Source organism: Perca fluviatilis, chromosome 3 (genome assembly GCF_010015445.1).
Source record: "Perca fluviatilis chromosome 3, GENO_Pfluv_1.0, whole genome shotgun sequence".
NCBI classification, from domain to species: domain Eukaryota; kingdom Metazoa; phylum Chordata; class Actinopteri; order Perciformes; family Percidae; genus Perca; species Perca fluviatilis.
Genome location: NC_053114.1, coordinates 285,317 through 357,405, shown reverse-complemented (window position 1 = coordinate 357,405; position 72,089 = coordinate 285,317). Strand labels below are relative to the sequence as shown.

Below are 72,089 nucleotides of genomic sequence, written 5' to 3'. Positions count from 1 at the left end.
TTAGTACTATCACCTCAATGCAAAATGGTTCAGGGTTCAATTCTCAGCTCTGTGAAGCTGAGTCATCCAACTTTGGTCAATCAGAAACTCTAAATTGCCCACAAATATGCACGTGTTTGTGTGTTTACCCCGTGATATAATGGTGACCTCTATAGGGTCTTTCTAACATGTTACACTTCAACCAGGTGACACAGCTCAACCCACTCTCGGTTTCTTTAAACATTTTCAAAAATGGCCAAAGAAATGTGAAACTAAAACCACTGCAATGGTTCTGGGAACTGGATTGCCAGTGATGTCCACGAGTTACTCACTTCCCCTACTGATTCCCTGTTTACGTAACAGGCATCTCAGCACACAACAATGTTCTATTTCTCAAACAGGAAATGAATAACAGGATGGGCTTCTGAAATTAATACTTGTGATCTAAATATGTGCTGAAGTAGTCCATCTCTAAAACGTACTGCTGGTTGTTCAAGAACATCAACCACAAAACCACAACAATATTAAATAGAAGATCCTGTCTCATCACTTAAGCACGACTGACACATGCTCCATATTTTTTAAAGGGGAACTTCACCGATTACACATGAAGGTTTACTAGTCATAAGGGACTAAAAGTCAGGATATGTCAGCCTCTGCTTCTTCGATTTTGACCTTTTCATCGGTTTCTTGCAAGTCCCAAACTTTATGGACGAGAAATACTTATTTAATGAAGTACCCAATTAAAAGTTACAATCATGAATTTCATCACAATGTATCATCAGATTGTGATTTTACATTTTCACAAAATTTGACAACATTTAAATGTTTACATTCAGTTCAGATATCTTATACCAAGCATGTCCATTACGTGCCACCAATCACAGCTTTGGAATGCACAACATACACCATGTGACCAAAAATTCAGTTAAAGAAATCAGAGAACAGACATCCTTAAAAAACTGTGACCAAAGTGGAACAGACTCAATATTTTACCGCCAGTGTCTCAATGAGAAAGCTTTGATTATAGGGAAGTGGATTATCTTTTTGTCTATATGGAAGAACTTTTGTATAATAAACTGAATGAAAATCTAATTTTGTTATTGAAATTATTTGAAATTGAAATGAGTGGAGCCTCCATAGCCCGCCCTTTCAGAAATATATCGGGTATTTTATAATAACCTAACCAGTAGTTTTATTTAGAGAAGTAGGCATGAATTCATAGCTTTAACAAACTGGCTTTCGAGGAGATGTATGTGCAGAAAGAAAATGTCATTTCCAATAAGCAAAGGCCAATTATAACTTTATTTAACAGCAGACTCTCAGGTCACACATGTTGTTAAGCGTTATCAGGAGGCAGACGTTGCTCAGCACGGCAGTTGCATCACAGTCAAACTTTGCCCTGGGGAATATCATCGAAACAAAACCAAGGAAGAAAACCTTTAGAATCCACTTCCTACATATGATAGTCTGGCTTTGTTGACATCACCACCTACAACCTAAGAGCTGCTTGTTGATTATTTCATTTTTTTCTGTCACCTGAAGCTACAGAGAAACTTTTAAAGCGGCACATGAAAGCATCGATGGAAACCTTACCCTCAGTCTATTTGATGACGACGGCTGCGAGCAGACTCCTTCAGGTGCACATTAAATTCATTTTAGGTCCATCAGAAAGAGCAGGTGTGTTTATACTAGGTAGGCAGGTATCCTGAGTAGCGGACATGCGGGCTCTCACCACACTGATTACACAGAGCTAAATATGGCTTTGTGCTAACACAGACATTAGGCAGATCAAAGCCCTGATGTCAGAGGAGAGAGGCGGAGCCTGCAGGCCATAGGTCGGGTGTCTGCTAACTGCGATGGTGGAACTACAGCTACCCTGCCTCTGCTTAATAAAAGGGATGGTGTTTGATGCATGTGCAGATACACACTACTCCTCTCCCTTTATCAATCAATTAGGCTAAATAAGCAGCAGTAGTGAGAGTGGTGTGCTTGGATAATTTACAAAGGGTTAATGGCTGACGACAATGTTTTGGTGTTGATGGAAAAATCCATGAAACAGCTGCTCAACCTCAACCATTTAATTACAGGGAAACTCTGAGATATGTTACGTATTGGTAATGATTTTCCTATATTCATATTTTTCTAAAATAGTAGACAAGCAAATAATATCTATTGATTCCAAATAGCCAGTGGTGGGAAAGTATTCGCATCATTTACTAATGTAAGAGTATAAGAACACTCAATCAAGTTAAACTTTACTTATGTAATACGTCCATAATTATGGGTGGTAAAGCTGCAACGATTGGTTGATTACTGGATTAGTCCACTGACAACTAATCTGCAACATATTTCAATAAGTCTTTTTTCAACAACAAAAAAGTAAAACATTTGATAGTTCCAGGTTCCAAAACGTAACAATTGCTTTACAATGTTGCTTTTTTTGGTCTTACAGAATAATAAATTCAATATTTTGGGAATCTTGACTGTTGATCAGACAAAACGACACAATTGATGAAGTCATTTTGGATACTAGGATGTCATGAGCACTTGTTAATGTTTTACAGACTATTATTTGTTCAAGTTTTACAGACTATTATCTAGACAATTATATCTATTCATTGAAGAAAAGAGGCAGATTAATAGATAACAATAATCATGATTGCAGCATTACATACTTAAAATATCAGAAGTCAAAGTACTCATTATGAAGAATGGTCCCTGTCAGTGCATTAGTATGTAAGCTGTATTTTTATGTGGCAGCTGGTCCAGGTGGAGCTCATTTTAACAGCTTTTTTTTATACTGGGTATTTTACTCACAATGCATCATATTTTATAAACTGATCATATATTTTGTTTGTACAACCTTAATATGCAGAGTAACTTAGTAACCACAGCAGAAATGTATAAATATAGCGGAATGAAAACTTCAGAATTCTAGTAGAGTAGTAATATAAAGTAGGATAAAATGGAAATACTTAAGTACAAGTGCCTCATGAGTAGGCCTGTCGCGATAGTCAATAAATCGAGTTATCGCATGATAAGAAAAAATGAGCTCGATAATTTCCGGATAATTTATTTTCCCACCCAGTTTTTGTCCCAAGCTCCCTCAAACCGCCAAGGCACTTTTTGTACACTCTGGCAGCTAGTCTTTTTTTTTTTATATATATTATTATGTAATTTTGTGTTATATGTTGTGTAAAGTCTCTAGTTGAGAACTTACGTGTAACGGCATTCCACAACTTACCTACATCAGCGTAAAGCGACATACCAAAGACAAAGACATTTGTATATTTAATGTCTCGTTTTTAATTTATAAATGTAGTAGTTGTTAGTTGTGTTTTGGGTCTATATTGAATGAATGGTTACATATAATGGGACATTACGCAAATTTGGCTACTCATGAGTCTGTATGCAAGTGGAGTACCTGTTACTTGTAAATATACCTAGTTACTTTTACACCACTACAAATTACGGGGTTTTTTTCAGTTGAAGGAAGGAACATTTTGAAATGAAAAATGTATTGTATGGGGATTAGATGCCGACTATAAACCACAAAGTCCAATCTCTCCACTTCACTACCCAATAAAGGCATAAAATGCCCCTAAAAAAAATCATTTTAATAATGTGCTGTGCACCGGACAGAATACATTTCTCATCAGCAGCATTGGGGAGTCTAAAAATGTCTTCTACCAAGGAACAAACCTTCAGCCTTCAGTCTCAATGCAGACTTCGTGCCTTGCATCTATAATGCGCGTGGCTGGATTCCATTCACATGTATAAAACATCTCCGGTGTACATACTGAAATCAGATTTCAGTATATACACATGAAGACTTCCTCCAAATAGCTTTGAACCCAACAATAAATAGCCCAGCTGGTTTGTACTCCATCCATCCTGACAATCCAGTTTTTGGAAGTATCTGTTTGCATCGTTGTATTTGAGACCCCCTGTCTTCTGTTTGTTTGGTGTTTGCTTCCTGGTGGGCTGGCACACAACGGTTTATTTCTATCCATGTGGAGACATCTAGCATTTACACTTTGTTGTTATTGCAATTAAATGCAAGTCTGACCACTTCTGGGGATATTTTTAATTATCAGACCTCTGTGTGATTACACTTTATGCATTTTTACAAGATCCAATTTAATCAAGCAGAATGGAGATGTAAACAAGAATGTCTCATGGTGAATGTACAGCACACTTACTGCATGTACACATGCAGTTAAGTGTATCAAGCAACAATCTTCAATAGTTTTTTGGTATCAACCAAAATGTGTTGAGTATCAAAAACAGTCCGATACTCAAAGTTGGCATCAAATGTCTGGTCAGATATGTCTTATTTCTTTGCTAGTTCTCTTTCGTACCACAAGCCATAAAAGCCTTAAATCACTCAAAATAAGCTAGTTGTCCAGCTGGCCTGATCACACCCAAGGGTGTACAGTGTATTGTACTGTGAGATGGGACAATAAAGTTATCTACTACTAATTCTACTAATTCTACTACTACTACTAATTCATTGATCAGAAATTTGATTTAAATCAACATTTAAACAACTTTACCTAGTAAAGTTCTTTATGGTATTGTTTTGGTATTGGTCCAACAGCTCTGGTATTTTATCGGCACTATTATCCAAACATTTCACATCAAACGCTGCCCTAAAGTTGGTAAAAGGATGGGCTTTCAAACCACTCTCCTATTGACCTGCTGCACATTTTCATAGGAGAGATTTGTAAGCACACTTTTTTTCAAGACAAACAAGTCTGCCTGATAAGTCCCAGGAGGAAAGGGACACCGTTCCGGGGCACAAAGTGTGTACAAGCTGCAGAGATGGCGGCTGTTTTTGGAACAGAGTGCGGCTGCTGTCTGGCGTGTCGAGAGGATTCCAGCGATTACAGTCTTAACAAAAACTGAGTCAAGGCCTTTCTTGTGAATATCAGCAGCAGGTAATTCAGCAGTCGCCCTCCCAGGTATACAAAACCCACCCCGCATCATGAACTAGTGCCTCTAAGACTCACTCTAATGCTTCCATTCTATAGTAAATACAGTGTAATTACAAGGCTGACACAGTGCATATCCTCCATCATCATTAAATTAGGGGGTTTGTGAAGATGATAAATTGGCTGGGTTCAGCTTGGAGCCAGCAGAATCCTCATGGTAATTTACAGCGCTCCCAATGGGAGGCCAACTCCTCTTTATTTGTCTCATGTACTGGAGCTAAATACTTATTTCTGACTGGGATGGACTCACAACTGAGCCTAAAGTTTGCTAGGAGAGAGAGGACTAATAAGCTTTTGTTTAGTAGAGCCATTGTGTAGTCCTCTCCTGACAGCCTTGTGAATAGAAATGGAATTGTGTGTGGATGTTCGGCAAACTCAGACCTCAACTGCTGCCTTGTCTGCTGCTGCTTCCTGATGCTTGTAATCAGTAGAATGTAATTATCTCATTTTGGAATACAATACTCACTTTCATACTTCCCAGATTTACATATCCACGGATTAAAACATGACACCTACTGTGACAACATGATGACCCTGATATCCAAGTCATTTCATGCTATATGGGTTACTTTAAAAGCCAGCAGCCTTTACCCTTATTGTATATTTAGCATTTCACAACTAAACATGTCCATTTCAATAGTTGCACTGTGAAAACCTCATAACCTAAAATTGTAAGACTTTTATTCATTTAAACACTGAGAAATCTACACTTTAAAAATGCACTTGATAATTGCCATCATCATTCTTTTTAGGTCTTGCAAAGTAGATATGTTCAAGATTTCTAGCTGATAGTGTCAAATTACTCAAGCACACAAGCATATTAGAATGGGTGTAACAAGCAGAGTCAAAATGTGGCAAAGGAAAGTTAATGATCTGTGTGGTTGGTGGTTCAAAATCAAGGATTAACTGAACACTCAGTTAACAAGGACATTCAGTTCAGAGTTCAGACCTTTATTGTCTCTTGAGGGGAACTGCATTAGAGGGTAAAACCACAAACACAACATACCAGAGGACATGAGACAATTATCACAGAAGATAACGTAAAACAACCAAATAAGAAAAGGTGAATCTGTTCTTCCCTCTACAACTGGCCAATGCCCTAATAAGCAATACAGGAAAAGCTCCACACAACTCTCTCTGGATTTCTCAGTAGGACTATATCAGAAGATTGTGTCGTCCGGTGACTTTCACGTGCAGAAAATCGAGTGAAGATAATGACCTCTTCTGAGGAGTCCATCATGTTTTATTAATCCTCTGTGTCCTCCTTGACTACTAGCAACTGCGTGGAGGAGAGGTGGGGGGGCATGTGCGCGATCACGTAAGGCTTGTATCATGTGGACACTCAGACAGTTTCAGTAAGGAGTATAAACAGGTGTATTTCCTTCCTTCTTCACTTACACTGACACCTCCTCTGCAGAATATCATATGAGGATAGTGAATATTTGGCCTACATTCAAAAGGCAGAGACTCAGACTTATAGGCCAATCCCACAGTGAAAAGCATCCACATGGAGACACAGAAAAGTCAGATGAGTGGGCTTCCTGCTAGACTACAGAGTCCGATATACTGAGTCAACACTAACTCTCTGCAATGACAGCAAGAGGAACAGATGCTCAAAATGTTTGAGGAGTCAAAACCATTGAGTATGAAGGTCATACCTCCAGTATGCTGTCCAGTTATTATAATTCATACTCTCAGAAATAAATTTAAAAAACATTTCTGAGGTAAGAGGTAATAAAACAGCTTCTAGATCCTCAAATCCTTTCACCTTCACATGCTGCTAGTTTACTCAGGTTACAACTGAGGATTGCATAAAATAAAACATGTGTCTGGTCATTATATTATGGTTGTTTATGCGGGTATTATGACAGAATAAAGCATACAATCACTGTTCAGATAAGTGTCAATTTAGAGGCACAAGATCATTTTGAAAGACACTGAAAATATGTAACATGTTGGATTTTTACTCACGTTTCCAACTTTAAGGAAGCTTTTAGTTTGAACTGGCCATTCTGAGCATCTTCACTGGAGCAATTTGTACACTGAGTGGGATAAGGTCCAAGTAATCCTGGAAGTGAAGAAGATGTGTTCCATGATGGGACTTTTGAGCAAACCTATGGGTGTGTTAAAAGATGGGAAACCCGAGGGCGGCCATGTTTATGTGCCTGGTCCTTTGAAGTCGTTTAAGTGGGTAAGGTCAAGCGAGTGTAAATGAATTAGTAGGCTACCGTTTTCCTTTACATGTGTGCAGATCCTCCCACTAGCATCCAAAATAAAGCTTGTGCAATTGAACTTCCTTGATGAAAAAATAGCCCCATAGAGATTTGAAGTGTGTCTCTGCTGCCACACAGTCACTTTATACTGCATCTTATTTTGACAAAGTATTACAATAAGGACAGTTAAAGCAGCACTCACTAAGTCGAATTTCTTCCAGACTTAGCCTACTTCTAATACTTGAGAATGACAGCTTAAAATGATTTAAGTTTCCAGTTTGACTTAATCACCATACAGAGGGACTCAACATATGGTATAGGGGAATATATCAATATTAAGGTATTATGCTAGGAGTATCAGTTCTTTTACAATATATGTTTTCATGTTGCATTTAATCATGCTGGAAGTGTTTTTTAAATAATAATCTAAATAATATTATTTAGTGGCCCTAACGTCTTTAATACTTTAAACTTCTGTAATTTGAGTACTGTATTTATTGTAGGCTACTTTTGCTGCTTTTGTAGCGGATCATTTTACATGTCAATGGGCCAAGTGAGCTGGTCCTCGCTGTGGCGGAGTTTCCAGGAACATTAGCCCTCGAGCCTCTAAAGGAGGATGTCATGGCTACCAAGCAACAAGTTAAAGCCCAGGTCCGTCCAGCAGCCACTCAACAACTTCTCTCAATGTTCAACACCGCCGAGAGACACCAAGTAACGCCAGAGTCCATTCCTATCAGTGGACGGTTAACGACGGGCTCCATTCTCAATGACTCCTCTTACCTCAAGCAGATGAAGCTCGGTGTGAAGAAGAAAAAGAAGAAGCAGCAGCTTTTGGACGCATAATCTTCTTCCTGATCGATGGCCTCGCAGTGTTTGGAGCTGGGCCCAAATGTCCTTTTAAAAAGTCTGTACTGTAGAGTGAAATGGATGAGTGGCGCTGTGGGTCTTCCACCCAAACGTCCCCGTGCAGAAACACTTTGTTACAGTTGTTAGTGTTTCCCAGGACAACTCAGTGGGAGGAGTTTGCACGAGGGCTATTAGAAGCCTTATTTGCATTGGGTTTCTTGTAGAAGTTCACTTTCAGACTAGATCAATTACTTTTTCAGTCGCAATGTATGCCAAACTGACCTAAGAGATTAAAAAATGTAAAGACAACTTTAGGTAAACTATGATTATTGTGACTGTTCTAAACAAGTCTCGTGGTCGCGCTTCTGTGGCAGAATGAAGCTAGCACAATTGTATTATCATCCTGTGTGTGTTTTTCACAATAAATGAAGTAGCTTTAAACAAGTTGCCTGATGAAGCTGATTGATGCCGGATGTTGGGTTAATTAATACATTATTATAAGAAATGTGTTCAAACCTTTGTTCTGACTTCTAGACTTTTGACTTAGTTGACTTTTGTTTGTGTGTGTGTGTGTGTGTGTGTTGTGTGTGTGTGTGTGTGTGTGTGTGTGTGTGTGTGTGTGTGTGTGTGTGTACACAGACAGGCCCAGAGACAGTAGCCTAGCTAGCGAACTAGACCTCCACCAGCTGTAGCTGTCATTAAAACCATGCTTTTATTTTGAAGGTAAGATTCAAAACCACAAAAGAGCTAGCTACCAACTGCTGCACAGTGACAGAGATCTTACATGTTTTCAGTAATAATAATTATAAGGAAGAAAGAAGTATGACTAAAGTGTTATTGCACAATATGTTCAGTTTTAGTTGTTGTTTTATTTATATATAATCAGCTTTGTTTGCTATTCAGACCCACTTTTATGTAGCCATAGAACAGTTTCCATCAGCGCTGTACTTTCTCCACCATTGTAACTGCCATCTACTATTCTGAAAGTGCAACTATATATCACATCCTGTAGAGGCTATAGTAATACTGTATAAGGATTGAAATGCTTTAACTTGTAAGTACAGATACTGTGTTATGTCTGACGGTCATATGAAATGCTAGTGATTGATAGTGCCATACAGTATAATGGCACTTCTTTCTTTCTTTCTTTCTTTCTTTCTTTCTTTCTTTCTTTCTTTCTTTCTTTCTTTTTCAGGTTAGTAAAGTACCAAGTAGTGGGCCATGTTTTGGCCAAGTGGTCAAACTATAACCAACTGTCATTAAAGGGTGAATCACAGATCCTTAGGTGTTTGTAATGCTCTATAATAATATATTGTATATATAATATGGAGGTTTCATTGCTGTCTCATCATGACTGCATACATTATATAACCTTTTAGGACAGGAGAAAAATAATGATTGTGGTTTGAACTGCCCTCTGCTGGTTCAGAAGGCCTTCTGCAATGATCTCTGAAAGCAAGGACACACATAGGCCCCATTTTCACCTGGTACTAAAATCCAATCACAAGTTGGCAGTGCTAAGTACATGTGTTTACACCTGGCAGTAGAAAACTGTCTTGAGTAACCACTTGTGATTGGATCTAACTTTCCAGCTCTATATGCAAATAAACACATACATAATTTATAATGCAAATAGGCTAGTTTTGTGTGTGTATACATGTCAGTTGTTACTCTAATGTCATGTATCATGTTTGCTTATAGGAGTCTTGTTGAGTTACTGCAGAACATGACCCAACATTTCCTGATTTTGCTGCTTCATAATAAAAGCTTTAAAATAATGGTGGACTTTTATTATGAAGAATTTATAGGAAAGGAAACTGTTCCACCGTTTTACAGCCGCTGGCTTATTAGACCATCACCGGCTTACAGGGAAATCATTTTGATAAATAGAAAATGAAAATGCTTTTGTTTTAAAGGTCCCATGAAATGGTGCTTTTTGGATGCTTTTATATAGACCTTAGTGGTCCACTAATACTGTATCTGAAGTCTCTTTTATATAGACCTTAGTGGTCCCCTAATACTGTATCTGAAGTCTCTTTTATATAGACCTTAGTGGTCCCCTAATACTGTATCTGAAGTCTCTTTTATATAGACCTTAGTGGTCCCCTAATACTGTATCTGAAGTCTCTTTTATATAGACCTTAGTGGTCCCCTAATACTGTATCTGAAGTCTCTTTTATATAGACCTTAGTGGTCCCCTAATACTGTATCTGAAGTCTCTTTTATATAGACCTTAGTGGTCCCTTAATACTGTATCTGAAGTCTCTTTTATATAGACCTTTGGGGGCCCCTAATTTTTTTTTTATCTCTTTTTTTTCCCCCTATATAGATCTTAGTGGTCCCCTAATACTGTATCTGAAGTCTCTTTTATATAGACCTTAGTGGTCCCCTAATACTGTATCTGAAGTCTCTTTCCCGAAATTCAGCCTTGGTGCAGAATTACAGCCACTAGAGCCAGTCCCACAATGAGCTTTCCTTAGGATGTGCCATTTCTGTGTCTGTAGCTATTGAGGAGGAGAGAGGGGGTTGGGGCAAGGTGTTCTCTCTCTCATGGGTGAGCCAAATTCTCTGGGTGGGCAAAGCAGAGAAAGGGGAGGTAACCTTGCTCCTTATGACCTCATAAGGAGAAGATTCCAGATTGGCCCATCTGAGCTTTCATTTTCTCAAAGGCAGAGCAGGATACCCAGGGCTCGGTTTACACCTATCACCATTTCTAGCCACTGGGGGGACCATAGGCAGGCTGGGGGAACGCATATTAATGTTAAAAAAAACTCATAAAGTGACATTTTCATGCCATGGGACCTTTAAAATGATATACTGGATGTTTGCCTTGCATAAAAAAGGTTCAAGTTTACACTCCTTTGTATTTATCATACAGAGTCATAAAACATTGGAAAAGCAGACTCAAGCACAGAACAACAAAACATGCAGTACAGTGCCTTGCGAAAGTATTCGGCCCCCTTGAACTTTTCGACCTTTTGCCACATTTCAGGCCTCAAACATAAAGATATAAAACTGTAATTTTTTGTGAAGAATCAACAACAAGTGGGACACAATCATGAAGTGGAACGAATTATTGAATATTTCAAACCTTTTAAACAAAAAAAACGAAATATTGGGTGCAAAATTACAGCCCCCTTAAGTTAATACTTTGTAGCCACCTTTTCTGCGATTACAGCTGTTAATCGCTGGGGTATTCTACAGTTTTGCACATCGAGACTGACATTTTTTGCCCATTCCTCCTTGCAAAACAGCTCGAGCTCAGTGAGGTTGATGAGACTGACAGCAGTCAGTTCTTTCCACAGATTCTCATTGATTCAGGTCTGACTTTGACTTGCCATTCTAACACCTGGATATGATTATTTGTGAACCATTCCATTGTAGATTTTGCTTTATGTTTTGGATCATTGTCTTGTTGGAAGACAAATCTCCGTCCCAGTCTCGGTCTTTTGCAGACTCCATCAGGTTTTCTTCCAGAATGGTCCTGCATTTGGCTCCATCCATCTCCCATCAATTTTAACCATCTTCCCTGTCCTGCTGAAGAAAAGCAGGCCCAAACCATGATGCTGCCACCACCATGTTTGACAGTGGGGATGGTGCGTTCAGGGTGATGAGCTGTGTTGCTTTTACGCCAAACATAACGTTTTGCATTGTTGCCAAAAGTTCGATTTTGGTTTCATCTGACCACAGCACCTTCTTCCACATGTTTGTGTGTCTCCAGGTGGCTTTTGGCAAACTTTAAACGACACCTTTATGGATATCTTTAAGAAATGGCTTTCTTCTTGCCACTCTTCCATAAAGGCCAGATTTGTGCAGTATACGACTGATTGTTGTCCTATGGACAGAGTCTCCCACCTCAGCTGTAGATCTCTGCAGTTCATCCAGAGTGATCATGGGCCTCTTGGCTGCATCTCTGATCAGTCTTCTCATTGTATGAGCTGAAAGTTTAGAGGGACGGCCGGGTCTTCGTAGATTTGTAGTGGTCTGATACCCTTTCATTTCAATATTATCGCTTGCACAGTGCTCCTTGGGATGTTTAAAGCTTGGGAAATCTTTTTGTATCCAACCGCTTTAAACTTCTCCACAACAGTATCCTGCCTGGTGTGTTCCTTGTTCTTCATGATGCTCTCTGCGCTTACACGGACCTCCTGAGACTATCACAGAGCAGGTGCATTGAGACTTGATTACACACAGCTGGATTCTATTTATTATCATTAGTCATTTAGGTCAACATTGGATCATTCAGAGATCCTCACTGAACCTTCTGGAGAGAGTTTGCTCACTGAAAGTAAAGGGGCTGAATAATTTTGCACGCCACTTTTTCAGTTTTTTATTTGTTAAAAAAGTTTGAAATAGCCAATGAATTTCGTTCCACCTCATAATTGGGACCCACTTGTTGTTGATTCTTCACAAAAAATTACAGTTTTATATCTTTATGTTTGAGGCCTGAAATGTGGCAAAAGGTCGAAACGTTCAAGGGGGCCGAATACTTTCGCAAGGCACTGTATGTGCACTTGACTAAAATAGTTTTCATTATGTTCAGAAATGATTCCCTACCACTGATGAGCACTGTTTAGCCTTCAAATTCCTCTATTTCCCAGCAGCCCATTAGTGTGAAATGTGTTCAACTCAACTTGTGTCAACCTTCCACGGAAATACATTGCACAAAGACTAGACCTTGTGTGTTTGTTTTACACACACCTGCACATAAGGGATGCAGTGTTTAGAATAACCTTACTCATCATCCGGTTTCTATGAATTAGTAATCAGTAGAAGAGATTCTGAATCTCAATAGGAATATTCCTGGTAAAATACACTTAAATAGTATTAAAAAAATAACTGCGTACATGAATGCAAAGCAGTGCAGGGCTGACATTCAAGCTTGTAAATCACATCACATATTTAAAATGGATAGCACAGTAAGACAAAGATGTGTTTAAAATCCTTTTTTTCCAGAGCACAGACTCATCTCACCGGCATCTTCTGAGTGACATGAATTGAAATGAGATTTTATGTGGCTATAAAAAAAAGGAAAAAACATTCAGCTGAGCCTTGCTAGCATGTGGGCCCACACCTCCTTATAAAATCACTGGTAATGATGTCAGAATAGCCCCTGCTGCAAGAAAAGAGGATTTTCCTTAATGATAAGTCTTGATAACTGCACATCCTAACATATTTAAAATACTGTATTTTAATCATTTTATGAGCAAACTACATTGATGGCCGTAAGAGCAGACTGACCAATCGGACTGAGTCTCCACTCTCAGCATTGTTTATCTGCTCTTATGGGTCATAACTAATAATAATAATAAATCAAATTTGTATAGCGCTTTTCATGGACTCAAAGTCGCTTTACAGGGCAGGGTACAAAACAAAACAGTGAGGGACTCAGAGGTGCGGATCTCTTGGGGGAGGGAGTTCCAGAGCCTGGGAGCTGCGCTGGAGAAGGCTCTGTCCCCAAAACCGCAGAGGTGGACTTGTGGATGGAGAGGAGACCGGCTGAGGTGGATCTGAGGGACCGTGAGGGTTGGTAGGGGGAGAGGAGGTCAGTGAGGTATGAGGGGGCCAGATGGTGGAGGGCTAACTGTGACAAAAGCATTACTGATGAATCATGCTATTGTCTGCTGGCTTTTCCAAATAAACGTCTGTTGCCAGAAAGAGAAATAAACACCCTATATTCTGCCACGGTGTGCTCAGCTGTGGCAGACAGAACATACTGTAGAGACTTATACAACATAAATATTAGCCCTTTTTTTGAGGAACAGTGTTTAGTAATGCAGATGATTTTAAAAGAATACAAGCTGTTATGCCATTGGTTGACGAAATCATTGGAAATTAGAAATTGTACAAATATTAAATGCTAAACTGGAGTTGATTTTCAAAAGGGATATTGTGATTTTGACTAGATATCACATTGTGTAACAGCTTAAACTACAAAGACGTATTGTGCAGCAAACTGCATTACTGTCTAAAGTTCAACTTTCTGCACGTTCTCTGTCTGGCACCTCATTAAACACATGCACACAGTGTTAGAAACACACCAGGTATAGGGTTTCCTTCACTGTATGTGACACTGAACCACAGAAACGTTGTTTCGGAGGCCCAGCATGCAGCCAGGCCTTCCACCCATCACAAGCATCTGAGCTCAGAGCTTTGTGTCTCTCCTCCACCTGTAACCAGCCGAGGGTTAGATAAATGGCAGGTGGTATTGAAAAGAGTCCCCATTCACCGCTATGCTGAGCTGCACTTAGACACATTATTGCAGTCTGGAGGAGGAATGGAGGGACGTGGGGGGAATGTTGAAGCAGGGCAGTCTGGAACTGCCAGAACATAAGCGAGCTGGAGAAACAAGCATGACACAAAGAAGTACATAGCTGCCTTTGTGCAGCAGCAAAAAGAGGGTTTTGTAAGATGGAGGACTTGGATGGAAGAGGATAGAAGAGATACGCTGAAAAACCCTGGCCAGAGTAAACACTCGGATAGAGAGACAAAAACACAAGTTGCAAGAGGAGGGAGACGGAGCAGGAGTGAGAGGCATATCATTTGGCTGAAGTGCCTTCAGAGAGCTGCACACCCTGTCTCACAAGTGGAAACCTTCTCACTCGGCAGCACTGTTCACTGTTCCTCTCACTCAGTCTGGGCCATGAGGATTTTTGTAATTTGTCTTCAGTAAAAGCTGCACTGGGAAACTTTTGAGGCCCAAAATGGCAGCATGCTGGAAAGGCTTGGAACAGTTTGAACTTCAATACTCAAACTATGTAACATTTGTCAATAAACTGCAAGCTAAATTGCAACAACATTCTGGCCAGTCTGCAAGCACTGCTGTCTGAATGAGTTTTGGTTTCACACTTAAGCTTTGACTGTCAGTTCACATGATTTTTAAACCAATGTCCATACCAAACGTGAATAATACTTGGCAAAATAAACTTACCTCAAGGTCCATTTAGGAGCTGTTCTGGAGCTTTCAATCTTATCACATGATCTTCATCAGAAGATGGAGTTTGACCAATTGTCATGAAAATAATTTATTTTTAAGGACTTTTCACCCATGTTGGCTTTAAACTTTGTCTTTACACAATTTCGTTCCTTTATGCACTGTATACAGATGATGGATCTAATAGTTTAGCCTTGTATTAGCTGCAGCCCTAAGCCTTTGGCTACGGTAAACAGAACTTTTACTTACGTGATTTGTGCACAAGCATCTGCATTGGCAAAACAGCCAATAGGAACACTCTTTCTCTGTGATTGGCCAAAGTCTCCCGTCACAGGCTTTCTAAACCCTGAAAGAGAGCCAAGAGGAGGTGCTGAAGTCTTGTTTTCTCTCAAATCACTTTAATCACAATATACTGAAAGATTATTGTGGATTTTTTGCCCAACAACACCAAAAATAAAGTCCCTACGCCAGCTTTAAATGAACTGAAACCATTTATTTGAGAATAGATGGTATTCAATTCAATTCAATTTTATTTATAGTATCAAATCATAACATAAGTTATCTCGAGACACTTTACAGATAGAGTAGGTCTAGACCACACTCTATATTTTACAAAGCCCCAACAATTCCAACAATTCCAGTAATTCCCTCAAGAGCAAGCAGTGCGACAGTGGCGAGGAAAAACCCCTCTTGGGAAGAACCCGACACCCAGGCTCTTGGTGTCTGACAGCGGTTGGGGGTGTGATGAACAGTGCATAGTAGTCACATTAATAATGGAACAGTGACTGATGTAGCGGGAAGCTGCGGGTTCAGCAGGACGAGCATGACATTGCAGGGCATCGCTGAGCTCTGTGAAAACGTTCCAAGAAATACGCTGGGGAAAAAAGATAAGGACCGGGAGTAAACTCCCAGAAGCTAGGATTAGTAACAAGCATTTCTGGGACGGGCTGCACACAAATAGTAATAGTAATAGTAACAGTAATAGAAACAGTAATAGAAAGGAGAAGAGAGAGAGCTCAGTGTGTCAAAGGAAGGAAGTCCCGCAGTCTAGGACTATAACACTAACTATAACAGGTAACTAAGAGAACAGGTCATAGGGAGGTAGCTTTGGGCTTAGAACTCTCCCCTGCGATCTGGCTTGGCGGCTTTAAAACATTAAAATACTATTCCCCCGCAGGAGATGCCTTGGCCTACACACCACCCACCCATTTAAATAATCTAATACCACCCCATAAATAACTAAGGATAAAAATAAAACAAAGCCTGCTGACATCAAAAGACGGGAAGGGTATGACTGGCTTACCTGGAACCCAATCAACGAACCTGGTGAACCCTACTAGGTATAATGATTATCAGCATTCCCTTTAACAAGGTTTAAACTCTACCATCTTTGCATTACATATCAATACATAATGTTGAATATTTTTTATTTACTATACACTTGTAGTTATAATTAATATAAGTATAAATAAAGATAAATATGATATAAATCTAAAATATATAAACCCAATCAATACCTATCACACAAGGTGTGTTAAAACAGTACCTCTGACACATAATGTTAAAAATACATCTTAACATATACACCTACAAAACTATAATGATACCTAGATAAAAAAATATGGATTAAACAACTAACTGTATTTCCATTTTATGTTGAAATTAAGAACAAACTCAATGGTTAATGTTTTTGGAGTATTAGCGGCTTCATCAAAATGTGCAACCTCAGGTATTAATATCTATTTCTACTCTATCACACAGTAAACAAAATAAATCATTTTATTATCAACTTTTACCAACTAACTTTAATCCACATCTATTTTGTCATTGTTTTCATGTTGTTAGTATAGATTTTTTTATTGATTTAACGATGGGACAGACACCGATTAACTATCTGTCCACACAGGACTGCACATTACTAATATCAATTTATTTGATACTTTTTTTTCATTAATGCTCTCTCAATCACACAAACCCCTTACACATAGCCCACATCATTAGCGCACCACCCCCACCACGTGGAAGAGAGAGTTACATCATTGTAGTTTAGGGTCCAAACACGAGTCCGTTTCACCTCCTTTATAATACCACCACCTCAGTACCTTATTTCGTTTTTAACTTAATTATATTGCTCACCCGGCACATAGACCGTAGGTAGCCTACTGCCGGGCCGCTGGCTTCACATATCGTATAACCCCAATCCACTCTTCTCACGTGTACAGTAGGAGAACTGTTAGAGGGCAAGAGTAGAGACCTCATCATTGCACTCCAGTCTATCTACCACCCTCCACACCCTCCGGAACTAAAAACAACTACAATAGCTGACTACAGATTCTGTGCTCAATTCACAGCTCCACACAATATACTTTATTACATGTATTTATCACTAAAGAATACTAAATTTGAACACAGCACGAAAGATTTAATTAAGCATACATTAATTTAAAACTTTACTAATATATGTTGGTAAACAATTGTAACAAACACATAATTTACATACAGGTAGTAAGTTTGACAACACTTGTAACGGAACAGAAGTAACGCTCACCTTACACGTCGGCACGTCAGTCAAGGCTAAAGTTATAAATCTCTCTGTGTGTAAATATTTGACTAATGATATAAAAACTAATGATCTCAACACACAGATGCCCTGACTGTTTTGCTTCAAAGTTCATCATTGTTATTTTGGCAAAGGTGACACATGTTCAGGAGTCTTATAAAAAGTTCTGACAGCATAAAGACCAATAACATCTCCTGAGGCTTCCTCTGAGTTGAAACTGTCTATTCTTGGAAACACAGTTCACTCAACTGCCACCCGCCCTTTGTTTTACCAGGCTTTTTACATGCTAACCCTACAGGTAAAACAATTCTCAGGGTATTTGACACACATTCTCTGTAACTGTCAGCTTTAAATTGACTCTTGATGTGTGATTTTCTAGCAGCTCCTCATTTTTCCATCTCAGCTTGTAAGAATGTCTCAGAGCATCTCAATGTACCTCAGAATTCTGTTGATACTGTGTGTTGTAAGTGCTCAGAAGACAGTATACCAGGCATGCTGCTGTCATTCAGATATGATCAAACATTGCCATCCCACAGCCAATCGGGTGTGTCCTCCTTTTAAAGGAGTCTGATGATATTCTAGTTTTTTTCTAAATTGTTAAATTCCATGAAAACCCCAAAACCACCTATGAATTGATCCTACTAACAAGCAATCCACTGTAAGCAAAGCCTGATATACAGTATATTGTTCCTCTCTCATAGGCCTCAAATGTTGCACAAAAACCATTACAAACACCACCATTTGCCACTGTTGCAGTGGATGAACGGTTCCTTTGTTTGCAATAAACATGAAAACTTTATTTTGAGGCAACCTAACATACTGCTGCTTCCAGAAATATTCACTAGAGCAACAAATGTATTAATCCGCTGCTGAAAATAGTCCCCAGCAAATACACAATTTATTCCTGTTTTAGTAACATTTGTTAAAAACTATAGTGCCTGGCCGGCTGTTTAAGGAAATTACTTAGTCTTTTAAAAAACATGAAACTACACATTTGTGGTTGACATGCTCAGTGTGAACCAATGGGCTTCTGTGCCACTGACAAGGTAGGGAAGCTTCTGTGGGATTTGTTGACAATAAGAAATCTGTAGAAAAACATTATCCTTTTCCTTAAGACTATCTCTAACCCACTTGCTGTATGACCTCTTATAAAATGCAGGTAACCATGATTATAAATCATAAACTGGCTGAGTATTGAAAATAATTAATGTGTGCATCAAGGTGAGGCATAGTGCAGCTTTAAGCTTGTATTATACTTTATTTATAATACTATATTATTATAATTGACTGTTATAACATAAAGTAAAAGAAGTTCCAAGAAGAGACAAAGCAAGAGAGCTTTCCCTGTCAATGCTCACTAATCTAACTCACTGAGCTTTTTCAGTCTACCACTAATTATTATCATTATGTTATGATAAGATAATTATAATAATTAGTAGTAGACTGAAAAAGCTCAGTCCCTGTCATGTCCACAAGATGTCAGTGTCTTTGGTGCCGCAGGTCAGTGAGTCAAGCTGATCCTATCCGCTGGGATTTACTGTCTTTGTGGAGTCTAAACACACCACAACACAAATCACAGTCACACAAACTCTGTGTGTGTGTTACACCAATCATCCTGAATGCTAAAATAACATGAAGTGTATTAACATCTTATTGTATCTGCACATTTATAATCAAGAAACAGTGTCAGCGGATTCCTCACCACACAACATTACAGCATCGCTACCAATTACACTACACACATATTCAGACCTATGGAGTGTTCATGATTTTCAATATAGTAAAACTATGATTTAATTTTGTCCGTACAGTTTGCCATTTGCCTCATAATGCTTGTGTCTAGGTCAAAGTTTACCATCCTGTGCCTTTGTCTAAGTCTAAATGTACTACACATGCAGTCCTGGATGCACGCCAAAGACCAGGTCAGGTGATCTGGCGTGTCCAACCAAATGAGGGATTTGGGGTGGTCGGACCCACGCTGCCTCCCTCCCACGTCCATTCAGTAAAGCCCAGCAGATTAACTCCCTCACATCTCTCCTCTGTAATCAGGAGCAAACAGGACGAGGGAAGGCACAGTGACTTCAGAAAGAAAATTCAAAAGAATCACAGTTGGGGAAATAAACAGAGAGGGCATAATTATTGTTGCTGACACATAATCCCCAATTTCATCTCTGAATATTTCTATAAAGGCTTCAATCTAGTGCTATTACATATATTGTATAAACTAATATTTTCCCACTGTGAGAGAGAAAATCATACATTTGATATAATTCCATCTCTACAATGGACACAGTCATAATCACTTACTCTGAAACAGATCATACTTTGGATTGTATTTCGCATGATCAATCATGTCAGAGAAGATTTTTTCACCACGTGGGATTTTTAACTGTTTACCCCATGCACATCGAACAGGACAACAACAAAACTTCCAGGATGGTTGGGCTTATAAACTATAATCAAGAAACATCTGACATAAAGCAAACAACACCAACATGTATCAAGTGTTCACGTAAGACAAGAAAAATAGCGAAAGTGAATCATTTCCCAAGTCAATACAACCCACAGTACATTTAATCGTGTGCGTTTCTAACACATTCTGGTCACATGGTCACATGGACACATGGTCTGGTGCCTTTGGCGTTTGTTACTGAAGCAAAAAGTCTCCTTTAGAGTCTAGCCCTTTGGCGTCATATTTAGAAGCGCTTGGTGGGGTTGACGTTTAACTTGCAAAATGTACATTTCAGTGAACAGAGGGACAAGAACAGGACATGAACCCCGGTCTCCTGGGTGGAAGTCCTGTGTTGTCAGCCCAACCAACCTCCTTACGCAGATATTTGGTCGTTCATACTACTCGCTACCGTTGTCGCTCTTAAAACTACGTTGTTTTACAGTGTTCCATACAGACGCTAGTCTTGCTTTGCCTGACCATCCACTGCGCTGCGGAGCGGAGGAGGGTCTGGCTAGTCCACACAGCATTCCTGGATGGGAGAAAAACGTACTCTGGTTTATTGCCATTTCTTTAAACCAATCACAATCGTCATGGGCGGCCCTAAGCTCTCCGCACATAGTCACTGTAAAGTAGTTGTGCGAGAGAAAACACAGATTGGACAGATAATCTAAAGGCTAAAGGGTGATTTTTGCTTCGGTATCTGACGCTGAGAGCCACTGACAAAGCATCAGTATTTTACAAATTGGGAGTGAGAACAGGTTTGCATTTTACTGGCTGTGTAGAATAAGCTTCAAATGAAGGATGTCAGGGGTCAGAGAAGAAAAACAGTTCTAATAACATTAAGCAGCATGCAGTGGTTTCAGGACCAGAAAGACCAGTAAGAAAATGGACATAGGGAGTGGGTTTTATCACTTTTCCCAGAATCCTTCCTCTAGAAGATACACATTTCCTGGATGTTTGCATGAGACGCCTCTGCGATCCAGTTCGCTTGCCATTGCAGGGATTGTGTGGGCTGGGCCCCTCCTACTGAGGCCACCATCCGCTGTAATCCCAATGTGTTCAACAGAGGACGATGCTCTGCAGATGAAGGGCAGAGACGATATTATGGAGAATAGCACACTCGCAGCCAAAACACTAACTTCCCCTCTCAGGATAACTCACATCTACGTGATCCCAACAAGATGTTATTTTACACTTTATAATTAATATAAACAGGAACTGAATGTTGTCCAAAAATGTCATGATGGTGTTATGATGAACTGCAGCACGTGATTGGTGGACAGTGCAACAGTGGATGGATGGGTAAAGGCATCAAGGGTGGGGCTTGGAGGAAGGGTTAAATAGAGACTGGTGAAGACCGAGAGTATGGGGGCTAAATTTAGCCAATGGCTCTGCTGGGGTGGAGCTAATCCTCTTTGCACTCGAATTATCTGGCCTTCGGATTAGAGAGCTTTGCCTCTATGCAAGACATCTACTCTCTATAATGATGTCCCATAGCAGGCCGTACCATGTCTCCTGGTGGGGGTGGATAAGTTGCCAGACTGACTGCTGTAGTGAACTAAGAAATTGTTAAGGCCTAGAGGTCTGAAATTTTATAAGGTGTTGTTGACAAGATGTAGAAGGTATGTGTGGTGCTTCACATAGTGTGGCATAAAGCATGTCTTAGTTATTGATTTTAAAATATGACTTATTATAGACAGGGACCAAAAGAACTTTGAACCATGTTTGAACTGATGTAGTGTAGGTTGTGTTTTAATTACCTGCTAAACGAGCACACTTTAAGAAACTAGAAGAATTTAAGTTTTAAATGCAGCCTTGTACAAGCATTTTGGTCTTGCAGTTCTTCTGTTATTAGCTTTTCCATTTCGATAAGGCATATTGGCAAAAATAAAAGAAAAAAATACCATATTATCAAGTAATGGGCCAAAGTAATTCACTATTTGTTATGTAGTGCACTGGTGTTAGCACCATTTAAAAGTGTTGTCCATATAGTGACAATTATGCAACATAATGTAATGTAGTGAGCATGCAACTGTAAGAGATTGCACATTACATAAGTAGCCCGCAATATTGTTTCTGGACAACTGAAATGTTGAAAATGATTTGTATAATACAGGGGGAAAACACTCTTTGGTTAAACTGGTCACAACTGGAAGACACATGCAACCAGTGAAGAGGGGTCGCAAGTAGACACCTCCTCATTGTAAAGGATCCCCAGCCAAAAGAGTAGGAAAACACTGCTGTAGAGGAGTTTGAATGAGCCCTGCTCTTTCCATGCTACTAATGTATGATGATGATGTCCACCACCACCAGTGTTAGATAAATTATTCAGATATTTTACTTAACAGACAAATTCAAGCTATTTAAAGATGGCACATTGGGATTAAGACAATTGTAACAGGCATTTTTCACAGTTTTTTGACATTCAAGTTGAACTTTTTTCAAGTTTGAAGTCCATCGGATGAAATCTCTAGGAGGAGTTCGTTAAAGTATAGCACCTTGACTTTTAGGCCTACTTCCTGTTGCCACTAGGGGGCGCTATGACTTTAAGTAAATATCGGCCTTTATTTGTCCTCAGGGTTGGACTCTTATGAATCCTGAAAAGTTTCGAGCCAGTTGGACAACGTACACTCGAGTTACACCCACTTCCTGTTTCAGCGGCGAAACGCACAAAAGGGCCCGCCCCCGCGCCACGCCCTATGACGAAAAGTTTTTATAAAACAACTTTTCATCTTTAACTTCTTAAGATGGCACAGACCGATTTTGAAGTTGATCGGATGAAATCTCTAGGAGGAGTTCGTTAAAGTACGACATGTGGAAATGGCCAAAATCGCACTAATTTCGAACTTTGAAATCAAAATGGCGGACTTTCTGTTGGGTTTAGGGTATGGCTCTAAGAAGTTTTTTGTACATCTTGACATGTTACATATGTTTACCAAGTTTTGTGAGTCCACGTTAAACGCACTGCAGGGGCTACATTTTTGTAACTTTCTAGGGGGCGCTAACGAGTCATTTTTGTGCGGCTATTCCCGAAACCCTTAAAATATGTAAATGTTCACCAGACTTGATGCGACCGCCAAATTTGGTGAGTTTTTAAATATGTTAAGCCCCTCAAAAAGGCAATTAATTTGCCAGGAAAAAGAAATAATAATTCCTTCAGTTTCAATAGGGCCTTGCTTAAAATACTCAAAATACTAAATGAAATGAAATAAAGTGCCTGAGATATTATATAACGTATTAACTTATTTACTGTATGTAAGCAAATAAATGTACTTAGTTACATGTAATGTCCACCACACAGCAGACACTCTGGATATTCTGTGTCTTAATGCACTTTTGGATGTATCAAGCCTTTCACTTTTACATTAAAGGAGCACATTGTAAACACTTCCAGTGAAAACAAACAACATAAAGATGTTTTGGCTGAGTGAGACTGCAGAAGGTGAAGGCCTCTTGAATACATCCATATGTTAAAAGTGTTTTATGTTCTATAATATTCTATCTATAGAAAGAGCCTGGCATCAATCCACCATATCATCCAACTGTAACCGCTGTTCTCTCTGTGGCAGTCCTCTCTACTCTCCACTCCATATATTTTCTGTATGTAAACCACAGGGATGATATGTGGTGTAGGAGAGCTATGGTTATCCATCTCCAGCAGTAGGTGCCACTCACACACATTCGTTATCACCTCTGCACTCATCCACAACCAACAGAATGAACCAGCAAGCTGCCCTTCCTTCTTCAAGGGAAGAGGGATATTTCAACCATTTTTGCTGATATGCTTATCTGGAGCGACTCTGGACGGATGAGCAGCTACAGAGAGTCAATGTCTCACTCAAGGACACTTTGACAGCCCAAACAGCTATTGCAGGGATGTGCCCTTCTGCTTATAGGACAGAAAGGCTCATCCATGGCTGGTGTAACTATCACAGTCCACTACCGTGATGACACAACACCTGGTGTTTTAATGGAATCTAAAATGTGCACACTCTTGGAGGTCTCTTGACAATGATTGCAGATCACTGATGGACCAGATCTAAATCTAAAAAAACACAGGATTTCTACCAGCTCCAGGGCTGCTGGTTTGGCAGCTCACCATGACCCCTGACCTCTCCGTAGAGGAGCGCCAGTAGAGATCAAGAGTATCACTGAAAATCCTGTAGAGTGTCTCCACAGTTTGCAGCCACTATCATTAGAGCCTGTTGCTCTTTACACTAGAAAGACTGTACCACTTGGTCCCAGAGATGGGGGGGTGGGGAGAGGGTTAGCTCAGGGGAGTTTCCTGTAGGGATGAGCCCTGGTGAGGGGGGGTGGTGGTGGGGGATCGTGAGGTTGGATCCTAATCCCTCAGCCTCGGCTGCAGCTCGGCCTTAGGATAAACTGACATGTAGGCTTTGGACGTTAGCTACTTGGACGTTAGCAATTTTTTTATTTATGTCTGTTTTGTTCAGAAGTCATTTTTATATTAAGGGAATGCCAACTCTGGTAAGACAACTTTGTTTTTATCTTAAATGGTTGCTTTGTGCTATTTGGTTTGTTGTTTTGACAAGGAAGTAGTGAGGAAGTGAGAAATAATTTAGGCTGTGGTACCATCATTTATTTTTCAAGTTTTATCTGTTGCAACACCATTAAAACATAGCTACAGTTCTTTTTCAGCCATTAATATTGTCATGTATGTAACACAATCTATACATCTAAATAGGGACGGTTCAGACCATGAATGAATTGTCATTTTGTCAACCTTAAGGACCCTGCTACTCATGTGTAAAGATGTGTAGGAAATAGTATACTCTCATAGTTTGAATGTCTTCCCTTGCATACAGGAAGAATCTACTGTCAGGTTCTATTCGACGCAGCAAATTTTGTAGCAAATGTATTGGAATGCAAACATCAAGTTACATATTTGATAAGGCCCAGAATGGCAGCTCCGTAACTGAACTAGTGATAATATTTGAATCAGAAACATGTTGCCAATAAAAGTATTTGACAGGGTAGTGGACAGGTAGTCCCCAGAAATCACAGAGTATTGTCCTTTGACCTCTCGAGGTCACAGAGGAGCTGAGATTAAAATGAACTCATTGCATTGACGGTTGAGTGATTCTACCAACAGACACAGATTTTTTAAAGAAACAGTAGATGTTTTTGTAATATATCTTGCCTCAGTGGCAAAGAAAACCCCTAACCCTGTTGCTTAGTGGAATCCTGGTGGTGCAAACTGGTAGAAAGGGTTGGCCATTTTTGTACCAGGACAAATGGAAATCAGTTTTATACAGTTATGCTGATTATAACATATGCAAAAATGCAAATTTTTATCCCCCAAAAAACTGGTTCAGGTGCATTACTTTTCCATGCACATATTCTAAAGCAAACCAGTCATATGTATTGTAGTTGCAGTAAAGCCTTTTTCTTCAAATCAACTCTTGGTACAGTAAGTTTAGTACAGATAAAAATGCATATCAAAGCAGATTGAGAGAAAGAAACAAGTACAAACTGTGCAGGTGTGATGGAGTCACCCTGAGGGCCTGATTAAAACATATTGTGCAAAAGAGAAAAAAAGATCAAGATGACAAAATGCATACATAACAACGACACATCTGAGGTTAAAGAATTAATTATAGCCATGACCATGGCAGATAATTTATAAAATGTCCTGCAAAAAGCTTTGATTTTTTTTTCATATCATTTTTAATGGTGCAACAACATTGGTACAAGTTTAAAGTCTGTACAAATCACCGTTTTTACAAAAAATGTCCTCCCCATTTTCCCAAAGCTGTGATTTTTAATGGTTTTATCCATTTCTATACTTTCCAAAGATAATTACAGCTTACTTCCAAGTCCCTGGATGTGCAAATATGCGTGAAGAAAGTGAATAAATAAACACTTCCCCAACTTTCTGTAACTACTGATGTGAAGGCAGAGAAAGGCACTTGGAGCTGCTCTCTGACCAGCAGTAGAAGATGGCAGTTATACTGAGTGAAATCCAGGTGGACTGGAGGAATAGGAATGAGGCTAAAGCTGGCCCCACAGCAGCTCAACTGTTTTATATACTGTGAGTTCAGCATTTATCTGTTACTTCACAGGTGTGTATCGTTCTTTTACTCTCTGTTGAACAAGCTACACAAACTGATGAGGCAAAGACGACAAAGTTAGGCTCAGTCAAACTAATAAATGATCTGAATGATAAAAGGTCACTTGTGAAATTGAGATAGCGTTTTGTAAATTAAACAGTGACCTATCTGCTTCCTGTTAAACCTCAGACGTATATTGATTTTCATGGTAAAAAAGCAGCTCTTTGACTTTTTAACACTGGGGACACTCTCCAAGGAAGTAGGCACATTATGACCTATTCAAATTCTGCACAGGCATACATTGACATCTTAATTAGTGTGCGTGCGTATGTTATGGATAAGGGTGGTCGAGTTGACACATTCATAAACACAAACAGAGATCAATAAATTAGAAGTGATGGGAGAGGGAGGGAAACAGAGGGGGAGCGAGTGAGTGCAGGGAGCCTAACTGTTACATAAGCGCCAGCTGTGTGAGTAAAAGCGCTGCAGCAGAATGATGAAAGCAAACCAGCTTCCCTCAGCCAGACTGAGCATCCACCCTCTCGCTTTCTCTCCTCAAGTCTTCGTGTATTATTCAGGTTACTGAAGGAAACAACAAATATCAAAACAACAACAACAACAAAAACAACAGCACGACATGCTCTGCAGATGATCGGGAGCATATCATGGTACTGCAATTCTGCTCATTACTCCTGGCAACAACACTGATCAATGCATATGTTTGAACACTGACTTTGGGATCTCAAAACTACACATCCAAGAGCAGCAAATATGTTTCTGTGCGTCAATCCAGACTCCATAATCCACTGTCAGCCACCTCTATGACTTTCGTGATGAAACAATAATGTGAGGCAACAAGAGTGAAATGAAAAAACAATCTGCAGCCTTAATCTGGATTAAACTACTGTGCTCGTCATCTTGGCGCCAAACCAGTACAGACCAAACCAAATCAACCATCCACTTGTCTAACAAGTAATACCCATACAACAAGTAATACCCATACAACAAGTAATACCCATATAACAAGTAATACCCATATAACAAGTAATACCCATACAACAAGTAATACCCATACAACAAGTAATACCCATATAACAAGTAATACCCATACAACAAGTAATACCCATACAACAAGTAATACCCATACAACAAGTAATACCCATATAACAAGTAATACCCATATAACAAGTAATACCCATACAACAAGTAATACCCATACAACAAGTAATACCCATACAACAAGTAATACCCATATAACAAGTAATACCCATACAACAAGTAATACCCATAAACAATAATACCCATACAACAAGTAATACCCATACAACAAGTAATACCCATACAACAAGTAATACCCATACAACAAGTAATACCCATACAACAAGTAATACCCATACAACAAGTAATACCCATATAACAAGTAATACCCATATAACAAGTAATACCCATACAACAAGTAATACCCATACAACAAGTAATACCCATATAACAAGTAATACCCATACAACAAGTAATACCCATACAACAAGTAATACCCATACGACAAGTAATACCCATACAACAAGTAATACCCATATAACAAGTAATAACCCATACAACAAGTAATACCCATACAACAAGTAATAACACACAACAAGTAATACCCATACAACAAGTAATACCCATATAACAAGTAATACCCATACAACAAGTAATACCCATATAACAAGTAATACCCATACAACAAGTAAATAAAAATAAATAATCAAAACAAGTAACCCATACAACAAGTACCATATAACAAGTAATACCCATATAACAAGTAATACCATACAACAAGTAATACCCATACAACAAGTAATACCCATACAACAAGTAATACCCATACAAAAACAAGTAATAATCCATATAACAAGTAATACCCATATAACAAGTAATACCCATACAACAAGTAATACCCATACAACAAGTAATACCCATATAACAAGTAATACCCATACAACAAGTAATACCCATACAAAAGTAATACTAATTAAAGTAATACAAAACAAGTAACCATATAACAAGTAACCCATAATAACCCATAAGTAATACCCATACAACAAGTAATACCCATACAACAAGTAATACCCATATAACAAGTAATACCCACAACAAGTAATACCCATATAACAAGTAATACCCATAACAAGTAATACCCATAAACAAGTAATACCATACAACAAGTAATACCCATATAACAAGTAATACCCATATAACAAGTAATACCCATACAACAAGTAATACCCATACAACAAGTAATACCCATACAACAAGTAATACCCATATAACAAGTAATACCCATATAACAAGAATACCCATAACAAGTAATACCCATACAACAAGTAATACCCATACAACAAGTAATACCCATATAACAAGTAATAACCCATATAACAAGTAATACCCATATAACCAGTAATACCCATACAACAAGTAATACCCATACAACAAGTAATACCCATACAACAAGTAATACCCATATAACAAGTAATACCCATATAACAAGTAATACCCATACAACAAAATAAACAACAAGTAACATATAACAAGAACCCATACAACAAGTAATACCCATACAACAAGTAATACCCATATAACAAGTAATACCCATATAACAAAGTAATACCCATACAACAAGTAATACCCATACAACAAGTAATACCCATACAACAAGTAATACCCATATAACAAGTAATACCCATATAACAAGTAATACCATAACCAAAGTAATACCCATACACAAGTAATACCCATAAAAGTAATACCCATAAAAGTAATACCCATACAACAAGTAATACCCATACAACAAGTAATACCCATACAACAAGTAATACCCATACAACAAGTAATACCCATACAACAAGTAATACCCATACAACGAGTAATACCCATATAACAAGTAATACCCATATAACAAGTAATACCCATACAACAAGTAATACCCATATAACAAGTAATACCCATATAACAAGTAATACCCATACAACAAGTAATACCCATACAACAAGTAATACCCATATAACGAGTAATACCCATACAACAAGTAATACCCATACAACAAGTAATACCCAACAACAAGTAATACCCATAACAAGTAATACCCATACAAAGTAATACCCATAAACAAGTAATACCCATATAACGAGAACCCATACAACAAGTAAACAACAAGTAATACCCATACAGAAATATTAATAAATAATAAACAAGTAATACCCATACAACAAGTAATACCCATATAACAAGTAATACCCATACAACAAGTAATACCCATACAACAAGTAATACCCATACAACAAGAATACCCATATAACAAGTAATACCCATACAACAAGTAATACCCATACAACAAGTAATACCCATAAACAAGTACATATAACAAATACCCATACAACAAGTAAAAACCATACACAATAAACCATATAACTAAACACCCATAACAAACCCATAAACAAGAACCCATACAACAAGAAACCCATACAACAAGTAAATCAAAGAACCCATACAACAAGTAAAATCAGTACACCCATATAACAAGTAATACCCATACAACAAGTAATACCCATATAAGTAACCCATAAACAAGTAATACCCATACAACAAGTAAACCCATATAACAGTAAACCCATAAAAATACAAAAATACCCATACAACAAGTATACCATACAACAAGCATAAACAAAACCCATAATAACAAGTAATACCCATATAACGAGTAATACCCATATAACCAAGTAATACCCATACAACAAGTAATACCCATATAACAAGTAATACCCATAACACAAGTAATAACCTATAACAAGTAATACCATATAACAAGTAATACCCATAACAAGTACCCATACAACAAGTAATACCCATAAACAAGAATATAATACCCATACAACAAGTAATGCCATAACAAGAAACCCATATAACAAGTAATACCCATATAACAAGTAATACCCATATAACAAGTAACACCCATACAACAAGTAATACCCATACAACAAGTAATACCCATACAGACAAGTAATACCATACAACAAGTAATACCATACAACAAGAATACCCATACAACAAGTAATACCCATAAACAAGTAATACCCATATAACAAGTAATAACCTACATAACAAGTAATACCCATACAACAAGTAATACCCATACAACAAGTAATATCCATAATGTATGTATATGCAATGCATAAGTAATAGAAATAAATAATAAAATAAAAAAAAAAAAAAACAAAAAAAACAAAAAGAAAAAAAAAAAAAAAAAAAAATAATAAAAAATAAAAAATAAAGGAAATAAAAGAATATAAAAAAAAAAAAAAAAAAAAAAAATAATAAGAGAAAATAGTATAAAAAAAAAAGAAAAAAAGAAAAATAAGGAAAGGAGAGGAAATAAGAAAAAATAGAAAAAAAAATAATATATAAAAAAGAATATAATAGAAGCACAAAGGAATAATGAAAATAATATAAATATAATGATTAAGTGGATCTAGAAGAAGGAAAATAAAAAGAAAATATGAAATATAATGGAGGAGGAAATGGAATGAATATAAGAAGGAAAGAGAGTATAATCAAGGAAAGAAGGAAGGAGAAGAAGAAAAGGAAAAAAGATGACCGAGGAATCAAAAGAATACGTGAAGGATGGAGGAAAATGAAAGAGAATAGGGAAAAAAAGGGACAAAAAAAAAGTGCAGAAGGAAGGATGCAGGAGTAACTGGTGGAAGTGATAGTGGATAATCAAAGCAGAACCGCAGGTTACAGAAAGTGGAAGAATGCAGGTACACAAAGGATGTAGGAGGGAAAAGAGGACCAAGACGGACTACCCTCCACAGGACGAGGATGCTCGTAGCGATGTCACCGAGGGCGCAGATGATGATGAGCAGATGTATGAGGGAGAGTACCAAGGCATCCCCCACCCTGACGAGATCAAGGAGGCGCGGCGGGCAGCTCGGTTGGAGGCCAGGAGGAAAGCCCGTCAGGCTGCCCAGCAGGAAGAGGAGGAAGAAAACCTGCCAGAGCAGTACGAGGCCATCATGGAGGACTGCGGCCATGGACGCTTCCAGTGGATGCTGTTCTTCGTGCTGGGCCTTGCACTAATGGCTGACGGAGTGGACGGCTTCGTGGTGGGCTTCGTTCTGCCCAGTGCTGAGAAGGACATGTGCATATCCAACTCTGACAAAGGACTGCTCGGTAAGTGACAGCAAATGGATAGAAGGTGAAAACTGATAGCATGTGATGAAAACCTATATAAACCTGGTTTGTTTTTTCATTCAAAAATGAAATCACTAACCTGAAAAAAAAATTTGCAACACTAACAAGAGAAAGGCTTTTATTTCGACCAACTTTGTTTCTGTGGATAGAATACTTTTTTTTTTAACAAGACTAAAGCCATGCTAGCAGCTTTCTGAGACTGTACAGTAGGCTACTTGTAGGCACAGCAATGCTTTGAGCTAAATGCTAACATTAGCATGCTAACATGCTCACAATGACAGTGCTACCATGTTGATGTTTAACAGGTATAATGTACCATGTAACCACCTCAGTTTAGCTTGTTAGCATGCTAACATTAGCTAATTAGAGCCAAACACATAAAGATGGGGGAATGTCATTAGTTTTGCAGGCAGTAAATCAAAGTATTGGACAAATTCAAATGTTGACCTGACAGTAGTCTAAGAGGCAAAGTCAGAGGATCACCAGAGTTATTACAAGTCGCCATGGGGGAAACATGAATATCTGAATCACAGCTCATAGTAATCAATCCAATAGTTTCACAGACATTTCATTCAATGCCACAAATGTCACCCTTATGGTGGCGGAAACATCAGGGGATCACCAAATGTTGATAGAATTCATCCTCGTTGTACCACGAATGTCTGTTCACCTCATCACAGTTCTCCAAAACAGATATACAGCTGTTTGGTAATATACAAGACTAGCTAATAATAATAATCCGTCGAAGAGTTCCAATCTTTAACCAGACAGGAGGAACTCATCAGTGAAATTATCTGCTGTCGTGCTTGGCTGAAACTAAATCCTGCATATGTTTGATGGCACATGGTTGCAGAACACTGCATCAGACAGAAATATTCCCCAGCCACTGGGACAAATTATGGAATAAAGCTTGGCTCCTTTTAGGCAAATGCAAAAATTAACAACATAACCAACACTGTGTGTCCTAAGTATTGGTCCATTGTGAGCCACCAGATTGAGTCACCAGAGTGTGAGGCTTCAGGCTTGGCATGAGTACTACAAGCGTCTGGAAGTTGACTTGAGGGAAACCACACCACATGTTAATTGTTTAATTATGTTAAATACCATACACAGAATTAAGCAGTGGCTTTCAATATACTTTGAATATCAAATATACTGTGTTTCTTTTATTTCAGTTGTCTGCTAACTTCACTTGTTCCGAGATATTGTACCACAACAGAAAACACGCCAAAGAATTAGATTGAAATGTGGATGCCGCATAGACACAATTTACAGGAAATGTACCTTGAAAGCATCTGTTCCTCACTTTCTGTGCAGACAACCAAACTGCAAATTACAGCCCCTCACCTTATGTCCCAGGCCTCGTGTGTAGCCAGGCGATGTGGCAGATTGCACATCGCTCATTTTATCTTAACAACAGGCTCCTGGGATAAGGTATTGCGAGAGACTGATGAAGAACCCGGAGCTGATTGTATTCAGTGTGTGTTTCCAGGCTAATATGGAGCATGTTGCAGCAGTCAGAGAGCCTGGCGGCCTGCAGTGCCCGGTGCAGAGCTGTCAGACACGCTTCAGGCCTCTGACAGGCTGTGGTAGCAGGAGGAAGACCTGGCAAAAATGAAATCACAGTGTCTGTTTTTGCAGAGCAGGAGGGGAGCACTGATCATTGGCTGAGAATATGAAGTAGATCTGCAGAATGATCCTTTTTGATTCATGCTCATGCTCTGTTCACCCGACTTACTGGAGCAGAAATGTATTTAATCTTAACCTAAGTCTTGGATAGCAGATAGACTCCCAAACCTTTTGTTAAAAAGAGGAGGAGGATTGGTGCACTTACCCTAAATGGTTTTATTGTTTAATCTATAAAGTGAAAATACAAGAGGCCAATTGGGGAGATACACTGCTGGAGAGAAAGTAGAGAAAGTTCTGGCAGGTTTTAAATCTCAGACTTGATATAGTTGCAGAGATTTAACCAGTTATATCAAGGAAATTGCTAAACTTGCAATGCAGCTAGTGCATTGCTTCATGAGTTGGTAATGCTTCCCTGCTGTTATTCAAGGGATTAACTAGATTATATTTGGTGCTTAGCATTTATTGACATCATATCAATCAAACAAGATGTCCGGTTTCTTCATGTCTTTTTCCCTTTGATCGACTTTGACTTTTTAGGTTTGTAGACATTTTCTTTGTAAATTAAGGGATGAGAGCTTCACTGCTAATGCAGAGTGGGTAATATCTGATCATGCTAACATAACCAACTTCATTTGAGAAGTCTAATGTTATTGGCTTACAATTTTGTATATGTATGTAAAATCTTTCAAAACAGAACTTTGATGAAGGGTCAGGTCAGATATGTATTAGGTTAGGCATTAGGTTACCTGCTTTACTTTTAAATCTAAACAAGTCAGATATTAGCAAACTAACGTTAGTTTTATCAATAGAAACTGTGCCTATGATTGTAATGTCACAACTATATTACATAGGTAGAAAGTCATTCCGTGTGCATGAGTGCAGATGTGGAAGACCTGGAAACGCTGACCAATCAGAACAGACTGGGCTTTTTCAGTAGGGGGGACTTAAAGAGACAGACCCTAAAATGGAATGTTTCACACAGAGGGTGAATACAGGTATATTCAGATGGACAGTATGAGAAAAAGAATGTGTTTTTAGAACATTGACGTGTGTAAACATGTTCTAGTACAAACCTAAAATACAAATATAATCTGAAAATGAGTATGGTATGGTACCTTTACTGTTATCAAGCCATTTTTAAAACCTAGTATCCTAAGTGTTCATAAGAACTTTTGTTATATTCTGTAAAATTTTACCTAAATTGAGCTAATGGCGCAAACATCAGTGATGATCTTAATTTCTTATATCTGAAATGTAACAGAATTTTCAACAAAGTTCTTTATACATACTGAAAAGCCTCATCTGTTTTAATTATGTACACAGGGTTAGCATTTCTTTAGACAGTACATATTGTATTTTTTTCCAAGTCTCTTCATCTAGATGTGCTAATGCACTTACTGTGCTTTCACTTTTAATACATCAAGAAAAAGAAAAATAGTTCTTTCCCCTTCAGGGATTCAGTGTCTTCACTGTCCTCAAAGATACTTTAACAGGCACATAGAAGCTTGTTGTTGCAGGGGTTGATCCTGGGCCTCCACCTGAAAGACAGGCTGTCTAATCACAAGGCTACCCTGTTAACCTGTCTGTGCGTACTTAAAGCATACACATTGCCTTAAGCAACAACTTGGCCAAGATATTGGGTGACATTTTAGCCTTGAGGCTTTGTCTCCCAGTGCCCTTAGCAGTCTCTTGTGGAATGAGCTAGGGATGTGCAGCTTGGCGTGTGGAGGGCCGGAGCATTTGGATAGTCTAGTAATCCACAGGGAAGGTGCACACTATGGCGCCACGTGCCGTTAAGCTGCTTAGTCCCACTGTAATTAGGGCTGTGTGTAGTAAAAACACAGAGCAGGCAGGAGGCATGGGTCTAAAGGTTTAAACGGCACCTGTGAAGAGGATGGCTGAAGTTGTAGGTTTGAGACTTGACACAGATGGCAGTGGATAGCGTATTACTCTCCCCAGAGGCATAAAAAGGAAGTGCATGATCACTGTTATCCCCTTGGTACAGTAATGGGCAGCACAGTTGGTCACTGTTAAGAGCTGTTGCTTTACAACAAAAAGAAATGGCAGAGTAGACCATCTGCCTAGTGCATGCTGGAATGGGCTCCAGGTCGCTGTAGAGTGGGAAAGAAAATTGAGTTTTGCATTGACAAAGCATGTAATCAAAGTAACAAATTGTCTGATTTAAAAATATGGAAGGTGAATATTGTGGAAGTGATGCACTCTTAGATGCCTCAAAATCATTTTGAGCATTATTGTTAATAGTTACATTTCTGGCAATGCTATTATCAGTCTAGGTGTATTTTCTTGGTACGTCATTATTAACTTCCAAAAGTACACGCATGTAAGGATGCATCACACTGAATTACTGTAAAGTGGAAAGTGTGCTGATTTCTTTATTCTTCTGTGCTCATACAAGGGTAAAGGGAGCCCCCTTGTGGAGATCAGGACTATACATGTTGCTATAGAACCTACTCTGTGTGTACATTATGGGAGTAAAACATGTAACTTGACCTGTAACAACAACAATTATATAAAAGCTTAAAACATGGTAAAGTCCACAGTTAAAACAACAACAACAAATTACTGCTCAACATTTTATACAACAATAAAACATGTGTAATATACAGTATACGAGGTATAGTGAAATTAAAATAAACTTAAAATTACCAGGAAATAACAAACCTAACTCGAAGGAAAAGCCAAAGAAAAGTAATGAGTTTTTAACAATGATTTAAAGCATTCCAGAGTTTGGCAGGTTCTGATATGGACTGGCAAGTTGTTCCACAAGTTAGGGGCAGCTACACTGAAGGCTCGATCACCTGTAAGTGTGAAGCTTAAATGCCTCCAAATGAGTTTTGTGCTTGTGTGTGTATTTGCAGGTCTGCTAGTGTATGTGTCCATGATGGTGGGGGCGTTGGTGTGGGGGGGTCTGTGTGATAAGATGGGGAGGAGGAAGTGTCTGATCTACGTCCTGACCATCGACCTGGTCTTCTCCTTCCTGTCCTGCTTCGCTCAGGGCTACGGCTTCTTCCTCTTCTTCAGGTTCTGCTCCGGCTTTGGGTGAGACTCATTTACATTCATGGTCACATTTACATTTGCAGCGTTTACTTGAACAAAAGACAATTTGACTGGCTTTTTATAATGACCATAATTCATCTTTTGAGTGGAAACAAGCGAGTCTACATCCCTATATTTGTATTTGACGACTTCTTTCCCAAAATAAGACGCCTGACGTTTAAGAAAGATGAGTATTAGGTACCACTTCCATTAATTAAAATAAACTGTGAACCTTTCAGAGCAGGCTGAGGTGGAGAGACAATATAATTCAAGAACACCAGTTGACTCAATTGTTTATTGTCCTCATTATTATAACACATTTACATTGTACACTGCACAATTTGGCTTTTTAATTTGGGTTTTATTGCTGTCGCAAGCACCTTGGGGTGAAGCTTTTGCAAATTGATTTTGCAACTTTCAAAGACACATTTCTTTTGATAATGATTGCAGTCTGAGTGTACCCAGATCTGCAATGTTGATGTTTGAGCTTTTTGCTAAGCCAAAAACTACAAGGTCACCAGAATAAAACGTTCATCTGTTGCTGATTCACTGTGATAATGAGCCTCATGTTAGTCATTAGCACTCACATCTGCTGTTGTCTTCACAAAACACAAGGAGCAGCCAGACTTGAGAGAAACCCTTTAACATGCCAATGTGATGTATATATTTTGTTTGCTTTTTTTTTTTTTTACAGTTATTTTAAACTAATTTAAATAGGGAAATGTCACTGAAATCATGTACAAGAGCAAATACAAGTATTTTATTTTATTTTGTCTATGATTTTGGTCCAGGAGCTCTCTGCACAATATCTCATACATATGATATGAAATGTAAAAAAAAAAAAAGCCAAAGATCTGAGTCCCTGACCAACACCAGCGCTGAAACTTCCATATCAGTAGGCTGCAGCAATAAAACGTTCCATCTCATGATAATAACAATTTCTAAGTCAATTTCTTCCCTATATTTAGACATATCCTCTATATTAACGTTCTGGTCTGGTCAGTCCTGGCATCACACTGAATACTAATGACAATAATAGACTTATTGTCACAATATAAAAAGTGTGCATACATTCAGAAAAAACTGAACATTTGCAACATAAAATGTTGCTGTAAATTTACACTTATGTCATAAACCTTTATGTTTGGTTATTATTAGCTTTTAAAGAGTTTACCCAAATTACAGTTTACATAGGAACTATTTCTTCAGTAGAAAGTAGATCCAATGAAAACTGTTCATAGTCGCACCCAAGGACATTGTGTCTAAAGACACATTGCTGTTGAGTCTTTTAAATGTAATATTTAATGTTTTGAGCGCTAAAAATGTAATTCCACACACCTCCAACATGAGGTGGAGGTAAAGAAATATTTCTCTAGATTTAGACAAATAAGACCAAAAGTATCTACATTTCTAGATATCAGTAGTAAGTGCGAACATGTGTTTTTGCGTAATTTGGTGCAACCAACATTTTAAAACCTTTTACAATCCTACATCACTAACATTTATCAATAGTTAACATGTCAAACACCAGATATCACAGCAAATGATCCTCTAAATATGAATGGTGAGATAAAAATAAAAGTGTTTGGTGAGGAAGAGATTTATTTTCTAAGATGTCTTGCGATTCCTCCCCCAGAATTGGCGGCTCCATCCCGATAGTGTACACTTACTTCACAGAGTTCCTTCAGATGGATAAACGTGGAGAACATCTTAGCTGGCTCTGCATGTTCTGGATGCTGGGAGGCCTGTACGCCTCCTTCACCGCCTGGGGAATCATCCCTCACTATGGTAACACACACACAAGCTGACTCACATAACCAGACACACATGTAGTCGACTCACATGAAGGCACACAAACATTCAGTCATACTGTACATCAACCCAGAAGACAGAGATACTATTTTCATTCACATGGAGGATCATTTTGTGCTTGCCATCATTGCCTCATCTTGAGAATATTCCCCAGCGATTAAATATGAATAATAAATAAATAAATGTAAGTAAAAATTTGCCACCATCACAAATTGAAAAATAATTCAATGGGGGTCCAAAACGAACCCACAGTTGCCACAACCTTTTAATCAATGCAATGTTTTAAATGCAAATAACTCGTGCAAAAGTACATACATTGGTGCATAAAACAACGTGTTTTGTTGAACTACAGCATTACAGTGATTTGGACATTAAAATGTGAGAGAAAGAAGGCTTCTTGAAATATTAACATGCTCTTTATTGGATTTTTTCTTTTCAGGCTGGGGCTTCGCCATTGGTACAGAGTTCCAGATCCACAGTTGGAGAATATTCATTCTGGTGTGTCTCTTCCCTGCACTGGCTGCACTTGTCGGAGTCATCTTCATGCCGGAGAGCCCTCGTTTCCTCCTGGAGGTCAGATCTCATGTTGCAAGATTAAAACATGCAAGATTAGAATATGTGGTTTTATTGTCTGCAAAACAGAAAAACACATGTATCTGTACTGCTAATACTTATATTCATTATGTCAGTGCCAGAGGTGTCAAAAGTATTCACATTCATTACTCAAGTAGAAGTATAGATACTAGGGTTTGAAAAGACATCTGTAGAAGTTGAAGTATCAACTCAAGCTTTTTACTTAAGTAAAAGAGTTAAAGTACTGGTTTCAAAACTACTTAAAGTATAAAAGTAATGTAATGGGGAAAAATGCCATTAAGGACAAAAGCTTAGATCGCCCACAGGGACCTATAGTGCACTACACCACCTCCACAATTTTTTTTTTCTAAAGGCCATAATGACTATAATAATGTTATATTAAAATCATACCTGCAAACTCAGAAGGGCTGAAAAAGGCGACACATCTCTTCTGTGTTTTTCAGACAACTGCAGCTACAGTCTGGTGTTAGAATCCTCTCCAGTGAAATACAGGCACACTTTACACCGTTTAGCTCTCAGCATTGTAACCGTGTTAACTCCAGCTGCTAGCTAACGGTAGGCTAACGTTACCTGCTGTCGAGTGTAGTGTTAACTAGCTAACGGTAGGCTAACGTTAGCTGCTGTCGAGTGTAGTGTTAACTAGCTAACGGTAGGCTAACGTTACCTGCTGTCGAGTGTAGTGTTAACTAGCTAACGGTAGGCTAACGTTAGCTGCTGTCGAGTGTAGTGTTAACTAGCATCCCGTGCTTCTAACGTCCGTTTTCGGAGCATCAGAGAGAAGCGCAGGCATTTAAGCGGCACCTAATAAGGCACCAAAATCCGCGGTGCTATTCGGTCAGGTAGATAACGGTCGTTAAGGCACCGGTGCCGTATTAGCACCGTGTCTGTGCAGGTGCGATGGATCATGTACAAACCAACAGGGTGTCGGAATGGTATATGTTTATACTTCTCATCCAACCACAATCTAATTCACTCTCTCCGGATGGCGCGATTTATCTGGATAGGTTTTTTTGTGTGTGTTTTTTTGAACGATGACAAGCCCGAATGAAAACAAGCCGAACTGAAATAGGAGTAACGTATGGAGCTAGATTTGTTTCTTTATTACATGCGAGAAAATAAATGATCTGAGAGGGAAAAAAAAGTTTGAGAGCAAAAGTTATCACACTGATAGCAAAAAAGCATTTTATGAGAGAAAAAAAAATATTTGAGAGAAAAAGTTTTCATACCAACAGCAAAAAATAATATTTGAGACTAAAAAAAGTTTTGAGAGAAAGTATTTTCTCATAGAACATAAAAAAATATAAATTTGAAATTTTTTAAATTATTTCTGAGAAAAGAAAATCTCTCTCAAAATACTTTTTACACTCTCAAATATATATTTTTTGCTATCAGTGTGAAAACATTTTCTCAAAAAAAGTGTTTCTCTCAAAACGTTTTTCTTCTTGCTCTCAAAACCTAAGTCTTTGCTCTCGTTGCAATTTTCTTGCTCGTGTCAGGATTTTGCCTCGCTGTGAAAATAATGTCATGGGCGGGCCACGTTCCTATTGGCCAGTCGGGTGAGCACCGTCTTGTCTTGGGAGTCGAACTGAATCATTACACTGGCTGAGCAATGCCAGCCAGGGGTATCCAGATACATGCGCAACAAGGAACAATGGCTGCCAGGTCGACCAGAGAGACCCATAAATGTAAGTATTTTAACCCAAAATTGATTTAAAAATTACGACAGTCTTGTTTTGTGCTCTACACAATCATGTACATAGATATTTGCAACTATATTTGTAACTGAAACGTTTTTAAAATCGCTAGCTTGCTATGCTAACGTTAACGTTAACGTTACATTGCTAGTTGCTACAACAGTCCCGCATTTCTCTGCCTTGACTGCATGCATGTCTACATTGTTAACTAAACTCCATTAGCAGCGAAATTAGTTTGATATCAGTGCATAACACTACTTGCTTTGGAGACACATGCTTTACATATACCGTCCTGTATCACACAGGGCCGGAGGAAACCCAGCAGCTGATCCACTTTCTGGCTGAAAACGAGCAGTAATCATTTGAATTCATTCCTGTTCATGTACCTGTACATTGTTGTTGGTTATGATACAGGACACTAATGAAAGAAATGGGGTTGGAGGGAAAGGTTACTGGCCAACAGGCATCACACTATGGTCTGGAATTTCAGAATAGCTGTAGTTTTGTTTGTTTGTGGTCTTGTGTGTCTTTTAGTTTTATACATTTGAGTGCCTTTTTTAGTGTGACATCTAAGTTATTGTTCTAATAGTTGATAATGGTTCTCTACATTTTTCTATAATGTTTTTGCATGTTATGTTTATTTTTTTGGGAAATAAAGACATTTTTTTTAACAAAGTGTTTCTGAACATCAATGACATTCAAAACAGTGATAACTGAAACAGATAAACACACCATGCAGTGTATAGAAATATTGATTGCAAACAGACCTAAGTATATATGATGTATGTACCCAAGTGGCGTCTCATTTCACTGGGGTATGTTTTCAACAACCATAGTGTGCAACAACCATACAAAGACTATTTTACACAAAACTAGGTGGGGACACTTTCAAACTGTATATCAATCACTACTTTCTAACTTTGGCTAGCTATAGGGTTGCCACCTTCCATGCAGACTAGCTGAAAGTTGTACAGGAGGTTGTATATGATGATCAAGCAGTTACTCTTCAGGTGCTTTGAGGCTAGCAAGGGCAAAGGTAGAAACTAGCTCACTAAATAAGGAGTGAAACTATCTAAATCAACATATTCATTTGGCATTTGATTTAAAAATGGTACAAACCAGGTGAGTTTGCAAGTTTACCTAGCATGATGGCTAATTAGTGATTAGCTTTTCTAGCAATTAGCATGCTAATAATATAATACACATTCATGAATATGAGTGCTATTCTTTGTCCATGTCAATCTGACAAACGCATCAGTAATGGCAAACTAGCTTACATTTAGGGTTAGCCTATTTAATGTTTAATCTTCAGTGATGCTGAGCTTGCTCAGCCAGTGTAATGATTCAGTTCGACTCCCAAGACAAGACGGTGCTCACCCGACTGGCCAATAGGAACGTGGCCCCGCCCATGACATTATTTTCACAGCCGAGAGCAAAATCCTGACACCAGAGCAAGAAATTGCATCGAGAGCAAAGACTTAGGTTTTGAGAGCAGGAAGAAAAACGTTTTGAGAGAAACACTTTTTTTTGAGAAAATGTTTTCCACTGATAGCAAAATATATATTTGAGAGTTTAAAAGTATTTTGAGAGATTTCTTTTCTCAGAAATAATTTAAAAAATTTCAAATTTATATTTTTTTATGTTCTATGAGAAAATACTTTCTCTCAAAACTTTTTTTAGTCTCAAATATTATTATTTTTTGCTGTTGGTATGAAAACTTTTTCTCTCAAATATTTTTTTTTCTCTTTTAAAATGCTTTTTTGCTATCAGTGTGATAACTTTTGCTCTCAAACTTTTTTTTTCCTCTCAGATCATTTATTTTCTCGCATGTAATAAAGAAACAAATCTAGCTCCATATAACGAGGCTATTTTAAAATGTAAGGAGTAGAAAGTACAGATAATTGCGTGAAAATGTAAGGAGTAGAAGTAAAAAGTCTGCTGTAAAATAATTACTCCAGTAAAGTATACATACCCAAAATTTCTACTTAAGCAAGGTAAGAAAGTATTTGTACTTCGTTACTTGACACCTCTGGTCAGTGCACAGTGTTAAACATCAAGCTGTGATTGGTTAAAAAATGTTGAGTCATCGTCAGCCACCACAGCAACATCCCATTGCTGTGCAAAGGTAGCAAAAGGCTGCTAAGGCGCCACCAGTTCAACACCCACCCCTGTTTCTCATCCAGGGCAGTGTCAGACCTTTAACCACATGTGGTATTGTATTTATATGTTACAGCAGGGCTGCTCCAACATGTTTACATGACAACCCCCCAAATTATCACACATTTTCCCCATCTGAAAAGAGGCAGACCCCATGGGAACATTGTTACTCAAGTGCATCTGGCTACAGTGTCTGTGGGAAATAAATGCATCATAAACCCTGAGAGGTTTCCCAGAACGCTCTTAAAGGTCCAATGTGTGGGAATTTCTCCCATTTAGCGTTGAGATCATATATATCAATCAACTCTTTTGCACCACGCAGTTCAAAGTAGGTATTACAGCTACGGTAGCCTTCACGCTTCAAAAAGCCGGTCTCTTGCTCTTTTCAATCTCCATTTTCTTTTTTTCTTTTTCTGGTTCGAAGAAGAAGAAGACTCCTGTTCCTGAAATTTGGATTTTGAATACGTGTGGTCCTCCAAGTTTCCTTCTTCAGGAAGCTACGATACCCATTAGCAGCATTAGCAGCACCTGTGAGTTTATCATGTGACAGAGAAAACACGAAAGCCGGAGCAGTACGTCCTGTATGTCTGTCAGTACCCGATCCGTTCCACCTGCACAATCCGTTCTGCGCATGTGCAAGATGACACGTATGCCATGACGTAGGCGCAGATGATAATGCTGCGTTCATGCCACCTCGAAATAACAGGCACCGCCCCACTGGTTACGTTGTTTCTGTCACAAAACTAATCCCATATTTCTGCAGCTAGATTCAGTCTAAAATAACGTTAAGTTAAACTTAATCGGAAAAGCAAGCTACAGCTAAATTAAGACATTACAGTAATAACAATAAAGACAAGTATTGAGTTATTGTATTTTAAATGAGCACAAGTAAAGTAGAACTGACGTAACAGCTGTTATATATGTTAACGTTTATTTTCAAGTTTTATTTTGAGGGTCTTTTAAAGTTTACATGCTGTCTCAGCTAGCCGAATTAGCTGTTAGCTAAACTAACGTTAGCTTAACTGTGGAGGCTGACGGCAGACCGCTGCAATCAGCTAGCGGTTAGCCAAATTAACCGTTAGCTAAACTAACGTTAGCTTCCCGGTGGAGGCTAACGGCAGACCGCTATAATCACCTAGCGGTCCGCCGAATTAACCGTTAGCTAAACTAACGTAGCGCTTCCCCGGGAGGCTAACGGCAGACCGCTATAATCACCTAGCGGTCCGCCGAATTAGCTATTAGCTAACTAACGTTAGCTGGAGGCTAGCGTGTGAACATCTTGCGCATGCGCAGAACGGATCGTGCAGGTGGAAGCGGTGCCGTTATTCCAAGGTGGTGGTGGAATGAACGCAGCATTATCATCTGCGCCTACGTCATGGCATACGTGTCACCTTGCACATGCGCAGAACGGATTGTGCAGGTGGAACGGATCGGGTACTGACAATGTCCCTTACCGGCTAACGTATTTCAAGATGGAGCATGAATATGGAGCGTCTACCCCAGTTCATGCCAATGCAAATGTAAAATTTCAAGCCAATAGGAATACTTGGAATTGATGGTGGTGGTAAATATTCATGAAAAAGGACAAGTTGGTGAACGGGCAACACAGATTTTGATAATGAACAACTAAACACGTTACACACTGGACCTTTAAAATGGGTTATGTGGACATTCATAGATAAGTTTGTATGTTTGTGTTTTCTTCAGAGTGCCCGGCATGATGAGGCGTGGATGGTCCTGCGACGAGTTCACGACACCAACTGGAAGGCCAAGGGGGAGCCAGAGAGAGTCTTCACTGTGAGCCTTTATTTACAACCCAATCACTCACCAAACTTATCAAATTTAGTCCTATTATGCTTTTTATGTTTTTTCCCATCTTTAAGTGTGTAATATAGTTTTTTGTCTATGCAATAGATGTATTAAGTACAAAAAACACATTTCACTCCAAATGGATCTTTCTCTCCCACAGACAGCACTTTTCCTCAACTGCCTGAAAACAGCTCGCCCACATTCCTGTTTGAAATTCCTCACTTAGTGATGTCATTGATTGAGAAAGCCAGCCCAGTTATTCAAATGTGCTGCCCATTGGTGCTGCACAGCCCGCCAAGTGGCTTGTTCGAATTTGGTTGACAAATCACAACAGAGTGAGCCAGCTGACCAATCAGAGCATAATGGGCTTTTCAGGGAGGCGGGACGGGATCTCATTCACAGTCTTTCAGGAAGAACAAAATAAATATACATCTGAACAGCTGTCACAAATAACATAATTGCAATGTTCCATTCAGCCGTACGCCATGACAGTGAGCCAGCATGCACAATACTATCACCTTTTTTCCACAGCAGTCATTTTGACATGTGCCAGCAGGAAAAGCACAGGTGTAATTAGTATTATTACTGATGGCTGCAGTGAATTTAAAGCAACACTATGTAACCTTTTCCGCTTTGGTCCCCCTACAGGTTGGAATCGAAATTGTCCATTACATTACATTGTCCAGTTCATTCGAACTACAGATCTGCTACCTGATCTGGCAAACTTGCATAATGTAATGTAATGGACAATTCCGCTTCCAACCTGTAGGGGGACCAAAGCGGGAAAAGTCTACTACTCTAGTCGCCTCGACTCGACTCACTGTGCGTCCGTTTTCCATTGCAGATTTTAGTACGGCCTCAGCGTGGCTGGTTATCATAGCGGCGCCGCAGTAAACTGCCGTGACCTAACGCAACACACACACAGAACGTTGAAGGTGTGTTGTTGTTGCCAGAAGACACATTTTGTTTCAAATGAAGCTGGTGGCAGCAAAAAATCACAGATGGCTAAACTATTTAATAATGGCGAGTTTGTTCAGGACACCCCCCTCTGTCGCTTTCACGTCACCTTTTGGTATCGCCTCAGCTCGCTTGGAACCTCGACTAAGGTGGTACCAAAAAAAGCACCTGTTAGCAGGTACCAGGGACTTTTTATCATAATGAAAATCCAAAAGAGTCGAGCAGGGACCATGTCATGGCAAAGCGCCAATAGTGCTGCTTTAAGTGTTCCAGGTCCAGGGTGCTGCTATTGTGCATGCTGGCTCACTGTCATGGCTTACTGGGGTGCTTAAAGATTCAAGATTCAAAACCCTTTATTAATCCCACAATGGGGAAATTCACACTGTTGCAGCAGCAAGGGATACAAGAAAAGTAGAAGACACAGATAAACACACAATAATAAATATAATTAAAGAGAATAAATATTAAAATAGTAAAATGTATTTACAGTATTGCACAGTCACATTTTTTATTGCACGGTTTATCAGTCCTGGTGTGTGTGTGTGTTGTGTCCCTGTGGTCTACTGGGAGCAGTGCTGATTGTAGAGTCTGACAGCAGCAGGAAAGACCTGCGGTATCTCTACGTGACGCAACGTGGGTGTAGCAGCCTGTCACTGGAGGAGCTGTTCAGTGCTGACAGAGTGTCCTGCATGGGGTGGGAGGAGTCGTCCATCATCCATCATTTAGCCACTGTCCTCCTGTCTCCCACCACCTCCACGGCATCAAGGGGGCAACCAAGAACAGAGCTGGCCTTCTTAATCAATGAAATGGAGTGTAGCCATCATTAATGGCATTGGTTACACGTTCACACCAGTACCTAGTAAATGCTAGGTATTATTTGATTATTTTATATTGGCATTATTTCACAGTCAACATCTGTCTGTGCTGTTAGTCACAGTACGGCCCATGAATGACTTGTATTATAAATGTCAAAAATAGCACATTTGACATGCTTTATAATGTTGTGTGTATATGGTATGGAGGGAAGCCATGGTGAAAGCTATTTAATTGGACTTAACAGGTGGAACTCATCAAGCCAGATGAGCAAAGATGTGAATAATAAAAAATGATTGATGGCTGAATTCCACTTGGCTGCTTCAGTTTTAGGGTTGTGGTATGTTGTTTCACTGTCATGGCTTACTGGGGCACTCGAATATAACAAAGCCATCATTAATGTTATTAGTAACACCTGTGCTTTTCTTGCTGTGTCTCCTGTGAAAAGGGCCATAGCAAGGTGAATATAGTATGTGATATGCAATAAAGAAAATAAAGGAAATAAACAAGATAAATACGGTATACTGAAATGAAATGATATACAAAAGACTGGGAATAAGCTCCATTTCTCATGTATTATTAGATGGGTTGACGAGCTCCAAGTGTTTATATATCAGTGCGATTGTTACACAGATACCCCCCCAAAAAGCCAATACGTATTTTTTCAGGTTTTCCTTAAAGGGGTGATAGAATGATTATATATGGTATTTCACACTGTTCCTTATGGTCTCCTAATGGGGTATGTAACATTGGTTGGGCTAAAAATGGCCTGGTTGATATTTTATTGCCCCTCATGCATCCCTGTGTTTTGGCCCTATTTGTAACAAGAGCTTTTCTTCCAAATATGGTATGCTCATGAATATTTAGATGAGCTGCCTGGCTGATTGGTTTGAAGCGATTGCGCATCAATACACATGGCTGACACCTACTTTACCTGCACAGACACGGCTATGAGCCGATTGAGCACGTTACTGACTATCAGCCCTGACAGAGCTTCAGGGCCTGTGACTCCCCTCTTTCTGCAAACTAAATGGCCCGTTGTGTGAGAGTGAGAGCGCGGTCAGCGAGCTTGTTACACCAGCAATCTCTTCCCACATGTTACACACATGTCTCGCCACTTATACAACATCTAACTAAAGGTCTTATAAAGCTAACAACGGTGTCCGATTTCAAGTTAATGAATATTTGTGAAGACTAGGTGTTTCGTCAGCTGTGACTGTCCCTTCAATCCTAGCTGTGTGTAGCTAGCTACAAATCACGGATAGTTAGCTTCATTTTCGGCCTAATTCCAGTATATTTACAGTTTGAATTTCGTCACGCCAGTTATACAACATCTAACTAAATGTCTTATAAAGCTAACAACGGTGTCCGATTTCAAGTTAATGAATTTTTGTGAATTCCAGAGGAATTCTAAGAGGAGGCTAGCTAGCTCCATCCAGGCGCAGGCTCTATCACATCCAGCCACAGGTGTGTATTTCACCGATCGTTTGTTTAAATAACTCAAAACATTATAATTACACACATTATAAGATTAACTGGAACCTGTGGTAAGAGATTGCTGGCGTAACAAGCTCGCTGACCGCGCTCTCACTCACACACACCTGGCATTAGGAAGAGGGGAACTGCAGGCCCTGGAGCTCTGTCAGAGCAGCTGTGTTTGGTAGTAGTCCATTAGCCCACAAAGCGGTGACTTTGCGCGGGTATGAAGTGCCGTGGGTTGCCAGCCGTAACGGAGCTCAATCGAGCTCACAGCAGGCCGGGGCATACCTGTCAAGTTTTGGATTTGAAAATAAGGGAAATTTTCCGGCGCCCACCGCAAGCAGTCCCACCCCCCCCCAACCAAGCTCCAGTATCCCTTACATTTTAAGACAGGTGTACAAGAAAGCTAAAATCACCACTTGATGCAGAATGCTGAAAACATTTACAATTTATAACATTGCTTGTCTTTACATTTTATTTTCATTCCACACATTCTTTTCATTTCATATTGCTTTTCTTTTACAGTTTTTCTTTTCATTTCACATAACTTTTCTTTACTCTTTTAGTGAGTTATTGTATAAATTTGTTGCAGACTTTGCATTCTTTAAGATTGTTTTGGAAGGAGTGTATTTGTGGGCGGGGCCAGAGTGGTTTACAGAGTGGTTTACACGAGAGTAGAGCGCAAACAGTTCTGTTGTCTAACGTCCTCCTATTCTCTGTAACAATCTTTCATACCATGCTAAACACCCTTTCTCAACTTGCCTTGCTATGGGGAATGCATAGTAAAGCCTTCAGAAGTTTTGGCAGCGCACCGTCTCTGTCGAGCGTCCATCATCCGTCTCTGTTTTTTTTTTTTTTTTCCTGCGTTGTCTCTCATCATCTGACCTACACACTAAACTTCGCGACAACTGCCACCTACAGTACCTGTAGTAGGCTACTGCATGTGGCGTTATCGCGGGGGCTAGTGACAGAAGCTCAGATTGGGAATGTTTTTTTTTTTTTTTACTCCGCTCGGACCCGGGGTATTATTTTTTAATAACGCAGGTTAAAATACGGGAGATTTACGGGAAAATACTAATACGGGAGGACGGCGGGAAAGAAGGGTAAAATACGGGACTTTCCCGGCCAAAACGGGATACTTCACAGGTATGGGCCTGGGTCTGTGAAGGAAGGCAGGCCGGGCGGCGAGGCAGCAACACAGGCAGCACCGCTGCTGAAGTCCGACACACAGTCGGACAAAATTTGCAATTAGACATACATTTTTGTAAAGCGGCCCATATTACACCTCTACGTAGTTGATTTCTCGCATAAAAAAGTTTCAGAAATGAATTTTGTAATGGAATAGCAGAGATCTGCGTGACCTAGATTCAGAAGACTAACTGATCTCAGGTCAGTTGTTTAGCCTATGTAAATGTTGGGGCGTGACTGTTCTCTTAATACACCCATGGGCTGACAAAGGTTCCGGATTTTGAGATGCTTACGCAAGCAACTAGCTTTGTTGAGATTCGCCCGTTTTCAGCGGCAGTTTCAAAATATGAGATTTTCATAGTAAAGGGATGTCAATGGGATTTTGAGCTTTTGTATATGTATGTCCTATTTACCCACCGAACTGTCATTATTCAACTATGACAGGGTAAAATCGGTTTTGCATTCTATCACCCCTTAAGTTTAAAGTCCTTAAATTAAATAATCGGTTCTGACTTTCTATTGAATCACAGCCATGAAATGAAGATGAAATTATTGTTTATATGTCCAAACTCCTCTCTCTTTGTGAAGGCGACCAACATTAAGACACCACAAACTCAGGAGGACGAGTTCATAGAGATCCAGAGTGACACGGGAACTGCCTTCCAGCGCTGGACCGTCAGACACATGACCATGCTGCAACAGGTCTGCAGATCACTGCTACTACTCCTACTACACTCAAATAGAACACAATACGTAGAATACAGAATTACCTTTGCATTTGTCTTACGGAATGTGTTTTCATCCCCTTTATATTATTTATTATATATCTATCCAATAAAGTCTTGATTTTAACAACAACTTAACACAGACACATATATATATATATATATAAATATATATATATATATATGTATAATGACAGTTTGGTGGGTAAATAGGACATACATATAAGCTGGACCACACCCCTAAATGCACTGAAGCAGGTGCCATGTGATTGGTCGATTAGATAATTTCATTAACGTGAAATTTAACAGGTGTTCCTAATAATCCTTTAGGTGAGTGTATATACAGTAAACGCCAAAAGTTTGGACACACCTTCTCATTCAATGAGTTTCCTTTATTTTCATGACTATTTACATTGTAGATTCTCACTGAAGGCATCAAAACTATGAATGAACACATATGGAATTATGTACTTAACAAAAAAGTGTGAAATAACTGAAAACATGTCTTATATTTTAGATTCCTCAAAGTAGCCACCCTTTGCTTTTTTTGATAACTCTGCAAACCCTTGGTGTTCTCTCAATGAGCTTCATGAGGTAGTCACCTGAAATGGTTTTACCTTCACAGGTGTGCTTTGTCAGGGTTAATTAGTGGAATTTTTTCCCTTATTAATAAAAAAGCAAAGGGTGGCTACTTTGAAGAATCTAAAATATAAGACATGTTTTCAGTTATTTCACACTTTTTTGTTAAGTACATCATTCACTGAGAATCTACAATGTAAATAGGGTTGGATATCGTTTGGTTTTTTTTCGATTCCGGTGCTAAATCGATACTTTTAAAACGGTGCCGGTGCCTAAACGGTGCCTGAACCGGTGCCTGAACCGGTACTTTTCAATAAAGTTAAAAAAAAAGAAGAAGAAAAAAAATAAGGGTAGTAAACAACAGTAAGTGACTTGTTTATTGCTAAGGCCATGGTCAAAATTAAAGATTTAATAATAATGTAATAACTATAACAATAACAATAACTTATTTCACCAGTATATTGCTGTTAAACCCCAGATGGGAAAAGGGTATTTTACAATTACTGTGAATGCACCACGAGGCTATCTGTTTTAAGTGAATGCACCGTCTGTGTTGTTTAATTCCGACAATGGCAGCTGCAAGTGAAAGCACCGTCTGTGTTGTTTCATTCCGACCATATAAACATAGTACTACTAGTACTACTACTGTTTATCTATGAATTGCGACAACGGCAGCTGTACAGAGCAGACTGTTACATCCCGCTGTTGAAGTCCTCCACAGTGAAATACAGTCACACTTTACACTGTTTAACGTTAGCTGTCAGCATTTTACCGGTGTTTAATCCAGCTGCTAGCTAAAGGTAGGCTAACGTTACGTGCTGTCAGGTGTAGTGTAAAGTCAAGCACCGAAATGAGGCACCGAAACTTTCGTTCTTATTCGGTCTCGTTACTACCGTTTACGTCGGCACCGGTTCCCTATTGGCACCGACTTTCGGTACCCAACCCTAAATGTAAATAGTCATGAAAATAAATAAAAAGGAAACGCATTGAATGAGAAGGTGTGTCCAAACTTTTGGCCTGTACTGTGTATATATATATATATATATATATATATATATATATATATATACTGACCATTTTCCATGATAGAGCACTAATGTTTTTTCTAATGTTATTATTAGCTGGATATAAATCTAGTATGAAAAGATTTGGGCCTTGAGCTGTTTATATGGATAATATATCCTAGATATATACTCTCTAAAATATATATATATGTTTTTAAATATTTGAGTACACTGCCAGACAGTGGAAAAGTGTGCTTTTTTTAATACATATATCACTATTGTATTTATTGAGCTTTTTTGGGTTACATATAGTATAAGTCTATCTTAATTGTCTGTTGTCTGTCTGTCTGTCTGTGTGTGTGTGTGTGTGTGTGTGTGTGTGTGTGTGTGTGTGTGTGTGTGTGTGTGTGTGTGTGTGTGTGTCTGTCTGTCTGTCCCTCTTTCAGGTGATGGCAAACATCATGTCACTATCGGCCCCAGAGCTCAGACTGCAAGGCCTCTTCCTGGTTATTGTCTGGTTCTGCTTGGCCTTCAGGTAACAACAAATACATTTAGCATGTGCACCCACATTAAGATTTGAGGCAAAAGCATTTATATCCCTACTGGTAGATTTACTCAAATCATGCATTTTTAGAATATTTGTGATATTCGTAAACTTCTCCAAGGTAGAGCTGTAGAACGAATGTCACTGCTAAAAATCTATGCAGATCATTTTGTAGTTATAAGCTCAGGTTTGTATGTTTCTGTGTGTATCAGCTACCACGGGCTGGGAGTGTGGTTTCCTGATATGATCAAATACATGCAGTATGAGGAGTACGAGTCCAAAGTTAAAGTGTTCCACCGGGAACGGGTCGAACATTTCCACTTCAACTTCTCTCTGGTCAACCAGATCCACCGCGAGGGAGAGTACATCCATGACAAGTAAGTTTCCTCAACACTGCCCATTATATTCGGGTCATGCTCTTTAAGTTCACAGTTTATTTATACTGCATAATGACGTTTATTTCCTTTCATTTAGGTTTGCAAACATTGAGATTAAGTCTGTGAAGTTTGAGGATTCTCTGTTTGAAAACTGCTACTTTGAGGATGTCAGGTCAACCAGCACCTTCTTTGAGAATTGCACCATCAAAAACACTGTCTTCTATAACACAGGTATCATACAAAATTAGTAATAAATGATTCTAATGAATATGTTATATCACTTTTTTTACACTGCTGGCTCCTTAAAGTATAGTGCTAAAAATGTAATTAGTGGTATATTAAAACATTAAGGCTATCCTAAAACAGCAATCTTATGTTAAAGCATTAACACTTTACAATATGTTTATCCTGCAGCACCAAGAGGAGAAAGGTTCTGTTTACAGTCTCATGTAAAATATAAAGCAAAGCCTTTTACATCCCTCTGTTTTCTCCAGACTTCTGGCAGGAAAAGTTCAAAGACTGTCAGATGGAGAACACCACTTTCCTCCACCCAAAAAAAGGCTGCCATCTGAACTTCGAGGTGGAGAACGACATCGTCATCTACATGGTCAGCTTCCTGGGCAGTTTGGCTGTGTTGCCTGGCAACATCATCTCAGCATTGTTCATGGACAAGATAGGACGAATCAGAATAATAGGTGAGATCAACAGAAAGTGTAAATACTAGTAGTACAGTAACCGTGGACAGATGGGCTTTTTAGTGTCGTTTCTGCCGAACCTGTTTCAGCATATCATTATCCATCTGTCTTTTTAGGTGGTTCTATGTTGGTGTCGTCTGCCTGTACTTTCCTGTTGCTGCTAAGTTTCAGTCAAGGAGCTGTAATATGTTGGCAGTGTCTCTTCTATGGCACCAGCGTGGCGGCCTGGAATGGATTACAGGTCATTTCTGTGGAACTCTACCCCTCCTCTAAAAGGTACAGTCCACCTCTATCTTACTGGTAACAAGCTTTGAATTTATCCACATGGTGAAGTGGTGTGGATGGGGCTTTAGTAACTTTTGTATGAAATCGAAGACCTATTGTTTAAAAAATGACTTTGTGTTGATTTGTAAAATCTGCTTCTTTTAATCATTGTAAATTGCATATGTGAAAGAGAAAGCATGGCAAGTATAGCAACAGTAACTAACTCTGTTAAAAGCTACATGCTGATTTAACCTCTGCCCTAAAAAGTATGGTCTAACTCTGTTGCACCACAAGGTACCGGGCACTTCTGCCTCCCAGCTAAGAATTTAAATGAAAATCAAATTTAACTGTACAAAGACAATAGACACTTACAACTTAAAGTGTTCATATTATGCTTTTTGGCTTTTCGCCTTTCCTTTATTGTGTTATATATGCATGTTATAGGCACGTTATAGGTTTAAAAAGTGAAAAAGCCCAAAGTCCCCCCCAAAGGGACTTACCATCGCCAACAGAAAACACTGTTCACAAACTGTTATGTTGTGGGGTGGCAGTAGCTCAGTCAGTAGGGATTTGGGTTTGGAGCTGGAGGGTTGCTGGTTCAAGTCCCCATATGGGCCGAAGTATGGTGGTGGACTGGTAGCAGGTGGGCACTGCCATGGTGCTCTTCAGCAAGGCACTAAACCGCAACTGCTTGTGGAGCCTTTCCATGGGCAGCTCCCCTCACTGTCTCCATTATGTATAGATACTAAGCATGTGTCTGTAATAACACAAAAACATTGTAATTTCCCCTTGTGGGATTAATAATGTATATATTGTTATCATTATAATGCTCGCCTAGCTGCTAGTGTTGCACTCCCTCATACTCTGCTTCAGACTGGCTAGTAGTCCTTACCTAGGTACTGTCAGGGCCCTCATACTCTGCTTCTGACTGGCTAGTAGTCCTTACCTAGCTACTGAGAATGTGCGACTCCCAACAAAGATTGAACAGAAGTGAGATGTCTCACTCTATAGCTGAAACAGAAAGCTCAACACAAAGGATGAAAAGAGGAGCTGCAGCAATGTGTAGTACAACAAAAACATGGTGTTTTTTGAAAATGAAACCATGTAAACCTATTCTGATATAATATATAACCTCTAAATACAATTATGAACCTGCAAATGAGCATAATATGAGCCCTTTAATATTTTTTAGGAGTCAGATAGGAATTCACTCTCAGCAAGAAAACAATGACTTGTACTATCAAAAATCAAAATCATATTCAATCATCAGTCAGTCATGTAATCTTTCTCTGTCTTTGTGACTCTGCAGAGGGACAGCGTTCGGTATCCTGAATGGGATCTGTAAGTTTGCTGCCATCCTTGCCTGCTCCATATTTGCAGCCTTTATTGGCATCACTAAGATCATCCCCATCTTCCTGGCCTTCGCCGCCCTCGTCTGCGGAGGTCTGGTAGCTCTGAAGCTGCCTGAAACCCGGGAGAAAATCCTCACTTGAAAAGCCAAACTCCTGCAGCCTCCAGGCCTCAACCACTGTATATCTATGGGGAAAAGCTTTTTGGAAGTGTATCAGCTTAAACTGAATTGGAAAGACAAGTAAGAAAGACCAGCTAGCTGTGTTATTATGAGTTATGATTAAACATTTTGAAATCCTGTCTGGTTGCCTATGTAAACCTGGGGTTGCTTTTTTATTCCCTGTGTAAGCTCCTCAGACTGCCCAGCATTTCTGTGACATCATATAAAAGTTGTGTTTGTCATTTCCTTTGTATCATTTACTGCTCATCCTTTACTCTCTCACACATACAGACACACACAGACACACAGACACACACACACACACACACACACACACAGTGTAGAAACATTTGTTTTGTTTGAGGTTTGTGTAAAAGAAAAAAATTACATGAGATGAAAATATGTCTGTACGTGAAAGGTGATGTAGTTCATGTTACCATGTTGTGCTTTGATTTCATTCCCTGTTGGAAAAAAAGGAAAGAGAGAGGACTTATAGCCGTTGACTATTATCAACTTGAATTGGATTTGAATGCTGTTGTATTCCACCGTGGCTGGGCATCAATATTACTGCTGGTGTTGTTATTTAGAGAAAACACATCTTTTGTTCCCCCAATCTTAATTTATCCTGCACTGTATATAGTATTCTTTAGTTCCCATGTTGTTGCTTCGTTTGATCTCTCTAGACATAAACCTGGATTGACCATTTTCTTAAATGTAGGATTGTTTATTTTTATTTATTTTTTAATCCTCTACTGTTCATTTCTCCCAGCTGATTCAAATCCAACCTAAACAGCCGACTGGATTCGCCTCCTGTTTGCCGTCTTGTCCTCGACTGGGACGTTGTGTCTGTTATGTGTTCTGTAGCTGGTGATAACGTAGAATCAGAGTCTAATAAGTCACATCTTGCCATGACATTGTGTAAGGAATTGTTCTGTTTGTTTAATTAATTCATTTTTTTTTCTAAATAAGAGAATGATACAAAACTGTGAGATTAGATGTTTTGATATGATGCTCTCATTTTGATGTTCTGATGAAGAACAGTTTTACAAAACCTGCTGCATTTCTGACATGTGTCAAGATTTCTAAGGAGCATGTTAGTTTTTTCTGCATGACTGAGCTGTGTGTGTGTGTGTGTGTGTGTGTGTGCGTGTGCGTGCATGCATGCGCGTGCGCTCCCGTGTGGTTGTTATCCACATGTCTGTGAATTTACACAATAGTCTGACTACCAATACTATATTTGTTGTTGTACATACTGTAGACCTGTGTATATTAGCTGTAAAATAGTAGCTCCATCATGACTTGAATAAAGCTGAGGGCTTATGATCTCGTTTCCTGGTTAATAATTGATGCAGAATGTGGAATAAACATATGAAACAAGTCATAAACTTGAACGTTAGAGTTTCAAATCAGACTTTAAGAAATACTTAAATATTTTGGGAAATACATGAGAAGATTGATACCCAACTCATACATGTGTGCTATAGTTTAAAGATTGGAATAAACAGCTAGCCCAGGACATTCAAAACGTTGAAAAATAACAGGAAGAACTGGAGTTGCTGAGTTCTGAATTTAGTCAGAGATGAACACAAAAATACATTCCCACAGACACGATCTGTGCATCTGTTGCTAGCTAGCTTAGAGCTAACTCTGTACATGTGGTACATTGGTCGAATCTCACTAATTAACACGTTATATCTTATTGTATTATTTGTGCCAAAACTGTAGCATAAAAATGACAGGGGGTTATGTGCCAGACTGTTTCTCGGCAATGTCATTTTTTGAACAGAGAAGGCAAGCCGTGAACCCTGTTGGCTGCTAGCTGTAGCTTTAGTTTTACCGTAACCTTGGCACGAAAGCAAATAAGCGCATTTCCCAAAATGTTGATTGTCCTTTAAATAAGTCTGATGTATGAAATAAAATCACAAAGGATGTCAATATAAATTGTAACTGTGGTCCTCATAAGATATAAAATGTGAAAACATTCAACATTTTTTCATTTTAATTTCTTAACAGATGGAAAACATGCTTATTAAGGAAAGTACACAGGGGATTTGCAATGAAAAAGTCACAATTAATTGTGGGATGTTTTAAAATATGTTGAGTTAGTGGACAGAGTGTATTAGCACTGTCTGCAAGTCTGTGGCTTTGTTAGTGCAGACAGGGGAACCTTGAGATTTTTGTTTTGTTCTGTGACGTAAAAAAAAATTGAAGTGTATTTAACCTGTAATCATTTTTGTCAAATCTGAATCTTTTACTCATTCATTACTCTTGCTCTGAAAACAGTCTCAACATCAGATTGGTTTCTAGAAACAAGGTATATTTCAGGCCTGAGAGCAGTAAGTGTAAGCTGAACATAACTGTTCCCATGTCGGTGGCAGCTGTGTGGGGTAGGGGGCGTAAGCGAGGAGGACTTGTAAAAACATGGCAGCACACAAGTGTGAGCAAGTGCCGGTAGTAGGAGCATGTGTTTACCCTGGCAGAGGTGTGAAAGACACTCTGCTGATCTGTCTGCCAGCTTTATCTGGATGTCAAACTATAAAGGGCAGCAAACAGAAGACACACTGTAACTAATGATTTCATATTATTTGACTTGACTTGAGATTGAGATTTTGCTGATTAACGTAACTTAGATTTAGGTTTCTACCATTCTAGGAGGGCTGGAAAACTAGAATATTATCAACATTTCCAACCAAGTCAACACTCAGTTCCTGCTCCCTACTTCCTGTTTCAACAATGTAATGTATTTCAAATCACTGTGTTAAGTCGTTCTGTTGAATTTAGTTATGTTCTGCGAATGTCACTCTCTTACAATTAGAGGAAATTTACTGTCCACCTCTGGCTGACCCCTCCAGTTCCAGCTATGTTTCACACCTAGGGTGCAGAATGTATCCCCCTCACCTGCCACCTCACTCACTGACATGCATACAAACACACACACACACACACACACACACACACAAACACACAGACACACACACAAACACACACACACACACACTCCACACACAACACACACACAAACACACACACAGACACACACACACCACACACTACACACTACACACACACACACACACACAAACACACACACACACACACACACACACCGCACAAGTTAGAATAATTTAGTAATGTCGTAAGTCTTGTTGATTCATCCTTCTATTGATGTAACTTCATATCGCTGAAGAGTAAACTTCCATGATGCCTCATCTTTGTTCATGTGTACAGTGGAGTGGTGAACTAACTGTTGTTGTGTGCACACATAAATGGGTGACAAATGAAAGGAAACATCAATATATAATGTCTTAAATGCTCCTTGGCAAAGATTCAACATGTTTCTGGAACTCCACTGGGGAGATGAAACATCATTGTTGCAAAGATATTCCCTCATTTAGTGTTTTTATGATGGAGGTGGAGAGAACTGTCTAACTTGCTGCTCCACAATCTGTCAGTGATGCTCAATTGGGTTGAGATCTGGGAACCGTGAAGGCCATTGGATTTGATGTGGAACATTTTCATACGTATCAAATAATCCAGTAACCCCCTGTGTCCTTATGGAAGCATTTGCATTAGTCTTGTTTATTAATTTTTTTCTTTTATTATTGCCTAATTATAAAAACTGGAACCATCTTGTGGTCTTGAAGTCTGACTGCAGCATTGACTAAAGCAGCATGTTCCAACAGGTTATTTCTCTGTACTGTGATTATGATCTTTTTGTCTTTACTGTATCATTGTTTATCAATGGTGACGCCAACCAAATGTCCCTACAGAAATTATTGACATTATGTCTAATTTAATTCCAAGAAGAAGGCGCACACTGGAGGTCTTGGTAGGCTTGAAGGAGTCAGGAGGCCCAGACAGGTGGCAAGCAGCCCAGCCTTAGAGCCTGCAGTGGGTGTTCATCCACCCAGAGGTGCCAAACTCCCAGCCAGGCTCCCACAGCCTCACCTTGGTCAGGGTGACTGGCAGGGTCGCACTGTGGGTTCAACCCCAGTTCACCCTGTCCTCAGCCTGACACAGCACATATCTCACAACTAGTTTGTTTAGGGTGTTTTATTTTTTTTTTTTATTTTTTTTTGTAATATTAAAAACAAAAAAAAAATTAAAAAAAAAAATTTTTTTTTTTTTTTTTTTCTCTCTCTCTTTTTTTTTTTTTTTTTTGGGAGGGGTATATATTTGATTTCAAGTTGATTCAGTCATATTATACACCCCACCACCTCTCACAATAAAAATTTTTTTTTTTTTTTTTTTTTTTTTTTTTTTTTTTTTTTTTTTGCTTCAAATGGGCTCCAATGCATCCGTGCAATTTTATGCGATGAAATTGCGGGAACTTGCAAAAATTGCGGTTTGATGAAAAAGAGAAAAAAATGTGATTCCTCCCCAACACCCTGCTTTTCGATGATGTTCACGTCGCGTAATTACGTCACTTCATAACGTTCCCATGGCAACAGGGGGAAATTGCTGCTCTTGTTTGAAGTAAACGCACCATTTTTCAACTTTCTGCTTAGCTATATGTGACTTTTTTGCAACGAAAATGTAGGGATTATGAAATCATGCAAGCCCCGCATATTTTGCGTGGAAATAGGCAATTATATATCACAATATTTTTACATTTTTACAATTACAGCAATGTCGATATTGCGGCGATATTGTAGGGTTGACTATTGATGCTTTCATAAAATATTAACACAAAGAGTTTTGATAAACAATCACCAATAATGTGGATACAATGAATAAGTGGGTAAAGGTAAATACTAGAACAGCTAGTAAATCTGGTAAATTCAGAAAATTACATCACTTTACTGTAATGTAGTCTTAAAAACCAGGAAAAGACAACACTTATCAACATATCACATATCCAAAATTTAAGACGATATCTAGCCTCATATATCAACGTGGATAGAATATCGACATATTGCCCAGCCCTAATACTGTTCATGTCAAAGTATCATAATGTGCCTTAATACCGTGCTCTAAAGCAACAAAAGGTGGTATTACTGAAAGTTAAATCACTATTTCTGTATCCAAATCCATCACTCTTCCTAAAGAGATCTGATGTTGAAAAAGGAAACGTGGAGAAACACAGAAGAAAGAGGGGAGCAATGGGGACAGAGAGAGGTAAGCAGTGACAGTATTTCCCAGCATTCCCGGTTCTCACAGCTGAGGTGTGAAGTGACGCCTCCAGGCTCATCAGTTCTCATCAGCGTGAAACCATCACACCTCTGCTTTAACTGGATAATACAGGTCATTATGCGTCATTAAATGTGTTTATATTTACATTTTAGCCATGTAAGACATAGGTTCCTATCCAGACGCACATGCAACACACACACACACACACACACACACACACACACACACACACACACACACACACACACACACACACACACACACACAGTAGTAGCAGCAGCAGTAGAGGAAGCTTCACTTCCAAGATCAAGATAAAGAAAGTGAAGGATAGATAGATGAAGTCACAGTGTGACTTGCTGTGACTATAAAATGATCATGTTGGTGAGAAGTGGTGGGATATAAAGTGGAGGAGGAGGGCAGAGCACACTGATGTCAGGTTCAAGATTGGAGTGAGGTGAGGAGGACGAAGCGATAGAAGGGAGTTTCAACCTGTAACGAGGACAGGATTATCTCTGCTCACATAATCATGACACATATCCTGACTCCTGGCACACTGACAGGATGATATACTGTACATTTTAACACAGGCTGTTTCAGACCTTTGCTTTGCCTGTTTATGCATGTCCCAATATGTAAGAATCTAAGAATCATAGAGGTTGTTTTCTTAGATACAGAGCACACAGTCTGCTGGTCTGCACTGGGCCCAGAATTCAGTAGAATCATATCAAAATATAATACAGCTGTGTGGACCCCAGGAAAATTAGCTGTTGCATCGGCTAATGGGATCCTGATAAATGAAATAAAATACGACACTGACACTATAACAGCACTGTGTTGGTAGCACAGATCAATTGCTATTGATCTCTCCAGAGATACAAATTGTCAAAGAAAACTCATTCAGAGAGAGATACTACATATCCACAGTAGTTTTGAATATAATTGTTAACATTAGACCATTTTTGTAATGGTAATTTTATGGATTTAACCTTTCTATCATAGCCTGTACAGTGCTGTAATACTATGGCACAGTTAGTTACCACAGGTGAACATACTTACTGTCTGTCTTTTAAGATTAATTGTTACAGTTAAAAATTATCCAGCATTTTTGTTTTGTTTTTAAGTTGGGAATTGTGCATTGTGCTTATTTAAATAAATAAATGAATACATTAATACTGAGACTCTTTACAGACGTAAAAGTAGCAGTACCAAGGACAAATGTAAAAATACTCAGGTACAAAGTAAAGGTCCTGCATTCAAAATGATAAAAGTTCAAAATGTGCTCATTAAAGATAGTCAATAACATCTATCCAGGTATAATACAATAGTCATTTTATATTTGCAGTGCATGTCTTTTTCACACTTCTATTATATTGTCCAGTTTGCTGAATAGTGTTAAAAAAAAGTGAATGCGGGAGAAAACGGACCATTCAAAACAAACCCTATCCCTTAAACATGTGCAAAATGCATCTGGGTTGCTGCAGGGACAAAAACACACAAAGCAAAAACTGTTTATTGTTTTGAGAAGGAGTCAAAATTCACACTTCCACTCCTGTAGCTGAATTTTCCCAGACACAGAGGAGAGGGAGAGGTCCTGAGACAAGGGTCCCAGTGAGGGAGTGTGTGTGTGGGTGTGTGTGTGTGTGTGTGTGTTCAGGGGCAGTGGCCTCTGCTTTAGACAGTGACGGTATGTGAGAATCTGCAGAGGTGTCACTTCACACCTCTGCGGCCTGGCCTGGACTTATAAACCAGTGCAACAGAGCTGAGCAGCACTTACAGCCTCCCAGTCTCTCCAGTCAGACCACAGACTCCCTCCACACAACATGGATATCTCCCCGGTCCCTCTGCTCAACTACGGCCTGCAGTACCAGTGGTGCTACGACTCAGACCTGTCTAGCATTTCCTCTTCAGAAACCCTCTCCCCGGTCACCTCTATGGACTCCAGCCTCTCTCCGTCCTACCAGCAGCTGCCACAGTCCACTCCTAAGACAGCTAAGACTGGATATTCCCAGAGCCTCAAATCGTCCCTGTCTGGACGTGGCAGAAAAAGGGGCCTAGCCACCCGGATGCGCAGCAAGCAGAGAGAGAGCGCCAGCGAGAAGGAAAAGCTGAGGATGAGGGATCTGACCAAGGCGATGCATCATCTCAGATCCTACCTCCCGCCCTCAATGGCCCCCGCCGGACAGACCCTGACGAAGATAGAGACTCTCCGCCTCACCATCCGCTACATCTCATACCTGTCGGCCCAGCTGGGCCTCAGCGAGGAGGTGCTGTTTCAGAGGAGGGAACAAGGAGATACCTCGGCCAGCGGCACCTCCTCACCTGACATCCTCAGCTACTTCCAGCACGCTGCCATGGGAGGACAGGAGGAGGCCCAGCTGCAGAACCAGAGCCTGTACCCAGCCCAGTGTTACAGCCAGAACACCATGCTGCATTCTGGGAGCTGTAGTTTTGGAGTGGATCAGTACAGTACACAGTACATTGAAGCTCCTCAGGGAGACATGAGCATGGATGCCATCCTGCAGTCATCTCCAGCAACACAGCCCTGCTGTCAGGTATGTGAACATTTACTCATTTTGTTATGACACTCTATATGTAGAAATAACACATCTTGCATTTAAAAAAATCTAAAAAGCACAACATGCTAATCAAATGTCCTGTTGATTTGTTTAATACAGATGTGTGGAAAAGACTTCTGCATACCGTTGGTTCCCAGAGAGTACTGGGGTTAAACACCATCATCATCCTCCAACAACAGACACAAACTACTTCTCTCCTTTACTGCCTCACTGTGAAACATATAATTTATTTGAAGTATATGCTATTCTACATTTTATTTATTTTGTCCTGTGAATTGTTCCATGTAAATATTGATATGTCTAACAACTATTTTTATATGTCTTTATACCACTATTTATAATAAAATATTAAAATGTCTCACATTTTGTCATCACTGAAAGCCTTGTGGCTGTACTGGTTAGCTCCCAGTTTGTATGTGAATGTGATGGAGCCCAGGACAAAACGCTACAGAGCGTCCTCTGCTGGTCATGAAGGCACTCTGGCACCCTACAAATCCAGCTGTGGCTTCTCATCTGGATGAAGAAATAGCATAGGAATATACAAATACCATTAAATGGCAAGCCTCCCTATTAATTTTTTTATTATGTTGTAGATCATATTTTTTTCCAGGTATATTAAAAAGAATGGGTCACTAGTAGCGACAGAGAAGTATCACCTCGGCTTTACAGAGCTTTGTAGAGAGTTTGAGCTCATTGTTTAGCTATCCAGCCTGCAACTAACTGAGTTGGTTCACTCCCACACTGCTCTCAAAAAGTCATTTTAACCTGCAGCAGGCAGCCGTTTTCAGTAAAAAAAACTCTGAAAAGCCACTGTACAATACCTGCTCAGCACCAACCAGCAGACAGACACAGAGACTCATGTGGTGAACATAGTGGGGCATTTAGCAGCTAAAGAGGCAGATGTTTCCCTCAGGAGTAGGTGGAGACTAAAACCGAGCTAGAAGGAGAGTGAATATTGGACAGAAACACAACTCCAAAGAATGCTGCCGTTGCAGTTAAAAAAGGTAGTTACATGTCAGCGTTGTAGAACTTGTTTCCACTGTGCACAGGTAGGCCAAGAAATTGCTCAATAGGTTATCTTTTGCACTTGCACATCATCAGAGATTGTTCATATATTATTTAATGGTAAAAGGAAGTGATTATTTGCAAATTTGCAATTAAGACATTTAAGCTTATAACAAAAGCAGCTTCAACATTGTGAGAGAATAGGTTCAAGTTAGTCTTTTTAGTACAAACTTCCCTCCCTTTGTTACCATACTTTCACTGCAGTTTAATAAGAAAACACAAAGAGGGAATTTCGTACTAAAAAGACTAACTTGGATACACTCGCATTATTTTTATTCGCTCAGCCTGCTGAACCCTTATATTATCTTTGCACAAAATGAAGACTGTGGATTCTATCACTTAAATTGAAAGGGATTCAGAGAGGGATCTCTTAATAGCCAGTATGAACAGGAGGATTGATAACAAACAAAACCATTGTTTCATTGTTTATATAGGCATCTGCCAGACTTTTGCCAGAATTTTGAACCTATCCTTCCGTATCATATCTTTTCTGTATCAGCTTGTTACAGTACAACTCTTCATTGAAGCTACATGTTTTACACTGAAATATTTAAACCCAAAATAATGCCATGCTGCAGTCAAGTCCAACATGGAAATATTGTGGGCGTCCTGGTGGCCTGACAGTTGAGACACGTACCATGAAGCTCCGTTTGATTCCATGAGGCGACCTGTGTGGAGTGCCATGAGCCCTCTGAGCCCAGGAGAAGTCTCCCTAAGGGGACAATAAAGCACATCTTATCTTAGCTCTCCCCCAATGTTTCCTGTCAGCATCGTCGCTGTTAATGATCTAAGAAACAAACAAAAAAGGCATCTAATAATCTTTAAAAATAAGGAAATATTCAACATCATTATGTTCCAGCCTGGTTAGACTTTTTTCACAGCAGACATTTGAACGTGTCATACTACAGCGGGAAACCAATATCGTGAACGAGGATTCCCTGAAACTGAAGCAGCTGAATGAAAATCAGACATCGTTAATTCTATTATTTTTTCCTGCTGCAAACATGCGGCAACTTAAAATTGAATAAAATGGAAACACATAAAAACAATAGATACTTTGTATTTTAGAAAATTAATTGTAAAAAAAGATCCTTTGACGCAACTGGTTGAAAATATATTGTATTATGTCATGTGTTTTTCCAAGATTTTATGTTTTAACATATGTTCCAGTATCTAGGAGATAACACAATATTTTAAAAACAATGACAACTACAATAACTCTACAGCAGATGATGCATGCTATAAATGTCACAGGCAAAATATATGCCATAGAGAAGCGATTTACAATCCAAAGAGAATATTACATATAAGGTAACAAACATGGGATCAAGCAACATTACCACCTGAAAGCCACTGAGACACCAGTCCTTCCAGAAACATTCTAGGGATTTCCTCTCACGGTCTGAAGCATGGGAGGAGTGAGCACTCTGAGGTTTGTTCCACAGCAGACCAGAGATCAACCTCTGCCACGGGTTATCTAGTTTATTTAGTGTATATTTGTTAATGGGGCTCTGCAAACACAGAGAGGTCATTGGCACCGCTGAGTCTAGACTAAGCTATAAGATCCTCCTTGCTTTTCCCCTCTTTTCTCTCACCTGCAGCCCTAATTACCTGCTAGTGCCAACAGAGAGGGCTTTAATATTCATAGAGAAGTGTGGGTCTGCATGGCAGGCAAAGAGAATTAGGCCTGAGTGTTTAGTTTGCCACATACATGCAGTTCATTTGATATGCAAGCAGCAAAGCCTAATATACTCACTTAAGTCTTTCATCACAGAAAAGCTAATAAACTCTGTGGCCTAACAGGATTTGGGATGAAAGGGTTAGCACTGCTGTGCTGATTATTCACTCATTACATGTGAGTAAACACCGTCAGAGCTTAATGTGGATTAAGAGAAGACAGAGCCTCTCTATCATCAGCCTGGGACGGAAAGAAGAAAGCTGACAGCTGGGGAAACTCTACAGAAGGTTTGTAATGGAAAATAATAATCAGTTTATCATTTGAAACAAATAGAATTTCCACAAAAATATACACAAATAAAACCAAAACTGAAAGGATCCCATCTGTAAAAACTTTTCACGCTTAATCAACCCAATTCTGTGCTAGAATTAGTTGCTGTCAGCCATTTTATTAGATGAACCTAATTTGAATGTGTTCATATTTAAAAAAGTGACCCATATGTCACAGAGAAACAGGTACAGTACAATAGGAGGAAAATGACAATTGTATATGTAAAAAAAACACATTTGTTACAACAACAGAAATATAAACGCTGAGTTGCTGTTACCAGTTACTCGTATTATCATGTCACATAAAGTAATGATGTAGGGGGGTTAAAGGTCACTGTGGGAACTAGTCCTTGGGTCAGACATCAAGTCTGGTGTCACCTAACACACTCCCCAAGACAAATAATAAAGACAGCTTTAGCCAGATAACATTTAATGCCATTTAGAAATGTTGCTTTGGATATTTTTCCTAAAATCAGATGTCTGTTTTTGTTGCATAACTGAGGTGGCAGCGATCAGTGTGAGACTGGTTCACACGTCCTGCTCATAGGTCTCACCTCTGCTGCAGAGCAGGAGTCAAATGTGACGCGGCAGTTTGTGGGAACAGTGCTCGGGACGCAGATCCACAGTCGACACCTGGCGACACCTGGCGATCAAATCCACAGAAATATCAGAGAAAATCCAGTGTTGTCTGTTGATACCTTCAAAAATAGAAAAATAAAACCTACTGTTCTATGAAAGGAATTGTGTGCATGAATGGAAGACACATCATTATGCATTAGTAAAGTTATGTGATTATGCAAAAATGATTGCAGCATGGCAGCATAAAAACAAAATAGGAAAAATTAGTATTCTTGTTTCGAACATCTAAATTCAGATACCAACTAATCACTGAGGTCAGGACTGATTTTATTATAAAGGCAAAAAAAACTGCTACCGTAAGTATAAAGTAATATGAAGTTACAAAGAAAATATACATTAGAAGACTGACGACATGATGTATCTTGTCTTCATCTACACAAAGAATTATGATCACTCGTCTTCACCCTCACTTGTTTGTTTTTATGTAAATCTTCTCTGCCACCAATCTTAGCCAGTATTAAGCACTTCTCTCCAATATCATAGTTCCACAATTACAGAGAAATTAAACTGGCTTATTTGTAATGTTAGCAATCAAGAAAATGAAGATTATATTATATTTAATCAGGTAAGTCTGAGGTTGGAAACCTCTTTTGCAAGGGAGGCATAATAAGGCCTAATGAAAGACACAGTTCAGCCCAGTTCCTCAGATATAAGATATGTTGGTAGTCACTGGTTGTGCACATTCTTCCAGTGCTGATCAGGGTTCCCATGCCAGTGAGGCCTACTGCTGTCCAAACAGGACGAGGTGTAAACTCCTCACACTTCACAGCTGCCCCGGCTGGCACACTTCTTCAGCCTGACCTCGTAAAGAGAGGACACCAGGGCAGAAAGAAAGAGCTGCACTAATGAGACGCAGAACTGCTAAATTAACTCTGATCAAACTACACAACTTCAGAAAAAGATTTATCAAAAAAAGATTTATTGCCAAGTAACTAGCGCTTATGAGGAATTTGCCTTGTTGGTGCAACATATTCTAAAATTTTCCTCGGGAACAAAAAGGCTGTATGGATTACTGCAGCATGTGCAAATGTCAAGGGATGTGCAAAAGTTCAGCATATGTAGAATGTGCAGAGGACAGGATGTAGGATTACCAGTCAATTTTAATGTGCATGGATAATGAAGATGATGGGACATAGCATTGACGACTGTGTTTCACTGAACCTGAAACCTTACAGTTGCAGGGCTTATTCTTCATTCACTCGGCCATTTATGAAAATGGATATTCTGGTAACAAGTCATCTGGCAGCTTCCAGTCACAGCCCATGGCACTTCAAAATCCCTAATGAAAGATTCCTCAGGTTCAGAGACAGACCTAGGTACAAGCCCTGTCATGGCAGGCTCTGGTTCTCAGGCTGCAGGAGTGTGTACTACTTTATGATGCCTGTGCGAGCAGCCAGGTCACACCTTGTCCTGGAGCTGGCATGTTTCCCATGGGACCCCCCGGCCTAGGTGTCAGCCCTGCTCCCAGAGCTTCTCAGGACCAGAGGTGGCTGCTGGAGGTGCAACCTCGCACCTCCCACCTCATATATGGAGCAGCCTCCCTGGTCTTCCTCACTATCCTCTGCCTGCCTCACCAGCAAGACACTGACCACTCACTGCTCAGGGAAGAGCTTCCAACCACAGCACCGACTACAACAGCTGCAGCTATGGAGGTGTCCTACTGCTCTCCTCTCCAGCTCCAGGACAACTCTTTCCTGTTTGACTGCGAGTCCCTGCTGGACAAATCCTATGATCCTCTTGCCCATGATCCAGCCTTGGACCCTGGTTACTTCAGCGCTGGCAGCAGCCTGTCTCCCACCTCTTCTGTGGACTCATTCTGCTTCTCCCCTACCTCCCTCCAGGCTGCCGGAAATGAACAAAACATTTTGGACAGTTTTATCTTTCAAAGCCCTGAAGTGCCTCATCTTACCCACGAGACACAGACTCTGCCCTGCTCAACATCCTCCAATCCAATCACCTCCACCATAAAGAAATCCAGATCCAGGTATCCGGGGAAGAAGCGCCAGACAGCCAGTGAGAGAGAGAAGCTGAGGATGAGGGATCTGACCAAGGCCCTGCAACACCTCAGGACGTACTTGCCGCCCTCAGTGGCACCAGCCGGACAGACCCTGACCAAGATCGATACGCTGCGCCTCACCATCCGCTACATCTCCTACCTGTCGGCTCAGCTGGGCCTCAGCAAGGAGGTGCTGGAACAGAGGTCCTCAGGTTTTGTGGAGCAGCCCCAAAACCTCAGCCAGTTCCTGGGTCAGCCAACAGCCAGCTACAGCCCACAAGAATCAGACTGCAACTCCATGAGCACAGCCCAGCTGTTCTCTCTGCAGCACTCATATCAGGTATGTTCATGTCATGGTCATACAATTCCACAAATTTCATAGCTTTTAAGCTAAAGACAATTTGCTTTACAATGATCTTGTGCTACAGTTGAATGAGATCCTAACCAAAATCTCTTTTCTATTGTCAGGTTTCAAATGGAGTTTGCTTCACCAGCGAGCAGTACTGGATGCCACAGCAGCAGCAGCAGCAGCTTCAAAATGCAGCCTTCTCTGGACAGTGCTGAGAGATATGGCCATCAATCCATTCAACTATTCTCATTGCAACAATGACTTTGAACAAAATTTATGGACAAAACTTGTCATTTTTGTTATTTTGAACAAAATATATTTATATCCTTTTTGTGCTTTTTATATAGAATTGTATATTTATTGAGCTTTCACAATGTGAACAGAATAAACATTATTTATCAAAAATAACCCTTGAGTTTGTTGCATTCATTCAAATGGGTTTGTTGTTGGTTTTCTATTTCTGTCTGTTCTTTTTTTTACAAACTAAACAAAGGTAATCATGCACACTTGGTGCTTGGCCTCCACTTCCTTACACAAACACTGCAGCTGTCAGCAGGAGGTGCTAAACAGGGAGCACATCCACTCTAAAGTCCTTAAGGAAAGACCCCCACTGAGAGAAGTGGCAGCTGAACTAGGACCAGTTAATTGGCACCTTTTATATCCTGTGTAAACACGGCTGGTGGTTGAGATCATGAAAGAAACCTTGCGATAAATAACTGATTTGAATGCTGATGAACTGGTTTTATTTTACTCCCAGTTCTGATTGTCACTTCCTGTTGGAAGATGCTTCTCTGCAGTTATATGCCCAATAACTTAATATGACCAATAATGTCATTAAAGATGGCTGGCTCACTTTGACCAATTCATTTTGACACTGTTGCTATGTCAATACTGCGATCTGTGTTGTTGCTGAGATGCCTGGAGTGGCTATATTTAATAACTGAAACTTTGTGTACATATATTTCCAGGCATTTTACATTTATATGGGATTTGTTTTCCCTGCAGTGCTTTCAGTCTAGAAACACAAACTGTGCTTACAACTTTTTAAAAATCCCCAGGGTGGTCTCATATAATGTTCTCTGTCTTCTTTGTGTTGCTCCCTTCAGAAGAGCTAAATAGCCAAGCTCATTCAAAGTACTTTTTGAACATGGAAAATGTCACAACTTCATATGGCTTTTATTTAATTAGACTGGCATCCACAAAATATGCAAAACATATGGGGATGCATCCTGCTGAGCACAGAATAGCACACTTTTGTATAGTGACATTTAGTCAAAATATTTAAATTCCCCTAAAGTATATACAATATTAAAACATATCGTCCACATATAAAACTAGATTTTGTATAGTCTTTATCCATAAAAATTCATAATCAAAACTTTACATTTAAAAAAGCTCCATCACATTTAGAACATGTATACATTTGGTTCCAGCTGGAGTAAAACAATCTACATTTAAAAACTGTGGAGAGCATTAAACAGGAGAAGAAGCTTCACTCTGGAACCATTGAAGCACCTGATCCTTGTTCATGGCCACCCACTTCATGTTGGCCTCGGTTCTCTCCAGCGCCTGCTCAAGAGACGGGGCGGCCGAGCCTAACTGGCCTGCGTTGTCCTCTTTGAACTGCAGCAACTGGAGAGGAACGGGTGTGTGTGTGTGGGAAGGGGGGTAGGGGGGGTTACTGGGGTTCAATTCTGCATGTAGAGTACAAGACTAAAAAGTATGTCTGCATAAACAGGTATTAACAAAACACAGGATTAGGATATAACAACATTTTCTTCACCATGTAACATCACATTCATGCACGGTACCTTACAAACATTAGTCTAGTTACATGTATTAATTTACTCACAAATTGTGATTGTGAAATAATATGTCCTAAAGAAAATGACAAAATTATTGGAGAAACTAACTGTACCTGCTTGTACTCAAACTCAGAGGAGAATCGTTGGGTCACTCCATTAATTAGTCCTCCAAAAGACATTGATGCACCACCATAGCTGAAGAAAAGGGAAAAACAAGACACGCTTTGATCATTTTGCAAACAACTACAGGCTGTCTAACCAAATCAAAAATCAGCATGCTAAAATGCTCACAGTGACAATGGGGGTCATCCCTATGTTCCCAGGGTCCTCAATGTAAGAGATCGGTAAGGGCAATCTTTACAGTTCAAATTGCAAAAGAACGAAGGGAGAAGGATATTTCAAAACAGTTTGAATAGTAAAAATCCAGTCAGCCACTGTGGAGATATGAATGTCTTCAGTAAAGGAAACAATCTGTCCACAAATTTGAGGGGGTAGGTTTCAAGGAGTATAGCATCAGTAGGCTACAATCTGTAGGTGGGTGATTTCAACATAACTAACCCATGGAAACATACATTACACATTTAACATAAGTGAAAAAAAGCATTGCTGAGACCATAAAACCCTTTGAAAGGTTTCCTCACTGTGTCATATTAAGGGAATATTGAGCTGGGAAACATAGGACCCTGGGGACATAGATACGCTCAATGACAATGCTAACATGCTGGTGTTTAGCAGTTAAAATGTTTACCATGTTTTAACATGTCAGAATGTTAACATTTGCTTTATAAAAGAGGATCAGCGGTTGAAGAGAATGACATCAGTTCTGCAGGTATTTGGTCATAAACCAAAGTATTGGACAAAGGACAAACGATGGTGTCAGAAGAAAAGTCAGAGGATTACTAAAATCATCAGGATTCATCCTCTGGGAACTGTGGATATCCATTAGTAGTTATAGATAATGCAGTTTGGTCAAAAATGCTGGACCAACACCACCAGACTAAAAATCCTTCTTTTGTCTCCATAGCAACATGTTTAACCCTGACATCTAGCAGCATAGTTTACTGTGACTAGGCCTGTAACAATTATTGTCTAATCACTTTTTTTTTTTTACATAATCGCCGTTTCTTTGTTTAACTGCAATTGCTAACATAAGCTAAGGTCCTATGGGATATGACAGTTGATGGAAATTTTCAATTGTATGTTCATTTAAGGAAAAAATACAATGTTTTATGATAATAAAGAGGCGTGGTTTACTTCATAGGCTGTGTACTTGTGTTATTACATTATCTGGGTCACATGACAGTGATATAACTGAAAGATGTATCCTGGGACTCATTCTAAACTTTATTTGTTTGAAAAAGTAATACATAAATAAATATTTTTAAATTTGACTGAAAGAGACAATTATATTGTTAATCACAATTATCTCTGAGACAATTAATTGTACAGTTAAATTTGGAATTGTTACAGCTCTAACTGGGACATTACCAATTGACGGCACATACGTGTGTGCATCAGGGAACACTCACTCATTGAATAGATGGTCCCATTTGGCTCTGACAAAGTCCCATGCCAGGGGTTGACCGATGGAGTTACGAGCTATGGAAACAATGGTGGAGGTGGCATCCTGCTTACGGATCTTCTTTGGGTCCAGACAGTATTCCAGATACCTGAAACACACTCACAGTGAGAACAAAAACCTCATGTGTTTGCTTCTGCAAGGTTTGACCCTGCAGTGGCCATTCTCTGTCAGCACAGATTAGTTATAGTGATAAAAGTAGAGAGGGACCTTAAGAAGACCAATAGGAGAACAAACATTAGCCACCATGACGTCAGTATTACTGACCTGTTCAGCAGCCAGGGCTGTTTGGTGCAGGACAGAGCAGACATCAGTTTATCAGCCTCTGAAGCGATGGTGGCATTCTTGTACATGGACCAAGCAAAGTCCCACTCATCCACTCCTCCTGCTGCAATCGCACTGCAGTACACTGTGTACTTCAAGTTGGCACTAATGCTGAAACAATTGATGAAGATGACAGAGAGTTAAAGGCAATGACAGCAGTGGCTAGGGAAGGAATCAGGTACAGTAGGTTGAGTGGACGGCAAAGAAAATTCTTGAATTAAAAGAAAACAACTACTGCATTTATCAAGTTTAGGAACAATTTACAAAATAATATCTAAAATGACCTGAAAATTAGGAAGACTGGAAGAAGGCTAGTAAGTTAAATTAAAAGAGTATGAGGAAGAAAGAATGAAAGAAAAGGAAAGCGCAGGGTGGGACCATACTTGTTTTTAGCTGGATTGTTCATCCATTCTCTGAACCAGCCAGTGGTCAGCTCCTCACAGCCTTCCAC

At 39.4% G+C, this 72,089-nt stretch overlaps 5 protein-coding genes across 16 annotated transcripts in view; 3 read left to right on the top strand and 2 right to left on the bottom strand.

The window, feature by feature from the left end:
- LOC120556381 (A-kinase anchor protein 13) overlaps nucleotides 1-8,294 on the bottom strand; it is a 121,619-nt gene extending 113,325 nt beyond the window's left edge. For 9 of the 12 annotated variants that reach the window (XM_039795940.1, XM_039795943.1, XM_039795944.1 and 6 more), the window contains exon 1: nucleotides 1,576-1,741. The gene's annotated coding sequence lies outside the window, so the exon portion shown is untranslated. Of the gene's footprint in view, nucleotides 1-1,575; nucleotides 1,742-6,947; nucleotides 7,045-7,969 lie in introns of those variants that run through there. The other 3 variants (XM_039795942.1, XM_039795941.1, XM_039795952.1) reach the window with 3 other exon arrangements.
- Nucleotides 8,295-30,677: 22,383 nt separating this feature from the next.
- Nucleotides 30,678-55,488, top strand: sv2ba (synaptic vesicle glycoprotein 2Ba). The gene is given in 14 exon segments (XM_039795074.1): nucleotides 30,678-30,701; nucleotides 30,814-30,874; nucleotides 30,877-31,257; nucleotides 35,787-35,967; nucleotides 37,601-37,752; nucleotides 38,216-38,349; nucleotides 43,929-44,018; nucleotides 49,056-49,169; nucleotides 51,222-51,310; nucleotides 51,532-51,696; nucleotides 51,794-51,927; nucleotides 52,191-52,391; nucleotides 52,508-52,667; nucleotides 53,965-55,488. Coding segments are annotated over 14 exon segments (2,070 nt in total). The 3' UTR covers nucleotides 54,149-55,488.
- Nucleotides 55,489-61,118: 5,630 nt separating this feature from the next.
- On the top strand, nucleotides 61,119-63,722 carry mespba (mesoderm posterior ba). Its single transcript, XM_039795073.1, has 2 exons — nucleotides 61,119-61,850; nucleotides 63,708-63,722. Exons 1-2 carry the CDS (start codon nucleotides 61,119-61,121, stop codon nucleotides 63,720-63,722), a joined length of 747 nt encoding a protein of 248 aa, XP_039651007.1.
- A 3,308-nt stretch (nucleotides 63,723-67,030) lies between these two features.
- Nucleotides 67,031-68,145, top strand: mespaa (mesoderm posterior aa). Its single transcript, XM_039795072.1, has 2 exons — nucleotides 67,031-67,921; nucleotides 68,050-68,145. The coding sequence occupies exons 1-2, from the start codon at nucleotides 67,232-67,234 to the stop codon at nucleotides 68,143-68,145; spliced, it is 786 nt and encodes a 261-aa protein (XP_039651006.1). The 5' UTR covers nucleotides 67,031-67,231.
- Nucleotides 68,146-69,082: 937 nt separating this feature from the next.
- Nucleotides 69,083-72,089, bottom strand: part of LOC120555942 (aminopeptidase Ey-like) — a 10,228-nt gene continuing 7,221 nt past the window's right edge. The window contains exons 16-20 of the mRNA XM_039795152.1: nucleotides 72,022-72,089; nucleotides 71,582-71,749; nucleotides 71,265-71,405; nucleotides 69,849-69,930; nucleotides 69,083-69,562 (exon numbers count right to left, since the gene is read on the bottom strand). The exon at nucleotides 72,022-72,089 is cut by the window's right edge and continues 43 nt beyond it. Coding sequence (XP_039651086.1) covers nucleotides 69,404-69,562; nucleotides 69,849-69,930; nucleotides 71,265-71,405; nucleotides 71,582-71,749; nucleotides 72,022-72,089 — 618 coding nt within the window. The 3' untranslated portion in view covers nucleotides 69,083-69,403. The remainder of the gene's footprint in view (nucleotides 69,563-69,848; nucleotides 69,931-71,264; nucleotides 71,406-71,581; nucleotides 71,750-72,021) is intronic.

Excerpts from the sequence above, each read along its gene's own strand:
- mespba (XM_039795073.1), top strand. The coding sequence starts at position 61,119 with ATGGATATCTCCCCGGTCCCTCTGCTCAACTACGGCCTGCAGTACCAG.
- mespaa (XM_039795072.1), top strand. The coding sequence starts at position 67,232 with ATGGAGGTGTCCTACTGCTCTCCTCTCCAGCTCCAGGACAACTCTTTC. Across the intron at positions 67,922-68,049 it reads CTCTGCAGCACTCATATCAG|GTTTCAAATGGAGTTTGCTT; the intron begins GTATGTTCATGT and ends TTCTATTGTCAG.